Consider the following 72,089-nt stretch of genomic DNA (forward strand, 5'->3'; position numbering starts at 1 on the left):
ATTCTCTATCTGTACCACAGACACAAGCAACAAACGCAGAGTTCAGGAATATACTATTAAGGACTCGAGTTGCCTGTCAGGTCGGTACCTAGGAGCAGAGCAGAGCAGAGCCAGCTGCATAGTTCACACAGCAGCAGGGCCACAGACACACAGTGCAGGCAAGGAAGCCAAAACGGCCCGGCTGGGTGGGAGAAACCCTGAACCCCTCACAGACTCCGTGGACAGTACGCTGCTGAATGCCATCATCAGTAAAAGACAAAGAAACTGCAAAACCGTGAGTCTGCCTGTTTATTGTGCTCGTGTCCTGCACTCCCCCCCATAGACTAACACACTGCCCCGGGGAAAAGGCTCTACCCGTGGGGAGCCGTCCCATCTCAAGCTGCCTTCCATCACCCCGGAGGTTCTGCAGCAGCGGTGGTCATCTCTGATCACATTCCACGGGTGGCGTCACGAACATAACCCCCTTTTTATTGTGGAACCAGGGAGCACGGACCGGGTCACGACACCGTGATCCCCTTTCCAGAAGCAACCCCTTGGCCCGGTTCTGGGTATCCCCTTAACCCCTGGCGACACATATGTGGAAAACATTTGCATCTCTTGGGCACAACACTAAATCTATACGGGTGAGTGCTCACCATCAGGTCGCTTCACGTTCTGGACGCAGCATACTTTCTCTGGTGGAGACGCTAGACTTTTAGATTGGAGGTGGGGATTGCGCTGTCAGTGCACACGATCAGAGTGACTGTCAGCGGATTTTCGCTGTATTATCCCGCTCAGAGCACTAGCATCTCTGTTAGAATAAATTGACATGCTGAAAATAGGAAAGCAGCACCACAGGTCAGTTTATGGAGCATCTAAAAGAAGCCCAGGGGGACGGAGATTTTTATAAATCCCATGCACTGTGCTTGTACTGCACAACACAGCATTTTGGACTCAGTGAAAACTCTGAGTCCAAGACGCTGCTGACACTGATCATGAGTACGCAGACCTATGGGCTCACTCACATATGTGTTAGGGAATTTAATTTGTCTTTCCAAGTCTATGAAAATGTGACACCCCTGGACTATAAGGTCGTCACAGGGTACTGCACAAGCTGCCCTTCCTTGCAGTATTCCACTTCCCTCTTGGTTCTGGGTCCCTACTTAGGTGGTGTTGCCTCTACCAGCAAATGAAAATCCTAGAGATACCCTGCACCACACCCACCTGACACACCAGTGGATGGCTTGAGAAGAATAGAGTCGCCCATCTGGGGGGTCAGGGAGGGGAGGAAGTGTAGTCAGTTAAGTCAAAGACAGTAAGTGATTGGAGAAGGAGGTGGGAGAGTAGCTCAGAGGAAGTCAGGAGTGGGGACTCCCAAAGTAACTGCCTAGGTTGCAGACGGTGGTTTGGGCCTAGAGGAGTCGGATCCTCGGTCGCAGGGGATTGTGGCAATGTGCTCGAACCCGTCGAGGAGGACGACCGGCATCCTGGCCCTATCACCCTGGACTGGTGATAGGGCCAGACTGCCGGTCGTACTCCTCATCGGGTTCGAGCACCTTGCCCCTATCACCGGTCAAGGACCGAAGGCACGACGGAGTACACGGACCCTAGGTCTGGAGTAGCTTCAAGCAACCCGACAATTCACCTGAGGAGAACGGAGCCTTCACGATCTGTTTCCACCTGCTCCAGAATTGGGGTATTAGCACAACGAGGGGCATAGGACTTTCCAACCAAAACGGTCCAGAAAATCCCAAGCCTGAACCCTCAGAACAAGCTCCCTTACTTAGCTATAGTAGGGAGCGGGGCCCGGCTAGTTCCAAGCTACCAGGCCATTAAGTTGAAGTCTAAACTAAGTACCAGGAGGCAGGTCACGGACCACCAGGCAGCACCACTTGGGGATGGGACCCGGCCAAGCTCCCCTCAGCGGCAGCGGTACCCAGAGATTTGGTTTACCCGGTTGTTGGTGTCTGCTTATGAACTGAGTGAGTACGAGAGTGACCCCTTCATCCCAGGGCATCCCCTACCCGTGAAGGGTTCCAACACCTTGCTGCCCCATTCTATCACCCCCGGGTACTCCCAACTGCAGCGGTGGTACTCCTAATTACCACACACCATGGGTGGTGTCACGAACTATAACTCCCCTGTAAATACCCCCATTTTTATTCGAGTGGCCGCATGACCCCCGGGTCCCGAGACCCTCGAGCCACAGTGAACCCGGATCCGAGCAGCTCGGCTGCTTCCACGGAGGCGGTACAAAAAGAAAAGTGAAATTAACCCTCGCACTGTGACGTAGCTATCTCGCCACCTTATGTCTTCCTTCATATGTCTGTGTATATGGTACGTGCTGTATCCGTTTTTTTCACTGCTACCACACGTACCCATTTTAAGCTATGGTGCGGCTCCCATGTCCGTGTGTTTACACAGATGATATGTGATCCCTACGAGACATCTGGGTTTTTTTTCCCGCAGCGCAGATGATAAGAGCCAATAGAAGTCTATGGGGCCATGAAAATCACGTACAGCACACAGATGGCATCAGTGTACAGTCCATGTGCCATCCGTGTATCGTACGAGTTTAACATTGAAAATATAGAATAAGCTTTGTAATTGTTGTACATATAGTTAGCTGGGTTACGGTACTGTATCTATGTAGTAAGCATGGTTTTGCTCCTATATATCCATAGTAAGCTTAGGTATTGTACCATATTTAAGCAGTAAGCTTAGCTCTGGTACTATGCAGTACCAACACTATGTCTATGAAGTAAGTTTATTCTGTTCCCGTAGCTATGTAGGAGGCTTGGTTCTGTTGCTGTTTTTATGTAGTATACTGAGTAAGTACAATTTTGTTTCTGTATGGGTACAGTAAGCTTGGTTCAGCTCCTGTATCTCTGTAGTAAGCTCGGTTCTGCTCTCGTATCTCTATAGTAAGCTCGGTTCTGCTCTCATATCTCTGTAGTAAGCTCGGCTCTGATCTTGTACCTCTGAAGTAAGCTCAGTTCTGATCTCGTATCTCTGTAATAAACTCAGTTCTGATTTTATATCTCTGTAGTAAGCTCAGTTCTGATCTCGAATCTATGTAGTAAGCTTGGTTCTGTTCCCATATCTCTGTAGTAAGCTTGGTTCTGCTGCCATATCTCTGTAGTAAGCTTGGTTCTGCTTCCATATCTCTGTAGTAAGCTTGGTTGTGCTCCATTATCTCTGTTGTAAGCTCGATTCTTCTCCCTTATCTCTGTAGTAAGCTCGGTTCTGCTCCCTTATATCTGTAGTAAGCTCGGTTCTGCTTCCATATCTCTGTAGTAAGCTCGGTTCTGCTCTCTTATCTCTGCAGTAAGCACAGTTCTGCTCTCGTATGTTTGTAGTAAGCTTGGTTTTGCACTCTTATATTTGCAGTAAGCTCGGTTCTGTTCCCATATCTCTGTAGTAAGCTTGGTTTTGCTCCCTTATCTCTGTAGTAAGCTTGGTTCTGCTCTTGTATCTCTGCAGTAAGCTCGGTTCTGCACCCATATCTCTGTAGTAAGCTCGGTTCTGCTCCCTTATCTCTGCAGTAAGCTCGCTTCTGCTTCCTTATCTTTGTAGTAAGCTAGGTTCTGCTCTCGTATCTCTGCAATAAGCTCGGTTCTGTACCCTTATCTCTGTAGTAAGCTTGGTTCTGCACCCTTATATCTGCAGTAAGCTCAGTTCTGTTCCTATATCTCTGTAGTAAGCTCCTTGAAGTTCCCATATCTATTTCCAACTTATCAAACTACTTTCAGGGTCATCAGATATCAGAATTTCCAAATAATTCAAATGACCCAATTTCTCATAAAACATTCAATTCTTTATTATTTTATTGGACATACACACAAGAAAAATATTAAAAAGATGGATAATGATATAAAAATATCCTGGGCTCAACAAGTGTTAGTTTCTTTTTTTTACATTGTACATAATAAATTCATACAGGTTCATAACACACACAATTTTTTTAAACACATTTTTGTACATATGTTTTTATGAGATTGGTCTCCTGCAAAAGTACTCAACCCCTAATCCACACGTATCAAGGTCTGCTACACAGATATAATATATACTTAGTGATCTATGGGAAAGTGCTTTTTTGTCTCTATAGGCACTCACATTGTCACAAAGGTTACTAAAAAACTCTTTGTGAACGGATACCGAAAGTGTCTATGCATCTCTATAAAGGGTTAACAGAGCAAAATTCAATCCGTTACACGATTGCAGGAATTGAGTTACATCAGCATGTTATTAGGCAAGCCACATAACATTAATCCATGACTAGTAATGTGACTAGAGTAATACTCATCAAACAGGTATACAAAGGGTTAACAGAAAGGAATTCAGTCTGCCAAACACTTGCAGGAGTAGGATTGCATCAGTATGTTACCAGGCAAGCCACATAACATTAAGCCATAAACAAAGACGTAATTAGAGCAATGTTTTATCAAGCAGGTTCAAAAATTAATCAACATTCTGTCAAACAATTCATATAGAGCGGCAATGAACCATACGCCTTAATATAGATCTTACATGAGAGCCACAGGATCCCCCTTAACGATCGTTTCGTCTCTTCCTCAGAAGGGGTAGAGTCTGGTAAGGCACACAGTCTATTTAAGTAACAGTTGTCCAATGACACGCTGATTACTGATAGCAGCGGCTGTTTAGCGCTTATCACGGGAAGCAGGAGAGTCCAAGACACCTGGGTCAGCGTCCCTCAGCCATGGGAACGCTCCCTGGTAACCCAGGGAGTGCGTCCATGAACCACGTAAGGACGCCTCACCATGGAAACCAGACAACACTGCTCCCCAGGGAAGCGCAGGTGCTCTAAGGATTTTCTCATACTTAGAAGTTAGCAACAGGAATACGGGGGGGGGGTGGTCAGGAAAAGAAAGGGGGGGAAGGAGTGGTATAGAAAAGGGGTTGGTTTCCAATGATTTCAATTTTCGAGAATCCAAATAGCGCTTAATTGATTTCTTAATCTCTCTCCAGTACTTTCTTTTACACAATATCCAACTGTAAACACTACAATTAAAAACAGATAAAAAAAGAGATTAAAAACATGTTATTATTAAAAACACAAACCACTACAAACATCAAGTTTATTAAAAAAAAGATTTACAAAACCAAGAAATAGAGGGCTGGATATTGGTTCTATATTCTATAAAAAAAGGGGCATAACTCAGCACTTCATTGAGACCTTTTGGACGTACCGTGTCTATTTTCCAAATCCAAAAGGCCTCTCGTGCTAGTAATTTCTTTAAATTTCCTCCTCTTTGGTTGAGAACAATCTGGTCAATTCCCATCACTTTCAATAATGTGGCATCGCATTGGTGTTTTGCTTTAAAATGACGAGGTATTGGTTTCAGCTCTGTACCTTCATCCGTCTTGGAAGCATTCAAGATATCGAGGACATGTTCTCTTATCCGTCTCTTCAGCTTCCTGGACGTTAGCCCAATATAAATTAAATTGCATGGACACATTGCAAAATATACAACACCTTCGGTGTTGCATGTGATGTGTTGAGTAATGCGGAATTCTCTTTCTCCATTACTTGAGTGGAAGACCTCCGATCTTTTCATATTCGGACACGCCAGACACTGTCCGCAAGGATAAAAACCCCATTTGGGTCCTCTGGTGCCAAAGGGGTTCTGATTCTCCTTTCCCTGATAATAACTGTGGACCAACATGTCTTTAAGATTTTTGGCTCGTCTGAAGGTAATTGATGGTTCATCAGGAATACACGTTTTTAATACTTCATCTTGGCTTAATAAAGGCCAGAATGTCTTCATCACCTCTTTCATTTGCCACCAATCTTCATTATACTGTGAGATAAATTTCACTGGTTGTATCAGATTGCTTTTTTCTTCACTTTCAACAAGTCTGACCTCTTGGCCTGTGAGTCTCTCCTGGACACCTGTGACCGGTATTCTGGTGGTGCTCAGCACACGTAAAGGACAACTTCAGACAACTTCATCAAGAGAAAAAAGAAAACATTGCAGAAATCACGAAATATAAAATAGCATTCTTTATTTCTCAATCCATAAAACGGCAGAGCAGGAAGAGGGAGTCAGGGACATCTGGACGACGGCCGTTTTGCGTATGTTGTTCTAGTTCCACTCGCACAAAACAGCTGTCCATTATGGAACAGCTGATATGGAACAGCTGATAAATCTAGAAGAGTACAACCACGGAAAACTTCCTACAAAGTTGATCTTTTTATTAAGAATAAGTCTGCATTTGATGTACATAAAAGTGCTGTACAGATTTAGCACAAAATGAAAGAAGAATACGGGAGTCAAAGTGAATCACCAAACAATGGTGCAATGACTAAGAGTACTAGGGTTGAATGCACGAGTTTCAGTCAAGAAGTCTTTTATCTCTGCAAAGAACCGGAAGGTCCAACTTAAGTTTGCCAAAAAACACAGCCGATGGAAAGAGACAGATTGGTCTAAGGTGTTGTGCTTGGATGAATCCAAGTTGCATGTGTTTGGTAGTGATGGCAAGCGCTATATATACCGCCCAATTGGAATATGTAATTATGTAAGGTACCAAACACCTACAGTGAAACATGATGGTGGCAATCTCAAGGTTTGGGGATGCTTTTCTGCATCTGTCATTGCCCCTCCACATAGAATTGATGGAAATATAAATGCTACCATGTACAAGGAACTAATGGAGAATGTAATGCTGCTACATGGTAAAAAGCAAAGAAGGCAAGGGCTAGAAATGACAGCAAGACAATGATCCTAAACACACATTCAATTTAGTCAAGAATTGTAGCGAAGAAAAATGTTTGCTTGTTTCAATGGCCAAGCCAATCACCTGAGTTAAACCCTATAGACCACCTTTGGGATGAGTGAGGGTGACGAGATGGGGCCTGTAGCTATAGCAATAAAGATGAATTGCAGATTTGCAAATAGGGTGAGGCAAGATCCATCAAGATGTCTTGAATACCCTATTGGCTTCAATGCCCTGTTAGTGTGGCACAGTAATTAAAGCAAGTCTGAACAATACTGGAGGGACATATGGGAGAAGGAAAAAACACACAACACCGGTGCAAAATGGCTGCAAGATCTGAGAATGAAACACAATAACCACCCAGAACAATAACCAGTCACCATCACAGAAGTAGACATCCAAGAGCACGTCAAGAACATGAAGAGCTGGACGGCACCTGGCCCAGACATGATCCACACCTACTGGCTAAAGAAATTGACAGCAGTCCATAAACGGCTGGCAAAACAGATGAACCAACTGCTAGAAGCCGGCCACCACCCAGCTTGGCTAACACAAGGAAGAACAGTGCTGATCATGAAGGACCCTTGTAAGGGAACAATTCCATCCAACTATCGCCCAATAACCTGCCTTACAACGACATGGAAACTCCTGTCAGGCATCATAGCCACCAAGCTACAGAACCATATGAATCGGTACATGAATCCAGCTCAGAAAGGCATTGGGAACAACACCAGAGGCTCTAAGCACGAGCTACTAGTGGATAGAGCAGTCGCTCAAGACTCAAGATCCAGACAGACCAATCTCAGCACAACCTGGATTGACTATAGGAAAGCCTATGACTCAATGCCACACACATGGATCTGTGAATGCTTGGCTCTCTACAATGTCAACAGGAAATTAAGAACCTTCTTCAGCAACTCAATGGGGCTATGGAGGACAACACTGGAAGTCAACTCAAGGCAACTAGAACAAGTGTCCATCAAATGTGGCATATACCAAGATGATGCACTATCCCCATTGCTGTTCTGCATAGGCTTGAATCCCCTCAGTCAGATAATAAGAGAGTCTGGCTATGGATACAAGTTTTAAGAGTGGAAGCATCATCAGCCACCTGCTGTACATGGATGACATCAAGCTGTATGCAAAAAATAAATGAGACATCAGTTCACTGATCCACCTGACCAGGATATACAGCGAAGACATCGGGATGTCCTTCGGACTGGAGAAGTGTGGCCGGCTAGTCATAAAGAGAGGCAAGGTAGTAAAGACTGATGGAGTAGAACTACCGACAGGTCACATAGCAGATGTACAAACCTGCTACAAGTACCTTGGCAACCCACAGGGATACGGTAACCATGATGAGGAGGCAAAGAAAGCAGAAACAGCCAAATACCATCAAAAGGTAAGACATGTACTAAAGAGCCAGCTCAATGGGAAGAATAAGATCTGCGCCATCAATACATACGCTCTGCCAGTTATCAGATACCCTGCTGGCATAGTGTGCTGGCCAAAAGAAGAAATGAAAGCTGCAGATGTGAAGACCCGGAAGCTCCTCACAATGCATGGTGGTCTCCACCCTAAGTCAAACACCCAAAGATTGTACACCAACAGAAAGGAGGGGGGTCGAGGCTTAATAGGTGTCCAAGCCACCATCATGGATGAAACAAGAAGTATGCAGGAATACATCAGAAAAATGGCACCAAAAGATGAGATGCTGAGGGAGAGCCTAAGACAGCAACAACAACAGTCCGGGAAGGAAGAACAAGAACATGAAGTGCCATGGCAAGAGAAGCCGCTGCATGGGATGTACCATAGACAGATAATGGAGGTGGCTGACATGAAGAAATCGTACCAATGGCTGGAGAAAGCTGGACTCCAGGACAGCACAGAGGCACTAATCATAGCAGCACAAGAGCAGACGCTAAGTACCAGATCCATAGAAGCAGGGATCTACCACACAAGACAAGACCCAAGGTGTAGACTATGTAAAGAAACCACGGAAACAATCCAGCATATAGTGGCAGGATGCAAAATGCAAGCCGGAACAGCATACACCGAACGCCACAACCAAGTAGCGGGAATTGTATACAGGAATATCTGTACAGAGTATGGGCTAAGTCCCCCTACGTCCAGGTGGGAGACCCCAGAAAAAGTGGTGGAGAATGAAAGGGCTAAAATCCTGTGGGACTTCAAGATCCAGACGGATAAGCAAGTGGTAGCTAACCAACCAGATATCATGATAGTAGACAAGGATCAGGAGACCGCAATGATAATAGATGTGGCAGTGCCTAATGACAGTAACATCAGAAAGAAGGAATATGAGAAGCTGGAGAAATACCAGGGCCTTAAAGAACAACTGGAGAAGATGTGGAAGGTGAAGGTAACAGTGATTTCAGTTGTGAAAGGAGCACTTGGAGCAGTGACCCCTAAGTTGGAAAAATGGCTGAATCAGATTCCAGGAGCAACATCTGAGCTCTCTGTCCAGAAAAGCGCAGTGCTGGGAACAGCTAAGATCCTGCGCAGAACCCTCAAACTCCCAGGCCTCTGGTAGAGGACCCGAGAATGAAGAAGGACAAATAACCACCCACCGGTGGTGAGAAGGTAGTTTGTTTTTATATATATATATATATATATATATATATATATACAGTATATATATATATATATATATATATATATATATACATACACTCACGGAACGAGACAGATTAATGTTTGCAGATGCACACAGGAACAAGAACCTTAATTTTCGGAGACATTCCTGTGGTCTGATGAAACTAAAATTAAACTATTTGGCCATAATGACTATTGTTACGTTTGGAGGAAAAGGGAGAAGCCTTGAAGCCTAAGAACACCATCCCAATTGTGAACACGGGGGTGGAAGCATCATTTTGTGGGGTTGTTTTACTGCACGAGGGACTGATGCACTCCACAAAATAGATGGTAAAGAAGATTATGTGGCAATACTGAAGCAAGATCTCAAAACATTAGCCAGGAACTTACAGCTTGGGCGGAAATGGGTCTTCCAAATGGAGAATGACCTGAAGCATACTGCCAAACTGATTAAAAAGTAACTTAAGAGTAACAAAGTCAATGTTTTGGAGTGGCCATCACAAAGCCCTGATCTCAATCCTATTGAAAATTCATGGGCACAGCTGAAGAGGCAGATGCAAGTAAGGTAACCTGCAAACATGGCTTATTTACACCAATTCTGTTAGGAGGAATGGGCCCAAATTCCTACCAACTATTGTGAGAAGCTTGTGGAAGAATAACCAAAACATTTGACCCAAGTCATACAGTTTAAGGCCAATGGTAACAAATACTAATGAAATGTATGTAAACTTTTGAATTTGCAGAAAGTTATAAAAATGCCTTAAAACATTCTCTGTCTCATTATTCTGGAATTTGGCAAATATAAATAATTTTGGTAATCCTATTTGACCCAAAATGGGAAAGGTTTATTCTAATTTCATGCCAGATGTAAGAAAAACATGCAGATGTGTCTTTATAGATAGTGTATATAAATTTCTTGTTTCAACTGTATGTTCCCAATTCACTTATATTGAGGGAGGCTGTGCATGTCTAATTAGAATGTGGCCGGAAGTATGCAAATTGCATACTTGCAGTCCCATGACTGCTTGCTTGCGGTACATGAAAATGTTGACACCATGCAGTGACAATTCAAGTCTGCAGTCATATAAAGTGACTACAGATTTTCATTATAAACTTGGACAACCCCTTCTATTATAAAATTAAGCACGTAGCATGCTCTATCCTAACAACATGTGATATACTCACTGTCAGGATACTGCTCTGCTTGCAAATTCCAGCAGTCATCTCATGACTATTTGTATGTCATTATATTTACAGTCACGTGCCAATTAGCTTCTCTTTCTAGTTCCCTCAGTGAAGCAAGAGCTGTAGTATTTCACTGAACATTGAGAGAATTAGGAAGAGCAGCTCTTGACACATGCAAATGGCATATGAGCAGTCACATGATGACTACTGAAACCGTATAAGCTATATAAAGAATGGGGCACCAAACAGAATTTTTGCCCCAGGGACAGGAAAACCTAGATCCACCTCATACTGTATATGATATACTGTGTAAACAGACATCAGGTGTTATGTATAGCGATGAGCGATGTTCGAGGTTCGCCAGTTTCATGTTTGAGTGATTTTGGGGGGTGCTCGAGATCGAACTCGAGCTTTTTGCTAAAAGCTTGACAGTTCGAGTTACGTTCGAGAACGGTTCGATCACCAAAACCAGGGCTTTTTACAGCTACAGTGTGCAGGGAGCCATCGCTGGCAGCCTGCGGTAAGCTGGTAACCAATGTAAACATCGGGTATCCAAGCAAAGCGCTTTGCTTGGTAACCCGATATTTACCCTGATTACGTGTGCAGGGAGCCGACAATTCCCTGCTTGGCTCCGCCCCCTCCTGCACTCGGCATGTACACACACACACTCACACTCACCTGTCCCCAGCCATGCAGTCCCCGGCACTGACGTCCTCAGCTACACATGGCCCCGCTAGGCTCCACTCACCTCGCACTCCGCCGCCTGCACACATGGCCCCGCTAGGCTCCACCCACTTTGCACTCTGCCGCCTGCACACATGGCCCCGCTAGGCTCCACCCACCTCACACTCCGCACACATGGCCCCGCTCGGCTCCACCCACCTCGCACTCCACACACATTACCCTGCTTGGCTCCACCCACCTTGCACTCCAAACACATTACCCCGCTAGGCTCCACCCACCTCACACTCCACACACATTACTCTGCTTGGCTCCACCCACCTCGCACTCCGCTGCCTGCACACATTACCTCGCTTGGCTCCACCCACCTCACACTCCGGACACGTTACCCCGCTTGGCCCCACCCACCTCGCACTCTGCACACATTACCCCGCTTGGCTCCACCCACCTCGCACTCCACACACATTACCCTGCTCGGCTTACCTGAGGTGATGAAGTCCCGCACTTCCGACCTCAGCGCTGTCACTGTCCTCCATGGCCGCCGCTTGTCACATCTCCTCCTCTCGCTGCCGACCCGAGACTGTGACTAGCGGTGACGTCACAGGCTCTCGCAATACTTGGCTGTGATGGAGGCGGTCATTGAAGTCAGTGACAGCTCTGCTATCAGCAGTGCAGGAGATCATCACCGCAGGTAATGTACCTCGCTCCTGACAGCAACACTTGTCATGCCCTGCAGTGACCTGGGCTGACCTATTAATGTTAGCTCAGGTCACTGCATTGCTCTCCCAGCCAATGGGGAACATTCTGTTCTTGATTGACTGGGACAGTGACTATGGTATGGATCGTCATGGGAACCCCTTGGATTACAGCAGACCTGGATTTGTTTTTTTTTTCTAATAAATTGATGAAAGAGGGAATGTTTTGGGGAGTGTTTTTTCAAATAAAAATGTGTTTGTCGTCTATTTTTGTTTTATTACTGACTGGGTTGGTGATGTAGGGTATCTGATAGATGCCTGACCTCACGAACCCCAGGGCTTGATGCCAGGTGACATTACATATCTGGTATTAACCCCATATATTACCCCATTTGCCACTGCACCAGGGCACGGGATGAGCTGGGGAGAAGCACCAGGCATCTAATGGATGCGCCACTTCTGGGACGGCTGGGGCCTGCTATTTTTAGGCTGGGGAGAGTCCAATAACCATGGACCTCCCTAGTCTGAGAATATCAGACCCCAGCTGTCCGCTTTACCTTGGCTGGTGATCCAATTTTGGGGGGACTCCCACGTGGTTTTTTTTAATTATTTATTTAATTTAAAATAACAGCGTGGGGTACCCTCAGTTTTTGGATTACCAGCCAAGGTGAAGCTGACAGCTGTGGTCTGCAGGCTGCAGCCGTCTGCTTTACCCTAGCTGGCTATCAAAAATAGGGGGAACCCTGCGTCATTTTTTTAAAAAATGTATTTATTTTTTTGGCTAAATACAAGGCTAAGCACCCCTTAGTGCCACATGAAAGGCACGGACCGTTTTTTGCGGACCGCAAAAACGTATCGGTCGTGTGAATGTAGCCTTATTCTGATCTGCCGTTTATAAACAGCAAGCAGAAATAAGTGAATAGCGCCCCACAGCGTCAGAAAATCTCCGGGATTTCAGGGGTAGCTGAGACCCTGGAGATCATGATTCAGGCCATTTTTTCCGGTCCCCGCTCACGTGATCACAGGTATACACCATATACCGATGATCACGTTACAGTAAATGACAGTGCCGGTAAAAAATGATTTATCTCCCATCTGGCATGAACAAACATGTCAGATGAGAGATAAATCTCCTCCCCGGTCCCCTCCGGTCACCCGGTGTCGCCAAGGTGCCCCCGCCGACCCTCTCCCGGAAATCCAAGATGGCCGCGCGCACAGCAGCGTGCCAGCCGCATTCACCCTACTCCTCTGATTTCTGTCGCGTGTGCCATGACACATGCGACAGAAAACTCCTCCCCAGGCCCTGCCAGGTCACCCCCTATAACACCACCGGTGTCCCACGGTGTCCCACGGTACCTGTGCAGCGTTGATCCCCCGTGGCCCCCTCCTTCACAATAGACGCTGCCGCATGCAAAGAGCGGCTGTCAGCTCAGCTTCCTGTGTTCAGACACAGTGAGTGGTGGTAACCATGCATCTGTAAGCTACTGCAATGCCCTGCTCATGAGGTAAGGAACATAGTTAATCAGGAGAGCTATACTACATTTCCAAATGGAGGTATTTGATTTTATAGTTGCCCTGCTGAACGACTACCAAACATGAGAGTCCGTTATACGCCACAAGAAAACATGTTTAAATAGCGAGCTCTGTTGTTTAGTATTCATTCAGCTGGATAACTGGACTTAAAGGGGTATTCCATCTCCAAGATCCTATCCCCAATATATAGTCGATGGAATAGTAATAATATCAGCAAATACCAATATTTGGAAATGTAGAATAGTTCTCCTGATTAGGCATGCCCTTACCTCATGAGCAGGGCATTGCAGCTTTGGTAGCAACAGTTACGACATGGACTCTGCTGCTGTGGACCCGGAGAGAGTGGGTGCAGATTCATTGCACCCACATTCCTCACATGGAGGGTCTGTACTCCTAGAAAATGGGGGATACATTCCCTGAGCGTGTCCCCCCATATTCTAGATGGTCCAGACTCATCGTGGGACCCCTTATTTTTTTTCCTTACAATAAATTGGTGAAAGAGGGAATGTTTTGGGGAGTGTTTTTTTCAAATACTTTTTTTGTCTATTTTTTTTGTTAGTACTGACAGTTTGTGATGTCGGGTATCTGATAGATGCCATGACATCACAAACTGCTGGGCTTGATGTCAGGTGCCCTTACAGCTAGTATCGACCCCATTTATTACCCCGTTTGCCACCGCACCAGGGCACGGGATGAGCTGGGGTGAAGCGCCAGGATTGGCACATCCAGTGGATGCGCCACTTCTGGGGCGCCTGCGGCCTGATATTTTTAAGGCTGTGAAGGGCCAAATACTATGGACCTTCCCACCCTGAGAATACCAGACCCCAGCTGTCCGCTTTACCTTGGCTGGTGATCCAATTTGGGGGGGACCCTACTTTTTTTTTGTAATTATTAATATTTATAAAATAATTATAAAAACAGAGCCTGGGGTGACCGCCACATTGGATCCCCAACCACGGTAAAGCTGCCAGCTGTGGTTTTCAGGCTACAGCCTTCTGCTTTACCCTAGCTGGCTATCAAAAATGGGGGGACCCAACGTCATTTTTATTTTTAAACTATTTTTTTAAATTAAAAAAATGAATTGGCTTCCCTGTATTTTGATTGCCAGCCAAGGTAACGCCAGGCAGATGGGGGTGGCAACCCGTAGCTGTCTGCTTTATCTGCGCTGAGAATCAAAAATACCGCGGAGCGCTATGTCATTTTTTTTTAAAGATTTATTTTTACAGCACTGTGATGACAGGCAATCAAAATACAGGGAAGCCTTTTTTGTTTTTAGTTGTTTAAATAAATAATTAAAAAAATATATATATGGACTCCCGCTGCATTTTTTGTATTGCTAGCTAAGGGTAATCCAAGCAGCTACTGGCTGCTAACCCCCACTGCTTGGTGTTACCTTCACTGGCAATGGAAAATCCAGGGAAGCATTTTTTATTTTTTTTGCCAAAAAACTACAAAAAAAAGACGTGAGCTTCGCCATATTTTTGTATGCTAGCCAGGTACAGCAGGCAGGTATGGGCTGCCCCCAACCCCCAGCTGCCTATTTGTACCCGGCTAGGAACTAAAAATATAGGGAAGCCCTTTTTTTAATTATTTCATGAATTTCATGAAATAATTAAGAAAAAAACACGACATGGGCTTCGCCCCATTTTTGTGTCCAGCCGGGTACAACTAGGCAGCTGGGGATTGGATCCGCAGCACAGGTTAGCCCGAGCTTTCTGGGCCCCTATGCTGCGAATTGCAGTCCGAAGCCGCCCCAGAAAATGGCACTCTCAGAGTTTATTAACTGTATGTGTACATATATAATGTGTTTTTATGTGTTTGTGATTGCCTCCCATTGTTTTCAATGGGGTTCGAGAGGTTCGTCAAACGGTTCGACGAACCGAACCGAACTTGAACTCTAGTGGGGTGGCTCATCTCTAGTTATGTACAGTTAAAAGTATAATATCTGATGTAGGTTGTCGTAGTATATATACCATTACATATTATCCTACGTCCTGTATGTAATATACTGTGTGCTCAGACATCTGATATTATATACAGGTATGTGACTGGTGAATCTGATTTCTGTAATCCTAATGTAATATATACCAGTCGCATATCCTTTATATAATATCTAATGGTTGTATTCATAATATATCATATACCAGATGTGGTAGGATCAGACCATGTCCCTGTACGGTCAGACACGGCCATTACACAGTACATAGCAGGGACACATTTATAAGATTATCTCAGCACAGATAAAAAAAATAATCATATCCATTTGTGGAACTTATTATTATTCCAAGATCTATTGATTAAAATTAACTTCGTGCTTGGGAAAAACCCTTTAGGGATGGACTTCTACTCTATGGGCCACTGCTATGTGCTTGCTCTGCAGGATAAAATTTGTCAGCCAGCCCCTGCCTGAAGTTAATAAAACATTCTCTCTGTTATGCCTTTATCCAGTTTAAAAGACAGGAGACTGGGGCAGAGAGAGAAAGTCCAACTTCCTGTAATTCATTTTGGCTTTTTGGCCTATATTCAACAGTAGCCCAAAGGGGAGGGGGTCTGAAGAGCCGGTACAGGCAGAGGAATATGTTTAGTTGTGTTTAACGTCAGGGTTCCCCAACTGGAGTCCTCGAGAGCTACCAACAGTTCATGTTTTAGGATTTCCTTAGTATTGGTCAGGTGATCATTTAATCACCTGTGATGATTCCAACACTTGTGCAATGCTAAGGAAATCCTGAAAACATGGACTGTTTGTGGCTCTTGAGGACTGGACTTGGGGAACTCTCTACTCTGTGTGTAACCACATACTCTCACATTTACATGAGAAAACATAGGTCTTCACAATTATTGTCATAATGACACCAAAAAGTAAGGATATTGGACAAAGCTGAAGAGGTCACATACTGGAAGACCATCTGTTTCCATAACGAGTAGTGATAAAATAAAAGTAATTCTTTATTACATGTTACTATGTCTTTTCATTGCACTGGTGAGATAGGAGTTAGATCTAAGATGTGACAAGGAAAGATGATACTTGGTAAATGAAATATTGGGATACTTAGTGATGCTCTGACACAGTGTAAAGTTTTATGTTAATATGCCAGGCTGAATTTTATAGACATGCTAAATTGTACAGGCGCTCTTTCTTTCTCACCAATTGTATGCCACAGGAGGTCTGGTCTTCATCAAAACACACACTGTACTTTAATTTCCACCAGCCTAATTCCACACATAAGGTATTACATATTTATGAGTATAGGAAACGTGTTTAACAATTCCCTCCACAAATCTTCTTCCTAGAACCGAAAATGTTTTTGAATGTAACACAGTATGAGAAAATTTTAATGAATCTTATGACCAGCCGCAGCGCTTCTTTCAAGCCATATTGGAGTAAATTGCAATAGAAGAAGCTAAAGCCTTGCATGTAGTCCAGTCCTCCATCTGACATTATCATGAAGGTGAAAGTCTCCACAGGGACAATCAACCTGCTGGTGTTGGATCATCAAGCATTGGCAGCTGGAAGTAGTTTCCACGGAAACCATGCTGCTTGCCATTTTGGCTACAATGAAAAGAGAATAAGCCCAGTTTATAAATAATCTAAATTGATTAGCACATTAAAATGAGTAACGCAAAGTGCAGCTTTAATATAGACATCATCACTTCTCAATTAGTCACATAAAACTGTATAGACTATGCAGAATGCATCTAATTTATTTATGTATTGTTTGTTTATTGTGTTTTTTATCACAGGTAAATTAATTGCCATACAAGAAATAAATATGAATGATTTAGTATTAAGACCCCCAAACAGATTAGACTAACACTCAGTCTAGTGTATAAGGGATCTTCCATTTCTACCCCAACCAATGTTTTCTGGGAAGCTAAGGGTATAACAATATGCCCGATTTCGGACTTCTGACCCTATGTTCTTGGTGTGGCGCCTCAGAATATATCAGGGTGCTACAGGGTACTGCAATACCTACCCAGGGTGCAGGGCCTACCCCCCCATGGTTCCAGGTTCCAAGAAACCGGTGTCCCTACCATCAGCACAAATCCAAATCCCACCTCACATCATGACCTGTCAGACACACCAGTGGGCTGGTTACGCTGGAATAGGGCCAACCACCTATGGGTCAGGCAGACTGGTGGGAGGGAGGAAGGAAGGAGTTGAGTGAGAGCCCTCAGAGAGTGAAGAGCTGTTGTAGTAGCTCCCGGGGAGCTAGACCGAGGTTGGGTCGCTGACGGTGGTCTTGGACCAGAGGAGTCAGGGATCGGTGGCAGTGACATTGGAAGGGTGCGACGGACATAGTCTAGGAGGACTGTTGGCATTAGAAACCCAAAATAACTGACCGGTACCGAGAAGGACAGGGTACAGGACCCTAGGTCAGGAGCCGGTTCAACGTCCTGATAATTAACCTCGGAGGGAGAGTCTCTTTATAAACTTCCCTAAGAGCTCAGAGATCGAAGGTGATAGCACACCGCAGGGGATAGGGCATTCCAGTAACGCGGCCCACTAAAATTCCAAGTGCCAGCCATCAAGATCACAGCTACACTAAAATATAGTGAGCGGGGCCCCAACAGCTTCAAGCCAAGGGGCCACTACAGAGAACTAAATTGTGCACGGAGGTGACTCCAGATTGCCAAGTGACACCGGTGGGAGTGGACACCTGGACGGGCTCTCCCATAGTGACTGTGCTGCACAGAGTCTTTGCTTTATCCTCAGTGTGAGTGTCTGCTTTATAATCCTCATCCAGCACCACACCTACCCACAGTAAGTACTCTAGTTCCCCTGCACCCTGCGCTCTCAAGTATCCAGCAAAAACCCCAGAGGCCGGGGCCTTCCCTACCTGTGGAGGGACTAACACCTTGCTGCTCCACACCATCTGCCCCGGTACTCCTTCCAGCAGCAGCAGTACCCCCATTACCGCAACCCGCAGGTGGCGTCACAAACTTCTCCCCTGTAAATAATCCCTTTTCAAGAATCGGAGTGAGTGCCGAGCCCGGGTCCGGACCCCTCGAGCCACGACCACGACCACCCGGATCCGAGCACCCCGGTCTGCACATTGGCATGATAAGCTGATGCCAGATAAGTTTGGCAGCTGCTCCCTCATAGAGAACACAGAAACAAGTAGTCTTGTGTGTGAAGGAGTCGAGAGAGATAGCTGCTGGCCGAATATTTAGCCGAACTACTGTTTAGCCGACAGCTATCCATTGTGTATGGGACTTTTTAGTCCTACATTTTACTTTTACCTTGTTTCCCCAAAAAAATAAGACTTACCCCGAAAATAAGCCCTAGCATGATTTTACAAAATTTTTGGATTATGCTTGAAATATAAAACCTATTTAAATAAAACAAGCCCTAGTTAAAGTCTGGGCTGGCATTACAGGGAGTCAAACGTTGGAATTTCTCAGGGTCCCAACTCTCTTTGGGACCCCGGCAGTTGTATTCTAAGGTTCATATTGTTTAAGGACCTTTGATGACTTCACAGTCATGTGACCAAAGGTTCCCTAATTGCAGGATGTCTAAAACAACTGAACAGGAGACAGGCTAGTATGTAGGACTGGCATTAGGGAGAAGGGAGAGCAAACTGGGCAATTTTACAGGGCCTCCATTTTCCTAGAGGCCCAGTATTTATATCTTTATGATAATCCTGCTTCAGTACCTTTTAGACATCACATAAAACTACGTCGTAACCAAAAGGTCTCCTAATTGCAGGAATCTAAAGCTGAAGAAGAGACAGGCAGGTATGTACAATATGAACAATAGATAGATACACACACACACACGCGCACACACAAACACACACACACACACACGGTTTGGGAAGTTATGTTGATGTTCCAGAATACAGTATGACTATATTTGAAAAAATGTTGTTTGTGGATTGTAGTTCATGGAAAAAAATAAGACATCCCTGTAAATAAGTCCTAGCCCATCTTTCGGAAAAAAAAATTATATTATAACATCCTGTCTTATTTTTGGGGAAACACAGTATCTACCTGTTCTTTTTCATTTTATCAATTGCAAAATTGAAAATAAGGGGATCAGCATAAAGACCTTCATGTGAAATAATTAATTGTATACACCCATAATTTCTTGCAAAGTTCTTGCTGAATGTAGAGATATTTTCAAGGTTCTAGAATATAAGCGTATGAAGTACTCCTTTGAATTACTGTTTGAATGGCTGAATGTAGATTTATAGATCAGTTGGCATAAAAGCATACACTAAGCAGAAGGGTTCCTGACAGTTACTTATGCTCTTCTTCTGTGTTCTGAGTTTTATATGTAGATGCAGCAGATCAAAGTGTGGACAGGGGGAAAGCATCTATGTTATGTCCGTAATAAGGAGGGAAGCATATTATGGGAAAGACATTATAGAAATAAAGCTGTGAAAGCTAGTAAAGACAGCAGCATCTATCTATCTATCTATCTGACTGTGTATACTATCTGTCTGCCTGTGTATACTGTTTGTCTATACTTTCTGTCTGTGTACACTGTCTGTCTGTAAATACTATCTGTCAGTCTGTTTACTGTGTGTGTCTGTCTATGCTGTCTGTGTATACTGTCTGTCTGATCTGTCTGTGTATACTATCTGTTTGTCTATACTATCTATCTGTGTATACTGTCTGTATATACGGTCTGTCTGTATTCTGTCTGTATACTGTCTGTCTGTGTATACTGTCTGTCTGTCCTATTTGTATGTGTAAACTATCTGTCTATCTATACTATCTGTCTTTGTATACCATTTGTCTGTCTGTGTATATGGTCTGTCTGTATACTGTCTGTCTGTGTATACTGGCTGTCTGTGCATACTGTCTGACTGTCTGTGTATACTATCTGTCTGTGTGTACTGTATGTCTGTGTAAACTGTCTGTGTATACTGTCTATCTGTCTGTACACCCTATTTATCCATCCATCCTATCTGTCTGTCTGTACATCTATCTATACATTTATCCTATCTTTCTATACAAAATTCCATATACCTCATTATGAAAGTGGAAACATAGTACAATCGTTTATTTTATTGTTTTACTGTGTACGGCGCGGCGACGGCTATATACCAGGATGAGTGTGCTATATAGCATGATGAGGGCTATATACCAAGATGAAGGGGCTATATACCAGGATAGGTGGCTATTAGCGATTATTCGGCTTCGCGAATATTTTCCGAATACCTCGCCGCTGGTGACTATTCGTGAATATTTGATGTGCAATGTAAGTCTATGAGAAACCCGAATAACAACTATTCAGTACTATTCGGACTTCCCATAGACTTACTTTGCGCATCGAATAGCGGCGAGGTATTCGGAAAATATTAACGAAGCCAAATATTTGAGGTATTCGATCATCCCTAGTGGCTATATACCCCAATGGAGGCTATATACCAGGATGGAGTGCTATATACGAAGATGGGGGGCTATATACAAGGATGGGGCCATGATGGGGGCCATATATGCCAGATGGGTTATGATAGGACCATATATACCAGGATGGGGAATGATGGGGACATATATACCAGGGTGGGGCCATATATATCAGGCTATATCTATGATTGAGGTCATACACCAGGATGGGGCCATGATGGGGACATATACCAGGATTGGGCCATATATACTAGGCTATATCCATGATCAGGGTCATACACCAGGATGGGGACATATACCAGGATTGGACGATATATACCAGGATATAGGCATGATGGGGGTCATAAACCAGGATGGGTCCATGATGGGGAGATATACCATGATGAGGTCATGATGGGGCTATATATACACCTGGATGGGGCCATATACACCAGGATGGGACCATAATGTGGACATATTTACCAGGATGGAGGATATTTACCAGGAAGTGGCCCAGGATGGGGGGGCCCAGGTTCAAACTCTGCATCGGGGCCCATCAGACTGTAGTTACGCCACTGGTCTTAACCTGCCAGAGCAAAGACTGAAGCTAGGAGCAGTTCAAAGTTTAAAGAAAAAATATATATCAAAGGTGTCTGCAAATCAGAACTATTCATAAAGCTGTTATTAAATAGGGATACATAGTGGGAGCTGAGGAGACAAAGGCACTAATAGAACTGATCTATTGACCCAAATCACTGCAAAGATGCGATAAACCGCTGTCTTGTTTCCAAGATAATTAACAGGAATATAGCTAAAAATCAGTTCAGGAGATAGAAAATCAAAGTATTTGCAAGTTTAGGCTAGGTTCACATGAAAAAAGTGGTCAATATCAAGAATTGCATTGAGGCTTCTATTGGAATGCCCCAAAAATTGTATTTTGATGAGAACCCTGATAGAGTGGTCACTTGAATAAAGCCAACGGAATCACCGCTGACACTGGCTTTGGTTACTTGTCATTTGTAGAAATGTGTTAAACCACTGCCAGGAAGGAGACAAGACAGTGTCCACAGTGACGCCATTTTCTTTCAAGTAAATGGCTATAATTATTTAAGTCAGTATACTGTTTTTTGGGGTTTCCGACAGAAACCTCGATGCAATGTCTGATAGAGAATATAATGTGAATCTAAACTGTAAGGGTAGTGTGAGGAAATAGGGATATATTCTGATTTATTAAACCATATTCCTATAGCCGCCATCTTGTCAAGGTACGACCATATCTCGTTGTGAGTGACTGGGCCTTAAGGCCTAAGGAGGCTTCAATCAGTATGCTAATTAACTTGAGGAAATTGTCTGTTAGCCAGTGGTTGTGACACAAGGCAAACTCCTATTAAATGGAAATTAGATGAGCTGGTTAGGCCTGAGAATAGTAAGGGAAAGGAAGACCCAGCAAATGTAAAACTCAAGGTGTCAAAATCCAATTAGGATAGCTCTTGAACCAGCACACCCCCTGCAGAGTGAATTGCCCTACACAGGAGGTGAGAGGGGAGCTCCAGTTTATAACCTAACTTCAAACGTCTCCTCCAGACGATTCGGAACCTTCAGAAGAGTTTCGATATTGGGGGGTACATTGCCCCCACAAACAAGACAGGCATATTTTCATATTCCTGAGGGCCAGACGCACGTAACACATATTTCAGCAAAACTGTATGATGTGCGTAGCCCTCCATAATTAATAACTGGCCACAGGAATCCCATAGGACTCTCTTGTTTCCTATCAAAACGGAGATCAATTCACGACGACAAAAATGAGGGTCATATCGTCCATGTGAGTACCTCAGGGGCCGAGTTATGCTGGGAAATATAGCGTTAGAGTATTCTCAGCCAGCAGCAGGGGGAGGGAATTCCTAGCCAGGATGATATCACGAGGGGGGGGCCATATGAGCCTGAGACAGAACAGATAAAAGTAGGTGCAGGGATCTGCGCATTGTCTTTACTCGGGGTTCATGCATACTATACACATGTGAGAAAGTCCATGAAACCTTGGTTGAACGGCGCCCCCCTGTGGCCAGACGCATAAGGTAACTGCTTGATCTGACTGTTTGTAACTCCATCTTATCTGTAAATGTACTCTGACATATATATATTCTGTAACTTTCATATTGTATATATTGCAGTATCTAGTGAGCCCTTACGGCGATTAAAAATATATAATTTAATCTTGGGCTGCTCTGTTATCTCGATCCTGAATCCCATGTCTGTGGGCTCGGCGTAATAGTTATCGTAATCGATTGGTTGCAGCGAATTTATGCCAAGGATCATTGTGGGGCAACCAGTGAGATCTGGGGAGGTTTAGATATATTGCGCTCGCAGGAGTCAGGGGAATATATACCTTACTCTCACCGGGAACCCTTCAATCATCGGCATACTAGCATAGCGGCCTCCTGGCTTATTATCGGGCAATTCCAAAATTGGCCTGACTATAAGAGGGGCGCTAGAGAGCGAGTCCCGTGCTCGGTCTGTCGGGTGGTGGAAAGGGGGGCTGTAACTTCCTCTTCCTCCCCCTTTTTCATGACAGGTAGTTTTTAACTTAATGTAAACTTAACCCTATTTAATATATATGCTGTATGTTTTATTTTAAAAGACGCACCAGATTATAAGACGCACAACAAATTTAGAAATAAAAAAAGGTAAAAAACAATATGGGGTCCTTTTTATAATCCTGTGGTGTCTTACCAGAGGGGGCGGCAGCGGTGGTGGAGCGAGGGTTACAGGAGGCAGGGGCGGTGCTGGAGTAAGGCAATGCTGTGGGCAGTGCAGAGGGGGGGCCCAAATGCTCACTGCAGCGCTGAGGCTCTGTGCTGGGGCAGCCAGCGCTGCTCTATGCTGGGGCAGCCGGTGCTGCTCTGTGCTGGTGGTTGCTTTGGGTGGTGAGGCACTGGCCATTCTGAAGATGTTGGCGATGCTGGCTTCAAAGAAATGGCAGCCGGAGTCTGTGCATGCGCAGATGAGAGCTTGACCTAAGAGCTCCATCTGCATACGTGCTGATCCTGGGGGCCAATATTTGAAGTCCTTAACACTGACATCTTCAGAATGGCCCGCTCCTCACTTCCCACTGCACAGAGCCTAACAACCTGCTGCACAGAGACTCGCTGCCCGCTGTATAGTGCTGCACAGAGCAGCGCTGAGAACCACACAGAGCCTTGCTGCCCGTTGCCCAGAGTAGCGACGCCTGCTGCACAGAACCTTGCTGCCCACCGCACACAGCCGCACAGAGCATCAAGGCCTGACGCACAGAGAAGCACCGCAGAGAGCAGCACCCGCAGCACAGCGCACAACATTGCCCTGCCTCCTGTGACCCCTCTCCACCACCCCCGGCAAGCTACATTCGGATTTTAAGATGCACCCCTCATTTTCCTCCCAAATTGTGGTACAAAATGTGTGTCTTATAATCTGAAAAATATTTTACATTATATCAGTATTTGAAAAATGGTTAGGAAGCTTTCTAATCACCAATGGCATTGCGGGTTGTGAACAATCTAGCGACAGATAATGTATAAATAGTCGAGAATGGGACTTTTGTCTCTTCTGAAGCTAAGAAACTTTGTAAATTTTAAAATGTTTTAAAGTAGAATGTTGACTAAATGCTTAATTTTCCAGGCTGCAGAAATTACTGTTTCCAGATGCCCAAGGTTACTTAAGGTTACTCTTCCTATACACTATTAATGTAAATAGTCTACAGCCAATCCTTAATTATGGGAAAACAATCATTCTTCTCAAAGCTGAACATCAAATGGAATTTTTAAAGAAGATCTAGCCAAGGACAGTGAATTCTGAGTAAATCAAAAAGACATTGCGGAAAATCCACATCTCTCATTTCACAGACTTATTTGTAGAAATAGGGATTTCTCACTTTAGCAATGAACCATCTTAAACCGATTGGTTTTGGGAGCGCACATTTCTAATCCAGATTTTCGTCTACGAGAGAAGTGGCAAGAGCTTGCGGCAATCCCAATTACTTGTCTGCTGTGTGATATCCGCAAAAAATATATGAACATAAAAGCCTAGACTTCCAAACCACATGTGCTTACCTGTATATCAGATAACAATATATAAAACACTTAAGAATGAAATCAATAGAAAAATAATAAAACTTTGGATACTCCTAGTAGAAAGTATTTTCTTAGCTAAGGAAGACCCTTTTTTGCAATTGTATTCTAATATAACAATTTGTCATTTTAATGATACATTTATTGCTGTGGTTTATAGTCCCTCACCCGATATCATATATATCTTATGTGAGAAGGCCGCTGCTCCACAGGGAATCCCAGCATGCGGCATGGTAGAGACAGGGAGGGGATGTCTGCTGGGTTTGTGTTATATGGTCGGTATGATCAGAACCCTGGCACAACTTGCTGTGTAATTACATGTTTCACATAAGTGTGTTAACCCCAAAGGAAATGCAGCTTCCAGCCTATTTGTAGAGGAGAATTTATGAAGAGTAGGGGTAAAAGGTCACAACATAACCCACTTCTCCTTCTTTTAGGATTCATGATAATTGCTGCACAGGAAAATTTGCATGAGGTATGAAAAGTCAATTCTTGCCTTACATGTTACAGAAGAGTGTCTGGATGGAGGAAAATGGCATTGGAGAGACACAAAGCCCTTCCATGTTTATTCATCAGCTGTGATCAGAAATAAGTGGATGTCTACAAAGATTAAATTATGATTAAAATAGTACTTTCACCGTAAAAAGAGCAATTACATTACACAAGATGGGAAACAAGCACGCAAGTGTTCCATTAAATCCGGAAGATGAACAGTCCTTGTTCTATTAAGTAGGGATACAAGATAAGTCTTGGTATACTTGCTTTGTTAGTGGTATTAGATTGTGAAAGGGACAATGGACATTCAATAATGAAGAGAAGACACTCCAGTGTCTCCTTGTAAATGTAATGCTTTTTATGGCTAGTTTAATAGGTTATCAATAAGCATAAGGGCACACAAATATATTTTTCGATTACATCTTTTGATTACTATAAATAGAAGCACAATATAAAAATGAATAAGATCTGCCAAATAATCTGCATGTTTCCACAAAACATACTTTAAAAAAACCCACTACAATGGATGAGTAAAGAGCGGACCCAAACAGTAAAGTTTGGGTGCTTTAAGTATGCTGATCACTCACTCAAGCATCCTTGTGCTCGGGTTACGCTCAGTGCTGTGCCCAGCATGAGTCGCATGCAGTATTTGAATGAATCTCACCTGGGGAAAAATCAGTGTTATCGGATGTAGTGTGTTAAAAAAAAACCTCCGCCCTCCCCTTGAAGTGATGTTTGTGGCTGGATGCATGTGGGCGGAGACCTGAACTGCCCAATCAGTGACTTCTACTGGGGTTCAGGTCAAGTTGAGGTTCAGAACTGAACTTTACTTAAAGGGATACTGTCAAGTGGAATATGCACCCAGAACCACGAGCAGTTCTGGGTGTATATTGCTAATTCCTGGCTAACTGTACCAGCCTATAGTAGCATAGATAAAGAGATCTTTAGATAAAGTATTTCTAAAAATTCTTTATCATATGCTAATGAGCTTGGGGACTAGTTGTAAGGCCATTACTTCCCACGATTAGTCTGCCCTCTTAGCATGGTAGCACGCCCACAGGGGTATGCTAACATCCTACTCAATGCAGCATCACCAGCGGTGACGTGCATACCTGTGTCCGCTGTCTCCACTGTTCAGAAGTCCCCGACACTTTCGGTCATATGCAGTATGAAGCCGGGTGTACGCGTCCCGGCTTCAGCGAGGTCTAGTGCACATGACCGGAAATGCCAGCGACTTCTGAACAGCGGAGACAGCGGACACAGGTACACACGTCACCACGTGTGATGCTGCATTAAGTAGCATGTTCGCACACCCCTGTGGGCGTGCTACCATGCTAAGAGGGTGGACTAATCGGGGGAAGTAACGCCCTTACGACTAGTCCCTGGCTTCATTAGCATATGTTAAAAGATCTTTAGAAATACTTTTTGTAATGATCTCTTTATCTATGCTACTAGATACAGTAATGGTTAGGCAGAGATTAGCATTATGCACCCATAATGCACCTGACAGGTTCCCTTTAAAGTTTGGCTGAACACACTGAACCCGAACTTCAACGGATCCCCTCATCTCTATGGATGAGCATAGGGTAATTTTTTTCTTGATGGAAATACCCCAATTAAACTCATTCAAATTTATAGAAAGCACGTTACACAGGACAATGTTCAAATCCAGTGAATTCATGCAACAAAGCTAACTATTAATACCCCAAACCATTATTCTACCACATTTAACCAAACAGCTAAAAATGAGTTTGTTTTTACAGGTTTTCAATTACTAAAGTATCCTTGATTTCGCTGCTGATATATGTGGAAGGAAAATGTTAGGAGATGTGAAAATAGAAATGAAAATATATAACTAGTCCCTTATATCTCATTGTAACATGGGTTTGAATGAGGACATGGTGCTGGATTGCTACAATTTCTCATTAACTAGCATCATTGCTACATTGTAATCTCCAGGTTGTGTAATTAGAGATTCACTTGGGTATTATGCATGAAAGACAAATTATAACGTAAAAGTTAATTAAATTCTATAGTATTCATGAACGCTATAATGGATTAATAGATACTGAGCACTTCTATTAACCATAATGTTATGTCTGATTTATTAAGGTTTCTGGGAAAGTAATGGCATTTTATACTGTTCTATAGGATCTACATTCAATCATTGCTACATGACTTTGTTAGTTCTTTTTTCTATCTATATATATAATTGCCTTATTCTGTCTGTCTGTCTGTCTGTCTGTCTATCTGTCTGTCTGTCATGCTCCGAAATTGTGTCCTTACGGTGACACAAAGCTGATTGGCCGCTGGGCTCGCCATGGCCCCGCCCCCCCACACGGATTGGCCTCTCGCCCCGGCTCTCTGCAGGCCCCGCCCCCCTCACGCAATGCACGCTCGCTCTGGCCCAACTGACACGGAGCCCCGATTCCCAGGTGAGTACACACACACACATCAGATCACACTCACTCTCACACTCACTCTCACACACACCTCACACATCACAACATGCTGGGATATCGCTTGCTTCTACACCGGCTCCGTCAGGATCCCGGCAGCGCCACACATAACCTTGCGATGCTGGGATCTTCACGGAGCCCGTGAACGCTGTTAACCATTATACACATCGGGTAACTAAGGTCCCTTAGTTACCCGATGTGTATCATAGTTACCAGTGTACACCGGCTCACACTCACTCTCACACACACCTCACACACACATCACATCGCATCCACACATCAAGGTCCTGCAGCGGCGGAAAATACAGACACATAACAGCACACACATAGCAGCACACACATAACAGCACACACATACACACACACATCACATCGCATCCACATACTCACAACATCCTGGGATATCGCTTGCTTCTCGGCCTCGATACTGTGCTGTTGTGATCTTCCAGGACCTGCCGGAGGATCACATGGCCAGAAGCATGTGATATCCCCGGATGTTGTGAGTATAAGCGCGTATGTGCGATATCGTCAGTGTCTGTGTGTGTGAGCGTATGCGATCGGGTGTGTGTGAGTGGATGCGATCGGGTGTGTGTGAGTGGATGCGAACGGGTGTGTGTGAGTGGATGCGATCGGGTGTGTGTGAGTGGATGCGATCGGGTGTGTGTGAGTGGATGCGATCGGGTGTGTGAGTGTCGGCAGAGGAGCACGGCGTGCTGGAGAAGGCTGGGAGCAGAGAGGCTGATCATGGGGAAGGCTGGGAGGAGAGAGGCTGATGCTGGGGGAGGCTGGGAGGGGGAGGCTGGGACGAGGGAGGCTGATGCTGGTGGAGGCTGATGCTTGGGGAGGCTGATGCTGGGGGAGGCTGGAAGGAGAGAGGCTAATGCTGGTGGAGGCTGATGCTTGGGGAGGCTGATGCTGGGGGAGACTGGGAGGGGAAGGCTGATGCTGAGGGAGGCTGGGAGGAAGGAGGCTGGGAGGAGAGAGGCTGATCCTGGAGAAGGCTGGGAACGGGAGGCTGATGCTGGGGGAGGCTGGAAGGAGAGAGGCTGATGCTGGGGGAGGCTGGAAGGAGAGAGGCTGATGCTGGTGGAGGCTGATGCTGGTGGAGGCTGATGCTTGGGGAGGCTGATGCTGGGGGAGACTGGGAGCGGAAGGCTGATGCTGAGGGAGGCTGGGAGAGGGAGGCTGGGAGGAAGGAGGCTGGGAGGAGAGAGGCTGATCCTGGGGAAGGCTGGGAAGGGGAGGCTGATGCTGGGGGAGGCTGGAAGGAGAGAGGCTGGAAGGAGAGAGGCTGATGCTGGTGGAGGCTGATGCATGGGGAGGCTGATGCTGGGGGAGACTGGGAGCAGAAGGCTGATGCTGAGGGAGGCTGGGAGGAAGGAGGCTGGGAGGAAGGAGGCTGGGAGGAGAGAGGCTGATCCTGGGGAGGGCTGGGAAGGGGAGGCTGATGCTGAGGGAAGCTGGAAGGAGAGAGGCTGATGCTGGGGGAGGCTGGAAGGAGAGAGGCTGAGGCTGGGAGGAGAGAGGCTGATGCTGGGGAAGGCTGATGCTGAGGGAGGCTGGGAGGGGAAAGCTGATGCTGGGGAAGGCTGGGAGGACGGAGGCTGGGAGGAGAGAGGCTGATCCTGGGGAAGGCTGGGAGAGGGAGGCTGATGCTGGAGGAGGCTGGAAGGAGAGAGGCTGATGCTGGCGGAGGCTGATGCTGGGGAGGCTGGGAGAGGGAGGCTGATGCTGAGGGAGGCTGGGAGGAGGGAGGCTGGGAGAGGTAGGCTGAGAGAAGAGAGGCTGATGCACACACACACACACACACACACACACGCGCGCGCACTTCACAACACACCACACACACACACACACACACACACTGGGAACCACAAACAACTGCCCTACACAGACACCCACACACACAGACAACGCTGCACACACACAACACCCAACACACAAACACCGCGGCACACACAAATATACGCACATACCGCACAACACACACATTGCACAAAACATACCTCCCCCCAAAACACACCACACACACACAAACTGCGCAACACACACACAACGCTACAGACACACAGCGCTCCACAAACAACGCAACACACGCAACACACATACAACACCGCTCTCACCCCCCGTCACACCCAGACAACACCCAGAACATGTACAGCGCCTACACAAACACTTGGTAACTACAGACAACAACATCTCTCTCTCTATATATATATATATATATATATATATATATATAACAAAAATCATACATGAACTACACAATACGTAAATTCTAGAATACCCGATGCGTAGAATCGGGCCACCTTCTAGTATTATATAAATGTACAGAGTTACATGTGAAATCAACTGTTTTCTCATAGAGCCAAAGATTAATGTGTATTACCGTAATTTAGTACTTTATTGTTTGTGCATTGCATGGTCCCTTTGAATTGTAAATTCAGAATAGCAATATACATTATCATAGTATCCAAATTACTATTATATACACTATTACAAACTGCTTGATAAAGAGTGTGGTTAATCAACACTTAATGATAGTAACTACTGTTAAAAGACCGGCAAAACTATCCCACTAAAGCAATTTAATAATAATGGACACTGTAACCTTTATATTTTCATGCACATTGCAAGAACTGAAATATCAAGGGTAAATCAGTTAATGTTATTATTATATGTTTATTATTCAACCGTCCCCCTTACTTTTACTTTATTGTATGAAAAGAGGACGCTGAAAAGGTACAGTGGTTTTTATACATAGAAACATATATTATTAAGCATAATGTTATGTACACAACAAATTGATATTTGGACCTTAATAATAACAATGATAATAATAATAATAATATTCATTTATATAGTACTATTAATTCCACAGCGCTTTACATACATTGGCAACACTGTCCCCATTGGGGCTCACAATCTAAGTTCCCTATCAGTATGTCTTTGGAGATAACGAATGTTCTTACAATCAGGATGCTATATTGTGAGGAGAAGACATTTGGATGTTATTTTAGATGGCTGCAGTTCATTAGCAATTTTATTTTGCTTTTGTAAGCTTGTGCTTACACATGGCAGCCGATCTGAGCAAACCGATCTGCAGTGTAAGAAAAATTGTTAACCGGAGGTGTGCTTCAACTTATAAATAGTGATGGGCGTGCACTTAAATGCTCGGGTGCTCGGACCTTGAGTCGAGCAGGTCAGGCGCTCTGAAAGTGCTCAGCTCGAGTAACGAGTATAAGGGAAGTCACTGATTGGGCAGTTTGTCTCTCCGCCTCCAAACAGTCAGCCATACAGAGAGGGTGGGATTGTTTTTTTTTGGGATGCACTACATCCAAAAACGTTGTTTGAACCTTGGTGAGAGCCATTCAGAGACTGCGAATGACTCTCCCTGGGGTGTCTGGTCACATCATGCAGTGAAGCAAGCCTGTGTGTTATGGTCGTTGTTTCACAGATGACACATCTGAGTACCTGTGGCACTCAGCCAAGGTACATGAGTACCCGAGCACCCCAATGCTCGATCGAGTACCGAACAGTGACAAGCATGCTCGCACAACACTACCTATAAACTTTTTGAATAATGCTAGAGCATCAACTACTGTAAATGCCAATCTTGCAGATCTCTTAGTGATAAGAGTCTAAGAATAAGGTATACAGTAGCTATTACACCAATGAGCTCTACTCCTTTAGTATATGGATGAATGTGTCTAGGCCAGCGATTTAGTTGCATTAATATTCAATGACTGTAAATGCTAAGTAGAAGATTACATTATTAGTGTTTACTGTTGAAAATCAACATGGGCAAACCATATGATAATGCATGTGAATATATAAAATAATAACTATGACATTAAATAATCTATATATCAATAACAACACCATTTCCATTTGAATGTGACTCATATTGTTGGAGTAATGTTTTTCCAATTGGGCTCATTATGGAGACATCTCTTTACACTTATTACGAGATCTGTCATGTGAAGGAAATAATCTATTTTAAAGCTAAGAATCTTACGATGGCATAGAAACTGGCAATTAACTATTCCATGCTAATTAAAAACTATTTTATACTTTTCCATGCTAATTAAAAACATCCACGTATGGATAACAGAAATGAAATACATGTTCTGCTAGGGTCATAAAGTGTGAATTGGATATCTTATAAATGTAAACAATTCAAGCAACGCTCGTATATGCAGAGCAGTAGAAGAATGTAATTAATATAAACCTCATACATAGTGTGTGCCTTTTAATCCTTTATTAGGTAGCCTTCTCTGAATCACAACTTTTCTAATCCAGCTTGTTTTGTGTATGCCTTCCAGTGTCATTTCATCCTCCTAAATTGTTTTGCTAATCCTTCAAGTATTTGCCAGCATTGGCCATCCCAACTTCTTTACGAAAAGATAAGATTAGAATTTCAAATTCTGGTTCTGCATCTGTCTGTGTAAATCCCAAGGAGAGGAAAAAATAAAAAAGACAATCTTAAAAGGCAAATTTAGAGGAAAAACTAATGTCCTGCAGAAACTAATTAAGCAAAATCTAAAATGTTCTCTTCAGCAATTATTTTATAGAAAATAGGGCCCTTACCAAGGAAATAAGTGGGGCCACTGCATCTCAGTATGAAAGAATCAATTCACATGTAAAATGATCACTCTGTGTTTAAGGCCTCAGAAATATACTAATGACCCTGGACTCTTGCTCTAATGCAAGCGGGAGCCGATGGTCATGTGATCGAATCACAGCTGAGGAGGAGAGGGAGAGATTAATTTCTCCCTCTTCTCCGCTGCCTGTCTTGCCATATATCGTACTGCACTCAGATGACATCCAAGTGCAGTGCGATCTTTTATATGCACTCATATACTTGTTTGGGTGCGTGTGAGCCGATACTCGCCGATAAACGCAGCATGCTGAAATTCTTTTCTCACACCAATTTGGCATAAGAAAAAAATAGCAGATGAACACTGCCTGATTGATAAACACTGGTGCGAGTGCAATCTGATGTTTTATCGGATTTCACTTGTCAATGATAATCGCAAATGGAACTGAGACCTTAATAATACTACAGTATATTCATTGAATGCCTAAATAATACTCCTAAATGGTATCCACATAGCGCAGCATATACAGTCATTCTAATAACAAAGTGGCAGTGAGCTATTTGCTGTTATGCAGATAAGAAAAAGTATTTTCAAAAACATCTGAGTAGAGATGAGTGGACCTGTGGAACTTCAGGTTCACTGAGTTCAGCCGGACTTTAATTAAAAGCTTACTTTGGGACCCCAACTAGGCCTGAATATGATCTCAGAGCCAGACCCCCATATAAGTCAAGAACCAACGGGCTCGACACAAGTAACAAGTACAATGGGAATCACTGATTGGGCAGTTTAGATCTCCGACCAACGTACTGCCAGCCGTAAACAGAGCATTTTAGGGGCAGGGAAGGCGATTTGTTTTTTAGACACAGCATCTGAAAATGTTGTTCTTACCCTCCTATGAGACCCATTCAGAGACTCGCACTGGGCCAAGCATCAAGCATACCCAAGCACCCCAATGGCTAGCATACAAACAGCACTCAAACTCGGACACAGATTTGTTTTTTTAAAAGTCCCTGTTCGAGTTAGAAACCCAAACACTGAGTGTTCGGTACAAACCCCAACCCCCACGTTTACAGTTCAGGTTCGCTCATTCCTACATCTGAGAGTTGAGCTTATGAGTTACTTACCTACAGTAGAGTTTGTCTTAAGTATGTGACTGGAGATTCAGTGAAGAGGTATTTGGAATGTTCCAAATATATGTGTGCATTGTTGGGTACCTCTGTACATAACTTTTCAAATTAATTGTACTTTCTTATTTGTTTCATTATATTATTCTTCCTTTCTGGTCACTGCAGTCTTTAACCTGACTGTAGCTATGGATGATTTTGCTGATGGGTAAATCATATTGTATTTGGGGGATATATTCTGATGTATAAGTATAATCACACAGGTTTACTACAAGAATCATTTTTGCTGGTCTTGTATAAATAATTAATAATAGGTCAGCGTCCCTATTTAATAGGTTTTAATTAGCAGCTGCTTGAGGCCTGCATCAGTTGGATGCTGGCTGTATTGGAAAAAATATTCCTTTATTATATCAAAAAGCTAAACAGACTCATAGACATAAAAACATACAGTGTCTCAGCTGGATTCAACCAATAAGGGGGTAGATGCATAGCAATACATAAATCATCCTTCTTTCACAAATCGATACATATTTCTCCTCATCAAAAAATTCCTCAGAGGGAAAAATTGCAATTTTTCAAAGGTTTATATATACTTCATACCATTATTCACATTATATATTATATGAAACCTATTAAACTCACCGTCACACAGTGGTATTAGGAGCTTTATACAGAGACAAAAAAGATATTTCGTCTCTATATCTAGTTCCAGCCCCTATCCAGTTTTTAGAGACCATACAACCACACTAATGCAAAAATTATCCCTGGTCACTCTTTTTGATATTTTTATGACAACTACTCGACATCCAAATCACATCCTCAACTGGTCAATTTAACAGAGGAAAAACAGGGATAACTTTAAAAATAAGCACATCCTGGAATACCCATAGGTTATTCCTAACAGAACCAACACCCAATATGTAGTGTACACTCATCGACCGAACTGTTATTTTAGATACCATGCACCCTATAGAATGCCAAAAGGTCATTCTCTACAGAACAGAGACTTAATATCGGCCCAAGGCCATCATCTGAACTGTTAGAAAAAAGATTTTTTCAGCAAAGCAACAAACACATATATGCCAAGGATAATACAGAATGAAAAAGTCCAGTAACCATAATTTGTTCCTTAATAGGATTCTTGATAGATAAAATATTTATCACATATCCACTTGAGATCATATAAAATAATATCCTTCTTCATAGATATAGTTGATGTCAGACATGTGACATGTCACAGGTTCCTTTTGACACTCTGTGCTCGATAGCTTCACAATCTTGGGATACAATTTACACCTTACACCTCGACGCGACGGAGTCTGATCGCTGCAGCAGCTGCCGGTAATCAGTGATGAAGTCTCCTGACGCATCCGCTGATAGCTTAAACTGGCCGGGCGCTGGCGTCAGCCCGAGACTTAAGATCAGCTGATGCGTCAGGTGACTGCATCAGGTGATCCATCGCCAGGTCCTGCATCCTGCAGGCATACACACTTGGGGAGACTGCACACACCCTGAGCGGCGGTACCGGGAGGGGATGGGAGCGGGCATGGCACCGGGACCCTGCAGACAGGTGAGTATGACATTTTTTTTTTCTACTGTTCACTTTTGTTTTCGCAGCCGCTTCCACCTCCCGCCCAGACATGACGCCGCACGGCAGCTGACATGCACAGGACGGGAGGTGGAAGCGGCGGTGACGGTACCGGGAGGATTCACGCTTCTGTGTTTACTGACAGAAGGAATCCTCTTCCTGTACACGTCACTTTACAGCCCACCTCCTGCATTTATAGCTGTGTTTTTGGTCTTAGAAACGTACTAAAACGGACCAAAACGCACCTATTTGCGTTTCTCATTGCGTCTTTCAACATCCCATTGCACTCAATGGATGAAAAACGCAGTGAAAAATGCAGGAATAATTGACATGCTGCGTTTTTGTGGCACCACAAAAACGCAGCTGAAAAAAAACGCTGTGTGCAGACAGCAAAAATGAAAACTCATAGACTTTGCTGGGGAAGCAAAGTCATGCAGTTTTCTGAGCAAAAACGCACCCGAAAACTGCGCAAAAACGCCGCGAAAAACGCACTGTGTGAACTTACCCTAAAAGCATCTAAAAAAGTGAGTGAGCGAGCTTGAGAGTGTTTTATCCAAAGGGCAAAGGTAACGGCAAGGGTAAAAGGGCAGAGTGATCAGTCAGACAGAAATGCATTAGAAATACTGTATGTCAAAAAGACTGACCCGCACATCCAACAGGTGTAAACAGGTGATAGCTGAAAACACAATATAACTACAAAACACACAGCTGCACTCTTAAATGCTAACAATGAATAAGGGAACTTTAGTGCATTTATTGCTATAGGAGTATTTGAAAAAAGAGATACTTAACTTATGTATTGGCCAGTGCATGTGAGCCCAGTCACCACGGCAAGATGTATGTCATTATACTGGATCCCTAACTCAAATGCCTCTACCTGGGTTAAAAACCTACATGTCTTGGCAGCTAGGATCCAGCTATAAAGGAGGATAGACCCAGCCTGGTAAAAAGGTGGAGTGCTCAGTCAGACAGAAATGCACTAAAATATATAAAATAAATACTGACCTGCACATTCAACACCTGCGAACGGGTGCTTGCTAAAAACACAATATAACTACAAAACACATACAGCTGCACTCTAAAATACTAAAAATAAATAAGGAAACTCTGACGTTACATTACTGCTATAGGAATATTTGAAAAAAGAGATACTTAGCTTATGTATTGGCCAATTCGTGGTTGGTTAGCACTTTAGGGTGCAGCTGTATGTGTTTTGTAGTTTGTATTCAGGAAGTTTATAAGGGAGTAATTTGTATTAATTCACTGTTTGTATTTACTTGTTTTTATTCTTGTTTTGTTCAATCTCCATCATAAAAATTACATCCATTATTGACAAGGCCATCGTATAGTTGAACAGATTCATTTTTACCTGGGAAATTCGATATGTGAAGAAGTTATTCTCTGCAAATGTAATGTTCCTTATTATGCTCTCGGGTCCCCATAGGTTGCAACCCATGCCGTGACAACATGTGCAGTTACCTCTGAGGGCACATGGAAAGAACACTCCTGGGCTTGGCAGATTTCAGTGCTGTCGCCGCCGATTCGAAGATGCAATAAGGAGAGGACAATTGGTGATGAGTAGCGGAGGGTCTGGAGAGGATAAATAATCCATGCAGAAACTAATTTAAAAAAAATAAATAAATAAATCCACATTTTGGCAAAGCAGATTTTTATAAAATTCAAGTAGAATTAAAAATTGAAAATGGGGTCAAAACATGAGCCTGGAAACTATAGTTCAGCAAGTTTTTCTGGGCAAAATATTAGAGGGCTATTTAAAACATACTATATTGGATTATCTCTCAATATCATAACCCAGCATCAATAAGAGTTTATGAGGGATTAGTCCTGTAAAAGTAATTTGATAAGTTTTTATGAGGAGGGAAGTTCCAGACTTGACCAGGAAATGCCTTGGACGATGTTTATCTGGACTTTTTAAAGCCAAATAGTAAGGTACCACATACAGTATAAAGATAGTACATAAAATAAGATCATTGGAAGTAGTAGAAAATATGTGTAACTGAGTTAACTTTTGACTGTTTTAGGAAAAAAATGGTTATTAATGGTTCACACTCTGTTTGAGTAGCATTTAACAGTAGGGAAGCCCTGGGATCAGTATTGGGCCCTCTTCTTAACATATTTGCTATGGCCTTATGGAGGACATACAGAGTAAAATTTGAATATTTTCACATGATACTATGCAATACAAGGTAATCAACATAGAGTAAAATAATTTATTACTACATAAGGATTTATGTAAGCTGTTAATTTTGACTGAGGATAGGCAATTGAAATTTAAAGTTGATAAATGTAAGGTCATGCATTTTGGTCAAGGAAATAAAATGTACATTTATGTACTAAATGGTAACTGGCTAAAACTGTCACTGAAAAAGACTTGGGTTAACTGAACTAGAGCAGATGCAGAGAAGAGCAACCATGGTTACTAAAGGTATGGGTGGACTGCAATATGAAAAAATTATCAAATGTGGTGTTGTTTAGTACAAAGATTTTTCTAATGATCTTGTCATACCTTGACCTGCAAAGATAACAAGGGAGCATTCTCTATGTCTAAAGGAAAGAAGGTTTCTCTATCATCACACCTGGTTGATCCTGCCAGTAGCATATGCTTGTCTCAAAGATTAAGCCATGCACGTGTAAGTATACACGGACGGTACAGTGAAACTGCGAATGGCTCATTAAATCAGCTATGGTTCCTTTGATTGCTCCAAATCGTTGACTTGGACAACTGTGGTAATTCTAGAGCTAATAAGTGCAAACGAGCGCTGACCGCCAGGGATGCATGCATTTATCAGACCAAAACCAATCCGGGGTCCCGGGTGCGGCGTCGGGACGGTCCTCCGTGGCTTCCCTCCCCCCTGCTGCGCTCTCCCCGTAAGCGTTGCGACTCTGGATAACCTCGGGCCGATCGCACATCCCCGTTTGAATAAAATAAAAAATAAGAATACATCTTTTTCTCTGTTTTTCTTATTGGGGCTCTATAAGTGCCGGAGTTCTTTTTCTAATTTGTTACATTTTTTCTCCTGAGCACCTAATTGGTGATGCGAGGTTATATTCAGAATTTTTCTCTATCATCACAGATGCCCATTCTTTAGTATAAGAACCGTTAGATTACGGAACTTTCCAGTGCATTTTTGTAATGGTTAATTCACTAAACCATCAAGCTATGTTTAAACAACAAGTCCTTCTTTGTTTCATCACCGGAGGAAGGATTTAAGTTACTTCAAAGCTTTAAAATAACCATGGATCAGAATGGCCATCATATCTACTCCACTTGATTAAGAATTATTTTTACATGGTCCCTGATCAATTTTAGTCTGAAAATCTCGATCTTGATCTTAGGAGTTTTTAACTTAAAAGAATACTAAATCTTTCAGCCCTACTCGATCTACCATTTATAAGGCTACTGTAGGATTTCAATGGATACTCCACCACTAACTTTATACTTTGGAATTTCTACTCTTTTCTTGGAACATCCTTTAGTACTTCTTCATTTAATGGTGGACTAAGGACCTTAATTCAGGAACTGTTCGTTTTACCTAAAGGCCAGACTCTTTCCCCCCAGAGTTGAGGTTTAATCTCGACCTGGGCAAGCATAGTGAACATCGTGAGCTAAATATTGCTTGATATGTATTGCTAACCTGACTTTTTATCCCATTCTAGCTGTTGACCTTTCTCCAAGGAATATATTATACCGTACTCTACCTTTAGCAAGTTATATTCAAGACTTTACATAATCCTCCGCTTCTTACTCTGCGCATTAATATTAAGCACAATTTATCCAAGAACTGAATTATAATTTAATTGTAGATGTTTAGATGCTTGTCATCTTTCCCTTTTTAAGGGATTTCCCTCTCCTTCCTGTTCTTTACCTCTTCCCTAATAAAGATTTCATTCCCTACCTTTCTCTTTCCCGTCCTCTCCTCCCATATGCTTCAGATTCCTATGTGTTAAATGTTTATGTACAATATGTGTAAGTAACTAGGTTATGGCAAGCTTTTAATTGTTATTTATGGTAAAGTACTGTATTGTACTGTATTGTATATACCCTTATGTTCAAATTATCCTATAAAAATATTTTAAAACTAAAAAGTTTAAGAAGAACATGAATGCCTTTCTTGAAAAATATAGTTCTACAGGTTATGATTACTGCATTCTGTGATGGAATGTTGATTAAGATAAGTAGTCTGATTGCTAATAGGTTTCATGAAGTTAATGAATTTGTGTCTTCTTTCAACCTTAAAATTACGAAATTATGAGTCTCAAGAAAATAGTGTCACAAATACTATCATATACTAACTTGTCAAACATTTCTCCCATGAATCTTCAATTAAATTCTCAAATGCAACATAACCATATGCAAAGTTTAGCATAAATTAGTACACCCCAACAGATTTGACAGAAAACCTTTAGTTTGCTTTCAGAATCAACATTTCCTATAGCATACCATACTACAACATTCTCACACAAATATTAGCCATTGATTGCAAATACGATTTGTATTTAGCACACCCAAAAAAGTAATCTTCTTAACAAATGAATTCTAGACCATTTTGCAAAAATGAATTATCTCCAAAGCTAAAGATAACATAGATAAGTCTAGTTATAAATTAAACATGTATCCAGCAGACAGATAAGTATAAAAGGGAATTCCTTAAAAAAAACAACCTACCCCTTTCATGCTGTCAGCAATGGCACAACATGGAAGAGAAATGTCTTGAGACCTGTCACAAAAAATAATTTCTTTGCCCAAGAAAGGTGAAGGCTATAAGAATATCAGCAAAGGTTTTCTTATCAGTCAGAATACAAAAATGTAACAAAGATGAAGTTGCAACCATCTCCAGAGATGTTAAGGCCATTCACAAAAGTTAAAGGGAACCTGTCAGGTAAAAAAAGCATTATAACCTACAAGCAGTAGCATATATGTGAGCTATTAACCCCTTCCTACCTATCCCTTTCTTGTATTGTGTAATATGAAATTAATAAAACACGCTTTATTACTTACATATTCCCTATGTAAATAGCATAGGCCTCTAGCCCCATGGGCGTTGCATCGCCTTGTGGGCGTTCGCATGCTTTCCATGAAATCACGCTCACAGGACCGTGATTCCATGGAAAGCATGCAAAAGCCCACAGGGTGATGCAACGCCCATGGGGCTAGGACCTATGCTATTTACATAGGGAATATGTAAGTAATAAAATGTATTTTATTACTTTCATATTACACAATATTACAACGCAGGGAGGGGTAGGAAGGGGATAATAGCTCACACAGGCTCCTGCTTGTAGGTTATAACGCTTTTTGATCTGACAGGTTCCCTTTAACATCTAAACAGGAGCATCATCTGATGAGAGAGTTTAAAGATTATCAATATACTGTACTTGTTCACTGCTGTTAACTAAAAAAGTAGAAAGCTAAACCAAGGTGATGGTTTCCCGTGTCATAAAATGGCATACACTACAGAGGAATGGCATCCATGTGTGTCGTCCATAAAGAAAGACTCTCTTAAAGTCGATGCATAAAAATCACACCTACAATTTGTCAGGGTTCATGTTAAAAATATGAAGATTTCTGGGACTTTACACTCTGAATTGAGAACAAGATTAAATGTATTTGGAACGTATTGCTTCAAAACTGTATGGCATCGCAAAAGTGTAGAGTAATAAGAAAAATGCATGGTCTCTATAGGGAAACATGGCAGTGGCAGTGTCCCTATGTGGGGCTGCATGATTCCTTCTGGGGTCGGCACAATGGTATCATGAATTCACAGATGTACTGCTCTATATTGAAAGCGAAGATGCAACCATTACTTAGTCAGTGCCCTTGAAAGTTGTGCACTTTTCCAAAATCACAATAATCCAAAATACACATCTAATGCCACTGTTTCATTTCAGAAGAAGAACCGGGTGAAAGTAATTCAATGGTGACCTATGTCTCCTTATGTGAACCCAATCGAACACCTATGGGGAATTCTGAAGAGACCAGTTCAGCATCACTTTCCATCCTACATGGAGGCTCTAAAAGAGGTAACACTTGAAAAATGTAAAAGGTTGTTGCAATTGGTAACCAACTTTCTCATTTCATACCTAGATCTTGGTGCTGTCATTAAAAATTAAGGAGGTCATACAAAATACTAGTTTGTAGTAGTTTATTATGTGGGGTGTATTAATTTTTGTATCAATAAATTTGAGTAAAATTGAAGATTTTGTAATGAAAGTTATATTATTAACCTTACTTTCATGTTATGGGTTAACAAAATGTTTTATGAAACTCAATCTTGTCAACATTTTAGACATTTCTTCTTGTATTCACTGAGATATGAATTAAAATCTTAATTTTCAAAGGGGCTGTACTCATTTATACTTAGCACTATACATTGCTCTTGGTAAAGTCTCTGATGATTTGGGACAGGGAAGGTAAAAGTTATTTCTTCAGGTTAGTTAATATTGTTTTGTAACATGATGCTAGATTATGTCACCCTCTAGACATATTTGTGCTCAGAACCACATCAAGGTGTAACTCTGATCTGGGTCCTGTTCAGTATGCACCAGTTCAGACTATGAGATTAGGAAGTACCTGCAATTTTTCTAGTTTGTATTATGGAGTCATGTCGTTTGTCTACACATTCCTCCTAGTTATTTCAGATGTTTTCATTTTCCTTTTGAAGATTCTATTCTAGCCCATATAAAAGTTCAGTTTGGACAAAAGAGGCATAGCATTTAGAGTAGGACCCAGATGAGAGTTACAACTAGACATGGTCCTGGGCACAAGTATATTTGGCTACCTTAATTTGCTAAGTTACTCATATTTTTCAAAAAATGTTTTCATGTTTTCTTGGCAGCAATGTATATTCATATTCCAATGTTCTCCATCTACATTCTTGTTTTTCCTCCTACCCTTTACTTAAGTGCTACTGTTATTTTGGATACCCGCTAGACATACTGTATATCCCATTCAGATCATTATCAGATCAGTACCGGAGACAGAGAAGACTCTGTGGTTTGCTTCTCTTTATTGTTGCACAGAATATTCAGTGCTTTTACCTCCAGAACTGATGCAAATATTTTTCCATTTCACTCTCGCGCTGCTCGCAAGGGCCCCATTTTGGGGGTGATTTCTAGAAAATCAGAAATTGCCTTATGGGCAAACTAAATTTAAACATTTTGTCAGTCAGTGCTGGCTTTCAATTTTGAATGATAGTTTCATATTTTGTAGACATAAGTCCATCGAGTTCAACCATAGCCTAACATGCTGATCCAGAAGAAGGTAAAAACCCATGAGGCAGATGCTAATTGCCCCATATTGGGGGAAAATACTTTTTCTTCACTCCACATATGGCAATGGGACTAGTTCCCTAGATCAGCGTCTCATAACAGAATTTTATACTCAAAACTTGTAATAATATATTTTTCAAGAAAGGCATCCAGGCTTCCTTGAACTTTTATAGCGAATCAACGATTACAACATCATGTGGCAGAGAGTTCAATAATCTCATTGTTCTTACTCTAAAAATTTTGCATCTGTGGTTATGATTAAACCTTCTTTCCTCCAGATATAGAGGATGCCCCCTCACTTTAGGCTTAGGTATAAAAAGAAAATTAGAAAGATCTGTATTCTGTCCCCTCATATATTTATGCATTGTAATAAGATCATGCCCAAACCCTCGTTTTTCTAAACTGAATAACCCCAAGTTTGATAACCTGTCTTGGTAATGTGGTTCACCCATTCCCTTAATAAACTTGGTTGCTCTTTTGCGCTCCCACTCTAATTAAACTATGTATTTCTTATACACCGGAAAGCAAAATTGCACCCAGTAGTGTGGCCGCACTAGTGACTTGTAGAAAGACAAAACTATGCTCCTCTCATAACCATCTTCTACACGTCTTTTAATGCATTCTCATTTTTATAGTCTGCAATGCAAAATTATATGGAAATGGTTTAACCAGAGAAATTGTGTTTGCAAACTTTCAGAGCATAGAAGCTCCTTCATCAATCAGGATAATAAATGAATTACAGAGTTAAGAGTAGACATGAGCGAACTTGGTCGAAAAAGGTTTGCCAAATTCAAATTCGGTAAGAGCCTTGGCTCATTTCGCTTGGGCTTGGATTCAAAAGCAATTTTCTCAGAAATCAGCAAAGATCAGTCTTGTTCACGTTTTTTTTCACGGTTTCACTATTTTCACTATTTCAAAATGGTTTCACAGTTTCACTATTGCAAAAACCATCCACTTCTGGCCACATCACACACAGCCATGTCAATCACTGAAAAAGAAAAAGAAAAGAGGCATAATGATTAAAGCAGGACATGCTTACCAGTCTCCACTTGGCTGTAAGCATTGCTACCCCCACCCACCATCTGTGATAACATCTGTGATTGGTGCAGTCAGCCTGCTGGTGTCTTTGATTGGTTGCACTCACAGTAGCTGTCTGTCTGCTCAAGTGAAGTGTAAATATAAATAAAATCATTGCCATAGGGTCCCCGATATGTTGATATCAGTGCAAATAATGCTGATGGCTACAGTCTGCAGATCTCAGCTGTGTGTGATATCTTGGTTGTGTATGAAAATACAAGGGACACCATTCGGCTTTTTTAATTATTTAAATAAAAAATTTAAAAAGCCATCTTGCAGTCCCCCCAATTTTGCTACCCATCCAAGAAACAGCCGACAGCTTGGGGCTGGTATTCTCAGGGTGGGGAGGCCCATAGTTATTAGATCCCTCAGTCTAAAAATAGCAGCCTGCAGCCACCTAGAATTGCCGCATCCATTAGATGCAACAATCCTGGCACTTTTTTTGGCTCATCCTGACTGCCTGGTGCGGTGGCAATGTAAGGGGTTAATGACAACTCACAACTTCTACTAAGCCCTAGATTAGTAATGAGAGGTGTCTCTGAACCCCCCATTACTAATATATAAGTGAACAGAAATAAACACAGACATCTAAAAAGTCCTTTATTTGTAATAAAATACAAAAAACACCCTCTTTCACCCCTTTATTAATGCCCAAAACACACAGGTCCGACATAATCCAAACAAGGTCCCATGACGATCCCGGCTCTGCTATATCCTGCAGTCGCAGTGTGTGGGCACAGAACATGACCGTCCGCTGTGGTTGCAGGCAGAGACTGCAGACCACAGTGGGGAGCGGTGACATCACTGAGTTTACTGCTGACACAGCTGGATGTTCCCACGGTACCCTACCTATGACAGCAAGAAAACGCACCTCAGGTGAACTGAATTCAATCAGACTTGCATCTCCTGGAAGAAAACATTTTTTTTGCTGAAATTTATACATCAAATTGCTTGTCAAAAAATCGCATAAAAAACGAATGCATTATGATGAGGTTTTGAGACGGTTTTTACCAGGATATACAGATTCGGGCACAAATTTGAAGTATAAATTTCAGCACCAAATCTGCATCTTCTGGCAAAAAAATGCCTCAAAACTGCATAGCGGCAGCTGTGAGACCTGGAAACCTTAAATGAGCCTTTAAGAGAGCCTTTAAGTTTCTTAGCATTCCCAGGTGTTAGGACACCTAGAGGAACTCTGGTAAAACTTCACAGCCTCCAGATGTACCAGCAGCTGGTAACTAAAGGAATGTTAAAGGCTCTCTTAAAGGTTCCCTTAAAGTTATCAGGTTGAAAGCTGCAGTTAGACCCAATAGTTGTGAGCTCCAGTAACCTAAAGGTTACCGGAACTCACAGTCATCTGCTCTCCCATCAGCAGTGAGGCCTAGAAACCTTAAAGGAACCTTTAACGTCCCTTTCACACATCCATGTAAAAAAAGTATGTTGCACGATATGTATGGCCGTCTGTGTGTGTCATCCGTATGTCATTCGTGTGACATCTGTGTGCTGTCCGTATGTCCGTGTGATATGTCTGTGTGTCATCCCTGTGACAGCCGTGTGTCCAGAACTGGAAAAAAATGCATGATACTGAAATGAATGGTTTATGTGTAAAAAAATGTGCAAAGCCAGAAAAATGCTAAATAAATGTTGATAGACATATAAATATATAGATAGATAGATAGATAGATAGATAGATAGATAGATAATAGAGAGATAGCTAGATTGCTTGTACAGCTATTTAGAACAATTAATAAATAATTTCAGGGGGAAAAAGTAGGGTTCCCCCTAATTTTCATTACCAGCACAAGTACAGCAGCAGCTGAGGGCTGCAACTCTGTCCCCTGGCTGGTTTTGAAAAATAGGAGATCCCACTCTGACTTTTTTAATTATTTGAACAAATAATTTAAAATAAGACTTAGCCTTCCCCCCAATTTTTCAAAACCAGCTAATGGACATCAGACAACTGGGGGGAAGGGGGGTTTGATATTTTTAGGGTGGAAAGGGCCATGGTTATTTGGCCTTTCCAGCATAGAAATAGCAACCCCCAGTTATCCCAGAGGTTAGACACTGTACTCGGATCTTCCCATTGCCCTGGTGCAGTGGCAAATGGTGTAATATATGGGGTTAATGTCAGCTATGAATTGCCAGCTGGCATCAAGCCCTGATATTAGTAATGGGGGGGCATCTATCAGACACCCCTATTACTAATCCACTAGAAACCTTAAAAAAATATATTTTTTTGAACAAAAACCACCCAACTACAGTCCTCAATCACTAATTTATTAAAAAAAAAGTCCGCCGTAATCTATAGCGATGTTTCACTTCGTTCCCCAAAAGCGATCTGAAAGACATAAAAAGAGAATATTATTAAAGAAATAAAGACAATAGTGTGACGCCCTGGCAAAACCAGGTAGTCACAAATAGGCCCCTGCATAACACCTTCCCTCATTAGGAAACACACAGCCAACCAGTAAACCCTAGTCACCCCCCTTAGGGAAAGACGGACACACCAGTGGGCGTGACCAGGCGGTTGGGGCACACCCACCCAGGGGTCCAGACAGCCCGGGGCGGGAAAAACAGTAGATCAGTTTTAGAGTTCAAGGGCAGAGGAGTGTGGAGTGGAGGTCAGGCCTGTGTGTCAGGCCTGAAGCTGCATGACAGGTACCAGGGTAGGAGCCCTGGTGCCACTGGCTAGGAGGCAGACGGTGGTCTCCATCAGCAGGAGACGGGAAGACGGCTCGGTGGAACCAAGGTGGAAAGGGACAGGGTTGGAGCCCACCGGTACCGACATGGGGAACCAACCCGGAATCTGTAGCACAAAGGGGGGTACTCGGACCCTGAAGCCAGGAACCAGAAACAAGTGGAACTGGTTACTTAACCGATTGAGGCCAGGACTAAAGGTCCTGTCCCACCCAAAGTCCCTCCTAGAAGACAACAGCCCACCGATTAGAGATAGGAGGTCACCGCCAAGGCCCATAGATCCCACGGGCCAGCGTCTGCAGGCACGGCTCCTTAGGCCACATCCAGCTGGGAGCGGACTCCTGAGTTTTATACTGGGAAAGTCCACCTTACACAGCAGTGCAGGAAAAGGATAGAGACCACCAGCTGGGTGGGGGACCAGAACGCAACCGGCCGCAGCACCGGCCACCATCAACTTGGTTTACCAGAGACTTGTGTGTTTTACTAACTGTGAGTACACCAGCACCCCCTGTGGTCGTCATCCTCCCCTGCACGCACCAACCGGGTCCCGGGGCCACCATCCCTGCCCACGGAGGGGTTAACAACTTGCTGCACAACATCTCCCCTGGGTGCCCCGTAACAGCAGCTGTGATGTCCCACCTCACCACATACCGTGGGTGGCGTCACAAACTTACTACGGCCTAGCCCGTACATCTACGTTCCCCCTATTTATTCGGCATGTCCGCGAGACCCCCGGGTCCGGAGACCCTCAAGCCACTACCCCCTTAGAAGGTCCGGATCCGAGCAGCAACCGACTGCTGGCACGGGGGCGGCACAGTAGACATCCTCTTGCACCAATATATTTCCCTGCAAAAAGCCCTAATCAAAGGTCCGGTATAATCCAAAAGGTGGTCCCACAACATTCCAAGATTCACTACTCCAGCCAGTGAAGGACAGACTGTTCCTCATTGTCAGGGAGAGCAATCATAAGGTCAGCCCAGGTCACTGCAGCGGGTCACACAGCTTAAGTTCACCGCAGTTCAATGCCCACAACTGTTCTCACGGCAAGTATTGCAAAAGCCCTTGTGCAACACATGCTTTTTTGGATGAGTGAAGGGGGCCTTAAAGGCTCCTTTAAATTTCCTGGCCTCACAGCTATTTAATATTCAATTGATGCAGATACCCGAGATCGGCATGTCCAACCGGATTTTAAAAATTAATCCTGGATATCTGGCTGGATGATTCACATAATAGGTCATACATTCAAAAGAATTAAAAACAGCATTGTTAGCTATGCCACAAATTCTAGCAGGGACTGGAGTAGGATTTGTGCCGAGGCACATACAAAAGTCTACACCATTCATCAAATGCTCATGATTCAGGAACGACTGAGCCCAGCACATCTCATCAAGACTGGCATAAGCAACACAGGTCTTGGTAATTCGGCCAGTTGTCTTTTTATTTCACACTATTTACTAGATACAAATGCTAAATGTTATCTAGTATTCAACTGATGCAAATGCCAAATGCCCCTTTCAAGGTAGATTTGCCCATAGATTCAATTATGTGTTAAAAACCTCAGTTTGTTTTTTTTATACATAATTATGGGCTTGGGCTTCTGAGTCTATGGGCAACATTTTGATGAAAGGAGGCCATTGGAATGCTGGCACTCTGCACGCACATACCCTCAAAGATCTACCAATGATTGGACAAAGGATGTGAAAAGTATACAGTTATGTAAAAAAAATACTGATGCATGGCAGACATATGGAACCACATACAGTAGGTATACCAGTTGCATGTCTGTAGCTAGCCATTTAACTTAACCATTTCAAAGAAACCTGCAAGATGTAAATACCATTTGAGGAGTCTACTGAGCCTTAAGTTGTTCCTGAATTATGCCAATAATATCTATGGGATAAGTCTCCTGAGTTGTTACAGTGCAATCACACCACAGATACATATAAAAATTGGGCATGAATCATAGCAATATCATTTCCCTTTGTTTTCAATCTACTCCTGACATTGGCTTAAAAAATTGCATCATCATTAGTGATGAGCGAGCATGCTTGTCACTACTCGGTACTCGCACGAGTATCGCTGTACTCGGGCTGCTCGGCGGGGACCGAGTAATCTCGCGATACTCGTGCTGTACTCGTGGTCTTCATTTCTGCATGTTGGCGCTCTTTTGAGAGCCAGCCCTCATACAGGGATTGGCTGGCAGACCACTGCAATGCCACAGCCCTGTTAGTTGTGGAATTGCAGTGATTGGCCGGCCTGCACAGCGTGACCGAGCCTTTATATCGGCCGGCGCGCTGTGCTGTGCTCACAGCTATCCAGACAGTCAGTGCAGGGAGAGTGTCGCTGATTCAGGGAAAGCTTTGCGGCCCTTTATAGCTTTTTCAGTTGCAGGGCTGCAAATAGTGTGACCAAAAGTCCTTCTCAGGACTATTCTAGTTGTATACAGGCAGGCAGGGTATAGCCAGGTCGGAGTACAGTAGCAGAGTCCTTCTCAGGACTATTGTTGCTATATACAGGCAGGGTATAGCCAGGTCTGAATACAGGCTAGTGACCAAAAGAGTCCTTGTCAGGACTATTGTACCAGTATACAGGCAGGCAGGCAGGCAGGCAGGGTAGTGGTGACCGTATACCAGCCTTCATCATATCTGGGGCTGGTGTACACAGTGTAAAACAGTCCAGATAGTGTCTGACTTGTCTGTAATTGTCGCTCCCCAAAAAAACCTGTTAGGTTCTTATTGCGTCCGTGCTTGGTTTTTAAAACCGCACGTGTGTGCCTGTTGGTGGCAGCGTACAGGTGCACTTGTGTGCAATTTCCAGAAACTTTGATATAACGCACAAGTAGTGAATATACACGTCAGCAGTGCACAGCATTGCAAAATGCGCAAGGGCATTGGCAAGGAACAAGGAAGTGGACGTGATGGTGGTGCAGGCAGAGGCCGAGGTCGTGGGCAAGCTCTAATTTCGCCACAACAAAGGGCCACATCTAGTCGGTCGCACGTCCTGTCCCAAATTCTTGGGGACCGCAGCAGTACACCGCTCTTGAACCAAGACCAGTGTCAACAGGTTGTTAGTTGGATAGCAGATAATGCTTCCAGTCAGATTGGCACCACCACAAACACTCTGTCTTCCACACGGTCAAGTGTCAGTAGCCGTGATACTGCACCGCACATTTCTGAACCTGATCCTCCTTCCTACCACCAGGCTGAGTACACGTCCTCCTCGGACATTAATGATCCCACACTTGGACACTCGGAAGAGCTGTTCACGTTTCCATTCACACATTCTGGCCTCTCGCCAGCTCATATTGAAGTGGGTCATGAGGAGATCGTCTGTACAGATAGCCAAATATTTGAGCAGCCACGTTCTCATGAAGTTGGCAACGTGTCCCAACAAGTGGTGGACGATGATGAGACACAATTGTCAGGAAGTCAGGAGGAGGAGCAGGGTGCGGAAGAGGAAGACGACGTGGTGGATGATCCAGTAACTGACCCAACCTGGCAGGAGGATATGCAGAGCGAGGACAGCAGTGCACAGGGGGAGGGAGGCGTAGCATCACAACAGGCAGTAAGAAGCAGGGTGGTGGCCCCAGGCAGAAGTCAGGCAACCGTTCCCCGGAACAACACGACGACACAAGGTGCCTGTACAAATGTTAGGTCTTCCCGAGTCTGGCAGTTTTTTAAGTTGGATCCAGATGATTCAAAAAAGGCCATTTGCAACACCTGCCGTGCCAGCATCAGCAGGGGTACCAAAACTAGCAGCCTGACCACCACCAGCATGATCAGGCACATGTCAGCCAAGCACCCGACTTTGTGGGAAGTACAACAGAGTCGAGGAGCAGTGCTTGCTGATGTCACTGCTACGTCTTCGCTGGTTGTGCATGCGAGCCAATCCTCTGTCCATGCTGCCTGCGAACAAGCCTCCTCCACTCCTGCACCTGCAGTTGCCTACGCAGAAAGAACACCATCATCAAGCACGTCCTTGTCCCAGCGCAGCGTTCAGTTATCCATTCAGCAAACCTTTGAACGCAGGCGCAAATACACTGCCAACACCCCACATGCCACAGTTCTAAATGCTAACATTTCGCGACTGCTTGCGCTGGAAATGTTGCCTTTTAGGCTGGTGGAGACAGAAGCATTCCGTGACCTGATGGCGGCAGCTGTCCCACGTTACTCGGTCCCCAGCCGCCACTATTTCTCCCGGTGTGCCGTCCCCGCGTTGCATAACCACGTGTCACAAAACATCACACGTGCCCTGAACAACGCTGTTTCACCCAAGGTCCACCTAACCACAGACACTTGGACAAGTGCTTGTGGGCAAGGCCGCTACATCTCGTTGACGGCACACTGGGTTAATATTGTGGAAGCTGGGACCCAGTCTGAGCGAGGGACGGAACACGTCCTTCCCACACCAAGGTTTGCAGGCCCTACCTCAGTCAGTGTTTCACCCACACTCTACAGCTCCGGAATGTCATGCTCTTCAGCCTCCTCCTCCTCCTGCGCATCCTCATCCACTGTGCCCTCCACACCAGTCACAAGCTGGAAGCACTGCAGCACTGCCTCGGCGAAGCGGCAACAGGCTGTGCTGAAGCTAATCTGCATAGGTGACAAACCCCACAATGCAGAAGAGCTGTGGACAGCTCTGAAACAGCAGGCAGATCACTGGCTCACACCTCTGAACCTAAAGCCAGGAAAGGTCGTGTGTGACAATGACCGGAACCTGGTGGCGGCTTTGAGGCGAGGCCAGCTGACACATGTTCCATGCGTGGCCCATGTGCTCAACCTCGTGGTTCAGCGGTTTATAAAGTCATACCCAGAGCTGTCTGATCTGCTGGTAAAAGTTCGCCGCCTGTCTGCACATTTTCGAAAGTCACCTACTGCTTCAGCCGGCCTTGCCGGCTTTCAGCACCGTTTGCATCTTCCGGCTCACAGACTGGTGTGTGATGTCCCCACGCGTTGGAATTCAACTCTGCACATGTTGGTCAGGATATGTGAGCAGAAGAGGGCAGTTGTTGAGTACCTGCATCACCTAAGCCGTCGGGAAATGGGTCAAACTCCACACATAACACCTGAGGAGTGGAGATGGATGTCAGACCTATGTACCATCCTCCAAAACTTTGAGGACTCCACCAAGATGGTGAGTGGTGATGACGCCATTATTAGCGTCACCATACCGCTACTCTGCCTTCTAAAACGGTCTCTGCTGAAAAACAAACATGATGCATTGCAGGCGGAGCGCGATGAGTTGCAGCAAGAAACAGTAGTGGGTGTGGGTGATAACACACAGCCCAGCCTCGTCTCATCACAACGTGCAGTGGAGGACTATGACGAGGAGGAGGATGAAGACATGGAGCAACTCTCCGGCCAAATTGAGGATATGACATGCACACCAGTCATATCCTCGGTTCAGCGTGGCTGGCCAGAGGACAGGGTAGATGAGGAGGAGGTGGAGGAGGAGGAGGACAGCATGTTCAGTCATCTTGTTGGTCAGGCTACTGAAGTCCTGGCTGTTAAGAGTCTGGCGCACATGGCTGACTTTATGGTAAGCTGCCTGTCTCGTGACCCTCGCGTTAAGAACATCTTGGCCGACAATCATTACTGGTTGGTAACACTGTTAGACCCACGCTACAAGGAGAACTTTTTGTCTCTTATTCCCGTGGAGGAGAGGTCAACCAAAATGCAGCAGTTCCGGAAGGCCATACTCACGGAAGTAGGTAAAGCATTCCCCTCACAAAACGCTAGCGGCATAGGTCAGGAATCAGTGGACAACCAAGGCGTTCAGCCGAGAGAGGCACAAGTCCAATCCGCCAGAGGTAGGGGAACAGTCTTTAAGATGTGGGACAGTTTTCTCAGCCCCTCACGTACCACAGCCCCTGAGGTGCGGGGTAGTGCCACAAGAAATCCTAAGTTTGCCCAGATGCTGAAGGAGTACCTTGCAGATCGAACAACTGTACTCCGACATTCCTCTGTGCCTTACAATTATTGGGTATCCAAGCTGGACACGTGGCATGAATTGGCTCTCTACGCCTTGGAAGTCCTGGCCTGCCCTGCTGCTAGCGTTTTGTCAGAGCGTGTTTTTAGTGCCGCAGGTGGAATCATTACAGATAAACGCACCCGCCTGTCAACTGAAAATGCTGACAGGTTGACTCTGATCAAGATGAACAAGGGTTGGATTGGGCCAGACTTCACCACACCACCAGCAAATGAGAGCGGAATTTAAAGTTTGCCATGTACCTCCACTCACCCATGGGTACACACTTCTGGACTTTGGATAATCGCTGGACTGCTCCTCCTTCTCCTCATGCGCCACCATGATGATGACCGTTACAAATTGCAATACTTAGGCCTTTGTTTCAGGTATACCCCCAGTGGTAAATTTTTTCGCCCATTCTTTGCAGAATGGACATTACAACGACAGGAGACCCGCTCCTTTGCAATGGGAACAATGTTTTGAGGCCCTCATGCACGTCTCTACCCAGGGACAACATGGAGCCTCCCAATTTTTGGCTGCCCTGCCTAAGGGCTATACTATAATACACCCACTTCCTTAAAATGGACACTTAATGTTTTGAGGCCCTCATGCACGTCTCTACCCAGGGACAACGTGGAGCCTCCCAATTTTTGGCTGCCCTGCCTAAGGGCTATACTATAATACACCCACTTCCTTAAAATGGACACTTAATGTTTTGAGGCCCTCATGCACGTCTCTACCCAGGGACAACGTGGAGCCTCCCAATTTTTGGCTGCCCTGCCTAAGGGCTATACTATAATACACCCACTTCCTTAAAATGGACACTTAATGTTTAGAGGCCCTCATGCACGTCTCTACCCAGGGACAACGTGGAGCCTCCCAATTTTTGGCTGCCCTGCCTAAGGGCTATACTATAATACACCCACTTCCTTAAAATGGACACTTAATGTTTTGAGGCCCTCATGCACGTCTCTACCCAGGGACAACGTGGAGCCTCCCAATTTTTGGCTGCCCTGCCTAAGGGCTATACTATAATACACCCACTTCCTTAAAATGGACACTTAATGTTTTGAGGCCCTCATGCACGTCTCTACCCAGGGACAACGTGGAGCCTCCCAATTTTTGGCTGCCCTGCCTAAGGGCTATACTATAATACACCCACTTCCTTAAAATGGACACTTAATGTTTTGAGGCCCTCATGCACGTCTCTACCCAGGGACAACGTGGAGCCTCCCAATTTTTGGCTGCCCTGCCTAAGGGCTATACTATAATACACCCACTTCCTTAAAATGGACACTTAATGTTTAGAGGCCCTCATGCACGTCTCTATCCAGGGACAATGTGGAGCCTCCCAATTTTTGGCTGCCCTGGCAAAGGGCTATACTGAAATAGACCCACTTCCTTACAATGGGCACTTCAGGTTTACAGGCCATCATGCACGTCTCTATCCAGGGACAATGTGGAGCCTCCCAATTTTTGGCTGCCCTGGCAAAGGGCTATACTGAAATAGACCCACTTCCTTACAATGGGCACTTCAGGTTTACAGGCCCTCATGCACGTCTGTATGCAGGGGCATTGGTGAACCTCACAATTTTGGACTGCCCTGGCAAAGGAAAATACTACAAAGACTCACTTCCTCAAAATGGGCACATTAGACTCAAGAGGCCTTCATGTACGTCTCTTCTCAGGGACATCGGAGTGCCACACAATGTTTTCACGTAAAATCTTTCATGTATTATTAATCTCAAAAAGTAACATACACCAGCTCTATCTCACTATTGGGTATGTGCCCTTAACATTTCCGCCATGAAAAATCATTTTGGGGTCATTTTGGAAGGTTTTCTGGTGAGTCCGTAAAAATGGCGTAAAACGCGGACAAAATTGTTCACAGCTGTGACTTTTCAGTGATAAATGCTTCAAGGGGTCTTCCCCATGCTGTTGCCATGTCATTTGAGCACTCTTCTGAGACTTTTGTGCCATTTTTAGGGTTTCTCCATGCTGCCGGGGGGTCACTTCACAAAAATACTCGGGTCTCCCATAGGATAACATTGGGCTCGTTGCTCGGCCCGAGTACACGAGTATCTTGGGAGGCTCGGCCCGAGCTTCGAGCACCCGAGCTTTTTAGTACTCGCTCATCACTAATCATCATATAAAGGCACCCGAAACACATTTTAAATTCAGTTTTCTAAATTCAATACATTGTTATTGCAATTCAGCTGTCTACAGTTGAAGGAACACGTGTTCACTCTGTGCTGCCGTGAAGAGACCTCTAAAGGAAGGATTCAGGACACATCAGTAGATGGAAGCAGTTTATTTCTATGCAAGGAGTTTGTATGTTCTCCTCGTGTTTGCATGGGTTTCCTCTGGGTACTCCGGTTTCCTCCCACACTCCAAAGACATACTGATACGGACTCTAGATTGTGAGACCCAATGGGGACTGTGCTGCCAATGTATGTAAAGCGCTGTGGAATTACCGTATTTTTCGAACTATAAGACACACCAGACTATAAGATGCACCCTGGTTTTAGAGGAGGAAAATAGGAAAATAAAATTTTAAGCAAAAAATGTGATCATGACACACTGTTATGGGGCGATGATCTGCTGCCTACACTGTTATGGGGGTAATGTCCCCAAATTCTCTACTAAGGTGCCGCATCCTGGTAATGATCCTCCTGCCTTGTATATACAGTATATGTCCCTCATCCTGCTATATACCGTCATCCTGCCATATGGCCGCATCCTGCTATATACTGGCATATGGCCGCATCCTGCTATATAACCCATCATGGCATATGCCCCCATCCTGCTGATATGACCCCATCCTGCTGATATGACCCCATCCTGCTCAGATGACCCCATCCTGCTTGTATGACCCCATCCTGCTCAGATGACCCCATCCTGCTCAGATGACCCCATCCAGCTCAGATGACCCCATCCTGCTCAGATGACCCCATCCAGCTCAGATGACCCCATCCTGCTCAGATGACCCCATCCTGCTCAGATGACCCCATCCAGCTCAGATGACCCCATCCTGCTCAGATGACCCCATCCTTCTGATATGACCCCATCCTGCTGATATGACCCCATCCTCCTCAGATGACCCCATCCTGCTCAGATGACCCCATCCTGCTCGTATGACCCCATCCTGCTCAGATGACCCCATCCTGCTCAGATGACCCCATCCAGCTCAGATGACCCCATCCTGCTCAGATGACCCCATCCTGCTGATATGACCCCATCCTGCTGATATGACCCCATCCTCCTCAGATGACCCCATCCTGCTCAGATGACCCCATCCAGCTCAGATGACCCCATCCTGCTCAGATGACCCCATCCTTCTAATATGACCCCATCCTGCTGATATGACCCCATCCTCCTCAGATGACCCCATCCTGCTCAGATGACCCCATCCTGCTCGTATGACCCCATCCTGCTCAGATGACCCCATCCAGCTCAGATGACCCCCATCCTGCTCAGATGACCCCATCCTGCTGATATGACCCCATCCTGCTGATATGACCCCATCCTCCTCAGATGACCCCATCCTGCTCAGATGACCCCATCCTGCTCAGATGACCCCATCCAGCTCAGATGACCCCATCCTGCTCAGATGACCCCATCCTTCTGATATGACCCCATCCTGCTGATATGACCCCATCCTCCTCAGATGACCCCATCCTGCTCAGATGACCCCATCCTGCTCGTATGACCCCATCCTGCTCAGATGACCCTATCCTGCTGATATGACCCCATCCTGCTGATATGACCCCATCCTGCTGATATGATCCCATCCTGCTCAGATGACCCCATCCTGCTCAGATGACCCCATCCTCCTCAGATGACCCCATCCTCCTCAGATGACCCCATCCTCCTCAGATGACCCCATCCTGCTCAGATGACCCCATCCTCCTCAGATGACCCCATCCTGCTCAGATGACCCCATCTTGCTCAGATGACCCCATCCTCCTCAGATGACCCCATCCTGCTGATATGACCCCATCCTGCTGATATGACCCCATCCTCCTCAGATGACCCCATCCTGCTCAGATGACCCCATCCTGCTCGTATGACCCCATCCTGCTCAGATGACCCTATCCTGCTGATATGACCCCATCCTGCTGATATGACCCCATCCTGCTGATATGATCCCATCCTGCTCAGATGACCCCATCCTGCTCAGATGACCCCATCCTCCTCAGATGACCCCATCCTCCTCAGATGACCCCATCCTCCTCAGATGACCCCATCCTGCTCAGATGACCCCATCCTGCTGATATGACCCCATCCTGCTCAGATGACCCCATCATGCTCAGATGACCCCATCCTGCTCATATTATACCCCCATCCTGGTGTATGGCCGCATCCTGTGGCACATAAAAAAAATAAACGTTCATACTCACTTCAGCTCACCTCACTCCCTGCAGCATCGCTCGTCCTCCGGTCTGTGTCAGCGGCAGCGCCGCTGAGTGGTGCCGTCCCCGTTCTCCTGCAGCATCACTTGTCCTCCCATCTGTGTCAGCGGCAGCACCGCTGAGAGGAGCCGTCCCCGTTACCCTGCTGCATTGCTATCATCTCCTGTGTCTGTGCCGGTGGCGGCTGCGTGTGGACACGTGCGCACAGCGATGACGTCATCGCTGTGCGCGCCGCTAGTCTCCACCCAGCCGACGGCACAGGAGATGATCGCGATACAGCAAGGTAACGGGGATGGCTCCACTCAGCGGCGCTGCCGCTGACACAGACGGGAGGACGAGCGATGCTGCAGGGGAACGGTGAGTACTGTACACTGATTCACTGCTCCCCGCGCTGATGATGATGCGCGGGGGGCAGTGAATACAGCCGCACATGATCACTCCAGGCCGTAGTTGCCAGGGGTGATCATGCGGGCCGGCTGTTTATCCCCCGCCTATCATCCCGCCCACCTGTCAGTGAGTGCTTCAGCGCTGAGGGATGATGGGCGGGGGATGGGCATGCATATTAAATGAGCGGGTCCACGTGGTCACGGCAGGCTGCTACAGCCTGCTCGTGTCCCCGATGACCCGCTGTACCGCAGCACCCTCATTCCCCGCAGCCACATTCAGACCATAAGACGCACCCCCCCCACTTTCCCCCAACATTTGGGGGGAAAAAAGTGCATCTTATGGTCTGAAAAATACGGTAATAGCGCTATATAAATGAATACAATTATTAATGATTATAATTATGCGTTTCAAACCTCAGGCTTCTTCTTTTTCCTGAAGAAGAAGAAGCCAGAAGGCTTTGAAATGCGTAGAAATAAACCACTTTCATCTACTGATGTGTCCTGCATCCTTCCTTTAGAGGTCTCTTTACGGCAGCGCAGAGTAAACACGTTTTCCTTCAATTGCTGATTTTTTGTACTTTTGTGTACATAGTGTATCTGAAGCATCCCTACATCTTATATGCTCATATTTGCTAGTCAGATAAGACCCTATTGCACCCTTCTATCCACAGCATTGTATTCATCCAATTCAGCTGTCTCATTATACCAGGGCCATACTTAGTAGATGCACTAATCCTTGTTAGGCCCTCTTCACATGTCAGTAAAAAACACACACGTTTTTCACTGACGTGATAAAGGTGCATACTTGTGCTGTGATTTTTGACACATGTGTGATCTGTGTGTGCTATCCGTGATAATACATGGAGATCAGGCACTTAGGGGTACTTTGCACGTTGCGACATTGCTACTGTGATATCATTGGGGTCAAATCGAAAGTGACGCACATCCGGCATCGGTAACGACGTCGCAACGTGTAAAGTCTAGATGCACCGATAAACGATCGCAAAAGCGTCGTAAATCGGGGATCTGTGTAGTGTCGGTCATTTCCATAATTTCACTGCAGCGACAGGTATGATGTTGTTCCTCGTTCCTGCGGCAGCACACATCTCTGTGTATGAAGCCGCAGGAGCAAGGAACATCTCCTTACCTGTGTCCCGCCTGAAGAAGGAAGGAGGTGGGCTGGATGTTTACTTCCCGCTCATCTCCGCCCCTCCGCTTCTATTGGCCACCTGCCGTGTGACGTCGCTGTGACGCCGCACGACCCGCCCCCTTAGGACGGCCAGAGCGACGTCGCAGGGCAGGTAAGTGCGTGTAAAGCTGCCGTAGCGATAATGTTCGCTTCGGCAGCTATCACAAGATATCGCATCTGCGACAGGGGCGGGGACTATCGTGCTCGGCATCGCTACAATCGGCTAGCGATGTCGCAGCGTGGAAAGTACCCCTTATACTCACTTGTTCACGCCACTGCTGTCCGTGGTGCTGAAGTTTCCCACGATGCTGTGTCTGGCCGCTGCTGTCTAACCTCTGCAGCTACTTCTGGGTAGCAGTACAGTGAATAAGTGAATATTCATGAGCATAATTAGCTTGCCTGAAATTAGAAGACAGCAGCAGCGGAGACGGGTGAGTTTAAAAAGCTTTTTATTTTAAATGTACTTGTTTTTTCTGGCACGTGTTTCATGCTTCACTCCACAGTGTGGTCCGTGAGACATCAGCGATGTCAGAGAAAAACGAACATGTCTTCATGTGTAACACAAGGACGTGTGTTCGCTGCATGGAAACAAGTCAGTGAGAAATCATTGTGTGCACAGACCCATTCATTTAATGGGTCTGCATTGGAGTTGAGCGCGGTTCGCGGTTCGAGGTTCTCCAGTTCTAGGCTCGAGTGATTTTGGGGCCTGTTCTAGATCGAACTAGAACTCGAGCTTTTTGCAAAAGTTCGATAGTTCTAGAAACGTTCGAGAACGGTTCTAGCAGCAAAAAAACAGCTAATTCCTAGCTGGCTTTCCGCTGCAATAGTGTAAGTCACTCTGTGACTCACACTATTATGAAATTTCAGTGTATAGTATGCGGGAACAGCGCCTTCAGATCACTGCTGTTTGTATAATGGCGATCGCCATTTTTTTTTTTTTTCCTTGTTTTCCTTCCCTAAGCGCGCGCGTGTAGTGGGGAGGGCCATTATGTCAGCCAATCCCAGACACACACACAGCTAGGTGGACTTTTAGCCAGAGAAGCAACGGCATGTGTGATAGGATGTCCATGTCACATGTCCCTGCATTATAAAAACGGACATTTTCCTCCAGCACGCCATTATCTGCCTTCTGCGTCCTTCGTGTTAGACATCACTGGCGCAGCTCCGTCCTGAGTCCTATCGCCGACACAGCTGTATGCGCTCCATACACAGCGCTAGACAGCTTAGGGAGAGCACTTTCTATCAGTCCTTTTAAGGGCTCGTACCGGCAGGGTCAGAGCCATAGGTGACAGGTCCTGAAAACAGAGACAGCGTCTGTGTAGCTAAGGTCAGGGATTTCTTCGCTGCATTTCCCCATTAGGAGGGAATAGAAAGGCAGGCTTCCATTCCTCTACCCAGAGCCCCACAATCCTGGCACTGTACCCTCCTGTCCTCTGCACACTCCAACTCATTATAACTAAGCCATTATACTAGCAAACACTCAGTGTACCTAGTAGCATCCTAAACGTGGCTATTGGACTTCTGTATAGTCCCAGTAGTGCACAGATATTTGCAGCACCTCTGCCTGCATTGCACACTCAAACTCATTATAACTAAGCTATTATACAAGCAAACACTGAGTGTACCTAGTGTCATCCTAAACGTGGCTGTTGGACTTCTGTATAGTCCCAGTAGTGCACAGATATTTGCAGCACGTCTGCCTGCATTGCACACTCAAACTGATAGTTACTAAACCATTATACTAGCAAACACTCAGTGAACTTAGTGGCATCCTAAACGTGGCTATTGGACTTCTGTATCGTCCCACTAGTGCAAAGATATTTGCAGCACGTCTGCCTGCATTGCACACTCAAACTCATTGTTACTAAGCCATTATACTAGCAAACACTCAGTGAACCTAGTGGCATCCTAAACGTGGCTGTTGGACTTCTGTATCGTCCCACTAGTGCAAAAATATTTGCAGCACGTCTGCCTGCATTGCACACTCAAACTCATTGTTACTAAGCCATTATACTAGCAAGCACTCAGTGAACCTAGTGGCATCCTAAACGTGGCTATTGGACTTCTGTATAGTCCCACTAGTGCAAATATATTTGCAGCACGTCTGCCTGCATTGCATACTCAAACTCATTGTTACTAAGCCATTATACTAGCAAACACTCACTGAACCTAGTGGCATCCTAAACGTGGCTATTGGACTTCTGTATAGTCCCACTAGTGCAAAGATATTTGCAGCACGTCTGCCTGCATTGCACACTCAAACTCATTGTTACAAAGCCATTATACTAGCAAACACTCAGTGAACCTAGTGGCATCCTAAACGTGGCTATTGGACTTCTGTATAGTCCCACTAGTGCAAAGATATTTGCAGCACGTCTGCCTGCATTGCACACTCAAACTCATTGTTACTAAGCCATTATACTAGCAAACACTCAGTGAACCTAGTGGCATCCTAAACGTGGCTATTGGACTTCTGTATAGTCCCACTAGTGCAAAGATATTTGCAGCACGTCTGCCTGCATTGCACACTCAAACTCATTATTACTAAGCCATTATACTAGCAAACACTCAGTGAACCTAGTGGCATCCTAAACCTGGCTATTGGACTTCTGTATAGTCCCACTAGTGCAAAGATATTGGCAGCACGTCTGCCTGCATTGCACACACAAAAACACATTGTTACTAAGCCATTATACTAGCAAACACTCAGTGAACCTAGTGGCATCCTAAACGTGGCTATTGGACTTCTGTATAGTCCCACTAGTGCAAAGATATTTGCAGCACGTCTGCCTGCATTGCACACTCAAACTCATTGTTACTAAGCCATTATACTAGCAAACACTGAGGAAACTTAGTGGCATCCTAAACTAGGCTGTTGGACTTCTGTATAGTCCCACTAGTGCACAGATATTTGCAGCACCTCTGCCTGCATTGCACACTCAAACTCATTGTTACTTACTAAGACATAATACCAAAAATTGAGTAAACTTAGTGGCATACAAGAAGTGGCTGTTGTACTCCATTAGTGCACCACTGGTGCAAATCTATGTGCAGCACCTGTGCAGGACACCCTCCTGCTCTGTTTTTAATAAGCTATAATGATAGAAAAAAATACTGCCATTTAGTGGCATCATAGAACTGGCTGTTGTACTCCATTAGTGCCCCACTGGTGCCAAGCTATTTCTAGCACCTGTGCAGGACACCCTCCTGCTCTGTTTTTAATAAGCTATAATGATAGCAAAAAATACTGCCATTTAGTGGCATCATAGAACTGGCTGTTGTATTCCATTAGTGCCCCACTGGTGCCAAGCTATTTCTAGCACCTGTGCAGGACACCCTCCTGCTCTGTTTTTAATAAGCTATAATGATAGCAAAAAATACTGCCATTTAGTGGCATCATAGAACTGGCTGTTGTATTCCATTAGTGCCCCACTGGTGCCAAGCTATTTCTAGCACCTGTGCAGGACACCCTCCTGCTCTGTTTTTAATATGCTATAATAATAGCAAAAAATACTGCTATTTAGTGGCATCATAGAACTGGCTGTTGTATTCCATTAGTGCCCCACTGGTGCCAAGCTATTTCTAGCACCTGTGCAGGACACCCTCCTGCTCTGTTTTTAATAAGCTATAATGATAGCAAAAAATACTGCCATTTAGTGGCATCATAGAACTGGCTGTTGTATTCCATTAGTGCCCCACTGGTGCCAAGCTATTTCTAGCACCTGTGCAGGACACCCTCCTGCTCTGTTTTTAATAAGCTATAATGATAGCAAAAAATACTGCCATTTAGTGGCATCATAGAACTGGCTGTTGTATTCCATTAGTGTCCCACTGGTGCCAAGCTATTTCTAGCACCTGTGCAGGACACCCTCCTGCTCTGTTTTTAATATGCTATAATAATAGCAAAAAATACTGCCATTTAGTGGCATCATAGAACTGGCTGTTGTATTCCATTAGTGCCCCACTGGTGCCAAGCTATTTCTAGCACCTGTGCAGGACACCCTCCTGCTCTGTTTTTAATAAGCTATAATGATAGCAAAAAATACTGCCATTTAGTGGCATCATAGAACTGGCTGTTGGACTCCTTTATTGTGCCACTTGTGCCAAGCAATCTCAAGCACCTCTGCATTCTACCCTCATGCACATTTAGCTATGCTAATTTTATAGCAAACTCAGGGAATTCCTTGCTGCATTTGATCATTAGGAGGGATAGAAAGTGAGGCTTCTTTTACTGTCCTGGTACCCACAGAACACGGCCCCTGTACCCATCTGTCCACTTTTGCCACGCTATTTAATTTGCCCAAAGAGCTGACTCTTTTTCTGCCATCCTAAAATTGTCTGGAATACTAAGTTAATGTTCCTTTGCTGCCAAGCAAGGTACAACACATGTGCATTCTACACTCCTTTCCATTTCTGGAATGCAATTATTAACTGCAGGTAGTCCAGCCAATCTGTGACGAAGGTGCAGGCGTGGATATAATGTAGCCTGCATCCAATGATGGTTCTCTCGATGTCTGACAGCTCAAACCTTCTGTTTCCACTTCCAAAACAAGTGATGGCCTGCCAATCACACTCCCTGTTGCGGGTAAAGGAGTGGAAGTTCAGTGTGAAAAACCATGTGGGACTGCTGTCCCCACAGTCATAGAGGATGAAGAGCACGCAGATGCACTTGATGGGGCAGGCGGTGGTTGCACAGGCACGCTAGGCCGCATTGTAGCACAGTGAAATTCACATTGCGACTTATGCTTCATTTTAAGTTGTGTACAGGGTGGGCTACCCAGTATGCAGCAAAACCAGGCAACAGGAAAAGGACTCTAGGCAGTTGGGTTGATAAATGATTGTTTAACTTTACCAAAACAAACAATAAGAACCATGCATACAATTTAAATAATTGAACAATCTATTCTGTTGCCTACTACCTGCTAATCCCTCTGTGTAGCAGTAATTGTGTGTTTGTGCGTGTGTGTGTGTGTGTGTGTGTGTGTGCGAACACGACTTACCAGTGGCGCATCACAAGAGCTTCCAAGTTATCTACCTAAACATAGACAAAGCACATTACCCCCCCTGAATACCCTTGTTAGCTGAAGCCTCACAGATAATGCAGATGATAACAGTGTGAATGCAAATCACACAGCTCTGCAACACAGTCATGGAAATCTTGAAAAGCAACAGTCAATGCAAACATGTATTGCTGTCCCTCTATGATTTAAACTGTATGTGACAATTTGACAGTGCAGACGCAGCAAGTCTTATTGTCTATATAGTCGGCCTACCCAGAACAGATATGTGTTTTGCTAATAAAACAAAGTGTTGCGTGCCCGCATTATTGTCTGGGCACAGCCTACCGTACCCGGGTACTGTGATGTCCAGTTGCCAGAAATACAGACTTTACGCTCCTCTCACGGTAAACAGTATAGACAGCGCCGTAAGAATGTTGGTCTGTGGCACAGGATGCTGCTCACTGACGTTACAGTGCTCATCATCAAAGTACAACACAACTCCCCTCACAATTGAACGAACTGTTTCCGTGGTGGCTCCTTGCTGTAACACACACCTTTAGCTTTTCCTTCTGTTCATAGACAGCATCTCCAAGTCCACACCCGAAGAGCAATTTTATATTGCTATAGTGACCAAAGGCAGATCCAAAAAAACAGCAGCCCCTTGTGTGTAGTCTGCAACAATGCATGCAATGAACGGCAAATAAGCATATTGCGTTGACAGTTGCTAAAGCTGAGCAATACACCTTCACGCTGTCAATTCATATCCATGTGATACTTCATGGAGGAAGTACTCAAAAGTGTGAGTTTTTGCCTTCTACTTACAGATTGTTGACAAATCTTACAGATTCCATGACTTGGGTGATCCTTTGCGATGTCCAAAAATTCACAGGCTAGGAAAGGCTTACAGCCCATGCGACCTGCATAGCCAACACGACTTCTGCTCAGAGTCAAAGTTGTGGTCCAGGATTCAGTTGTTGACGTGCTTCCAGTACTTTGTCTCTGGCCAGGAAGACGCAACGTAACCTCGTTGTCAGTAGCATCCTCCTCCACCTCCTCTGCTGACCTCATCGACTGGCTGACTTTGGTTTGACAGTAAGTGTGGTCTCCAACCTCATCAATAACCCTGTGTGTTTTCATTCCCCTCGTCCTGAGTCCTCCGAGACAACCTCTTCCTGCCGTGACCGAATAGTAAAGTTGTCCTTCCAATCAGGTATCTGTGCTCCTCATCATGTTCCCCATTGTCTCCACCAGGAGGATTTACTTTTGGGAAATGATGGTGTAGATTAGGCACAGCACCTTCTTCATCGGGGCCTGGATCCCACTCACAAAGCTTCTGGCCATCTGCGCAGATCATTTCCCCTGTCTCATGGAACTCGCTACCTCAACACGTCAAATTATCTGCTACACCCGCAAGCTTCAAACTGAATCTGAAAACTCATCTGTTCAGAAATGACTATAACCTTCAATGACACCACCACCATATGTACTTGACGCTCAATCTAAACCACTCCTACTGTCTCCTCCCAAAAATCCTTTAGAATGTAATCCCGCAAGGGCAGGGCCCTCTTCCCTCTGTACCAGTCTGTCTATACTTACTTGTATATGTATTCTGTATGTAACCCCCTTCTCATGTACAGCACCATGGAATCAATGGTGCTCTATAAATCAATAATAATAAAAATAATAATAACTTCCTTGTCTGTACTCATTGCAGCTTTGGAGCAGACCTCTGATTCCCAGGCTATAGTGCGACTGAACAGCTATGCAAACTCAACCAACTCTGTCACCCCATACTCAGCAGGGCTGGTGGAAACTTGAGAGCTGTTAGGAAGCAAGTGCGATTGGATTGACACCACAGAGGAATGGAGTATTTGGGATCTTGAAATTGGGGTGGAGGAGAGGCCACTTTATGGAGCACTTCAGATCCATTGAAGCAGCTGCTGTTTTGGCCTCATCTACATTTGTTAGCGATGGTCGTGTCCATGAAAAAAGGGATCATATCAGATTATCCATGGGAAGAAGTACACCTGTTCTTTTGGATGGTATTTGTTGTTACAAAACGGTGACGCCTTAAACGCAAGCAGCCTGCTGCGGTTTCAGTTGCGCCCAGGCATCAGCTGCCATTTAGGCCTGTGCCTCGGGTTGTCCAGCTGGCTGCTTTCTCCTCCACGTCTAAGTGTGGAGAGGCAGCTAGTGCGCATGCGTGTGCCGATTTACCCCAGCCGCAGCCTAACTCCAGTGTTTCGCCTAGTGAGTATGCTCAGCCTGACTGTGCCATTCCTGAGGCTAAGTCTTCATTTCGGGCTACAGCGCATGCTCCCATACTTAGTGCGAAAAGCCTCTTTGCACAGGTACTTGCACTCCGTGCCGGGTCTAAGTCCTGTGTTGTGCCTAGACACCATGCTAAAGCTGATAGTCTTTTTTCAGAGACTGTATTTCATGCAACTGACCATGGTCAGGCACTTACTGCATCAGAAACTAGGTCCGGTAATGAACTCTTTGGCCCTGCCCCTGATGTGGGAGGCCCATTTAGACCACAGGGCAGGTGTCCTGACGATGTGGCCAGGCCACTCCCAAATGGCTTGCAGAGGCCCGCCCCTATGACTTGTCACCTCATTATTGATGGTCAGACGATGACTGGTGAGGTGTTTGGGTCATGACAGCCATGAGGTCATCATTGAAGTTGTGGTTCCAAATAGGACGCTAGTTATGCCACTCATGACGTATCACTCTGCTTTTGTCTCCAGGAGGTGCATTGTGGTCCACTCTGGTTTGGGGCGGACCCAGGTTATAAAAGGGGCTGGAGACAACAAGGAGGTGCGCAGTCTTCTATTATGCTCCGAAAGAGCAGACCTCCATGTGTTGAACCCATTGCGGCTTTAGGCCAGAGGTAGGCAGGGATAGGGCGTCGATGCAGGCCGCCACCACAGTTGGTAACGCAGAACGGTCCTACAAGTCCTGCTTGTGCAGCCCAGTGGCATTAACATGCCTGCTGCTGCTGATGCGCCTGCTGTCCACAGGTGTGGCCCCAATGCACACGGTCAGCGTACTGAATGGCCCCTGTGATGTTAACAGGGAGTTCCTGGGCTGGGTGGGCGTGTGGGCGTGTGGACCCTGTGACGCTAACAGGGCTCCCAGTCTCAAGATCCGAGTGGCGTCTAACTTGGTTCAGGCTACTATTAGTTTCATAGCCACACAGCTCTGTATTCTCCACCGAACCTTCCAGTTGCCAACCTCTCCTTTTCCATCTGGGAGCACGGTGGACACTGACTGCTGATGGGGATATATACCTTTCTCTTTCTTTTCTTATTAATTTTCGTTATATAGCGGTAACATAGTATATACCACCTTATCCAAATCTGCCAGTCCCACCGTAACAGATGGTGTTTCTTCATCAAATGTTACTTTTGCTTAACCACCAAACCCACGGACCAAAACTTTTTTCCCCTTTCCAACACACCTGTTCCCCTTTCCACCAGCATCTGTCCTTTTTCAACTCATTTTGTATATGACCAAAAGTGCAACTCTGCAGGGACACCGTACTCAATGCCATCTCAGCACAGCAGCCAGCCCTCGGTCCCTCAGATGTGGACAAGTAAAAGACCATTTCCTCCTATCCATGACAAAGCGTTGAGATTAACTCTGTGCAGCACTGGTGTTTAGTGGAAAAGCAGATCGAAGATTGCGTACCACCTTCTGAAGATACTCCTGTACACGTGCGTCCCTTTCTATGGCAGGAATTATTTCGCCAACCTTTGTCTTGTACTGGGGATCTAACAGTGTGGCAACCCAGTAGTTAGCATTACTTTGAATTCATACAATCCGAGGGTCATGTTGTAGGTAGTGCAGCAAGAAGACGCTCATGTGTCTTGTGCATCCAAGAGGACCAAGTCCTTGGTGTGTTGGTGGCAGAGAGGTGAGAATCGTGCCTCCTTCCTCTGCCCTCTCCCCCAAACCTCGCACAACCGAAATGTGAGCAAGCTCTCACTCATCTGCCGAGTCTTCCATGCCCATCGCAAGTTCGTCCTCCATTTCTTCATGGCTTCTGCACCTTCCTCAACAATTTTTGCTGATACTATGTGCCCTTGTTAATCCCTATCCCCCACCATAACTGCTGCCTAGGTGCCGCTTACCATATGGACCTTGTAGATCTTATTATCCCTTCTGCATATGACTCCTCCTGTACTTCCTCACCTTCCTCTTGGACCAATACCTGACTCCGAATAATGCTTACAGTGTGCTCCATCATGTAGATGACCAGAATTGTCACGCTGAGAATGGCATTGCCAGTGCTAAACATCTTCGTCGACATTTGTAAACTGTGTAGAAGGGTGCATAGGTCCTTGATCTGACACCACTCCAGCAGCGTGATCTGCACCACCTCTGGATCAAGTTAGCCCAGGGTATACGTCATACCGTATTTCAGCAGGGCTCTGCGGTGCTGCCACACACGCTGCAACATGTGCAGATTCCAATTCCTGCGTGTCGGAACATCGCATTTCCGGCGTTTAACTGCCAGACCCTAAGACTTCCAGAGCGATGAAAGTTGTTGAGCTGCTGGGTGCGAAGGATGAAAGTGAGCACATAGCAGCGTGCCCGCTGCACAAGGCCATGTAGGCCGGGATGGTATTTTAAAAATTGCTGGAGAATCAGATTCAACACGTGAGCCATACAAGGCCCTTGTGTCACATTGCCCTGACGAAGGGCCGCAGACAGGTTTGCATCATTGCCGCACACGGCTGTTAAGTCACCAACGTAGTCCACTCAATCAATTTGTACTCTGGTCCCAATGGGAAGACACCACACCCTTTTTTAGGCCCCTCCTGTCTGCAGACCACTGCCAGACAAAGCTATGAACCTCTTGTTACTGTTACCCCCAGTTCAGTTTTATGAGTTTGTGTGCTTGTTACCTGACTACGTTTCCTGCTTGCTGTTTATGTAACTCGTTGGCCGATCCGCATTTCACCTCTGCTTGTTTTCTGATTAAGTCCTGGCCATCCCATTCTGTTCCTCTTCCTCAATTAATGTTTTTGACCCTGCATGACTACTATTCTCTGGAACTGCAGCCTTCCACAGGTATTGATCAACTTGGGCCCTGTGTAATTCCAAATCACTGTATAGGGGTTAAAGGGTTTCAGGGTTCTGGGTGTCCAGCTTGGTGAGTGGCTTGCCTCTAGCCTATCCTTTACAGCCCATCTGAGTGTGTCGATCCAGGCAGGCGTTACATCGTGCCCTCTGCAGAAGGCCATGTAAGCCGGGATAGTGTTTTAAAAATTGCTGGACAACCAGGTTCAACACGTGAGCCATACAAGGCACGTGTGTCACATTGCCCTGAAGAAGGGTCGCAGACTGGTTTGCATCATTGTCGCACCCGACCTCCCCTGACTGCTGGTTGAGTGTAGACAACCATTGATGAAACTCGGTCTCAATCTCCAAAGCTAACCGTCCACAATTCCTCAGCGGTGTCTCACATTTCCCCTACATTTCAAAGTAAACATTTGACCGCCTTATGGCCTTGAGCTCTGCTGCCAGCATAGTAAGGAGGTGTGTGGGATTCCTTGGGTGCAGTTACAAGGAAGGGTGGCCTGACCACACAGGGTTTGGGCCGAGGTGGAGGACCCACACGAGGTTGAGGAGGCAGAAGCAGTGGAGGAACTTGTACATACAAAGGAAGGATTGACACACAAGTCGTGGGGACGGCAAGACTTGTACAGCAAACCCTTCTCCATCTCTCACCATAGTTACCCAGTGCCCAGTCAGCAACATGTAACTCCCCTGTCCATGCTTACTGGTCCAAGTATCTGTGTTGAAATGCACCCTGTCACACACAGAGTTTCTCAAGGAATCGGTGAGGTAGTGTGCGACCTACTGTGGTAGTGCGGGCACGCCTTTCTTGGAGAAGGAGTGACGACTGGCCATCGGCTCTTGGGGCACTGCAATGGGCATAAGGTCTCAAAAATCCTGGGTCTCAAAAGGGTGTAAAGGCAGCCTTTCTGTTGCCAACAAGTTGCAGATGATGAAACTCAACCTCTTAGGCATGTCATGCCCTTCGAAAATCATGTAAAACACAGCGAGGGGACTCCAACCACAGTCTCCCTCGTTGCCACTAATTGGGCCACACACACCCCACTTGACTGGCATCAGTTGACCCCCCTTTTGAAAAAGAAAAAGATGCTTTGGATGAAGCACTCTCAAAAATACACGTGCCTTTCCCGTCCCCTGGCTGACCCAGGGGAAGAAAAGTCCTCTGAGAGCCATGACTTGTTCATCTTGGTTCTTTTAGAAACACAGCGAGGGGACTCCAACCACAGTCTCCCTCGTTTCCACTAATTGGGCCACACACACCCCACTTGACTGGCATCAGTTGACCCAATTTTCAAGATGAAAAAGATGCTTTGCATGAAGCACTCTCAAAAATACGCGTGCCTTTCCCGTCCCCTGGCTGACCCAGGGGAAGAAAAGTCCTCTGAGAGCCATGACTTGTTCATCTTGGTTCTTTTAGAAACACAGCGAGGGGACTCCAACCACAGTCTCCCTCGTTTCCACTAATTGGGCCATACACACCCCACTTGACTGGCATCAGTTGACCCAATTTTCAAGATGAAAAAGATGCTTTGCATGAAGCACTCTCAAAAATACGCGTGCCTTTCCCGTCCCCTGGCTGACCCAGGGGAAGAAAAGTCCTCTGAGAGCCATGACTTGTTCATCTTGGTTCTTTTAGAAACACAGCGAGGGGACTCCAACCACAGTCTCCCTCGTTGCCACTAATTGGGCCACACACACCCCACTTGACTGGCATCAGTTGACCCCCCTTTTGAAAAAGAAAAATATGCTTTGCATGAAGCACTCTCAAAAATACGCATGCCTTTCCCGTCCCCTGGCTGACCCAGGGGAAGAAAAGTCCTCTGAGAGCCATGACTTGTTAATCTTGGTTCTTTTAGAAACACAGCAAGGGGACTCCAACCACAGTCTCCCTCGTTTCCACTAATTGGGCCACACACACCCCACTTGACTGGCATCAGTTGACCCAATTTTCAAGATGAAAAAGATGCTTTGCATGAAGCACTCTCAAAAATACGCGTGCCTTTCCCGTCCCCTGGCTGACCCAGGGGAAGAAAAGTCCTCTGAGAGCCATGACTTGTTCATCTTGGTTCTTTTAGAAACACAGCGAGGGGACTCCAACCACAGTCTCCCTCGTTTCCACTAATTGGGCCACACACACCCCACTTGACTGGCATCAGTTGACCCAATTTTCAAGATGAAAAAGATGCTTTGCATGAAGCACTCTCAAAAATACGCGTGCCTTTCCCGTCCCCTGGCTGACCCAGGGGAAGAAAAGTCCTCTGAGAGCCATGACTTGTTCATCTTGGTTCTTTTAGAAACACAGCGAGGGGACTCCAACCACAGTCTCCCTCGTTTCCACTAATTGGGCCACACACACCCCACTTGACTGGCATCAGTTGACCCAATTTTCAAGATAAAAAAGATGCTTTGCATGAAGCACTCTCAAAAATACGCGTGCCTTTCCCGTCCCCTGGCTGACCCAGGGGAAGAAAAGTCCTCTGAGAGCCATGACTTGTTCATCTTGGTTCTTTTAGAAACACAGCGAGGGGACTCCAACCACAGTCTCCCTCGTTGCCACTAATTGGGCCACACACACCCCACTTGACTGGCATCAGTTGACCCCCCTTTGGAAAAGAAAAAGATGCTTTGCATGAAGCACTCTCAAAAATACACGTGCCTTTCCCGTCCCCTGGCTGACCCAGGGGAAGAAAAGTCCTCTGAGAGCCATGACTTGTTAATCTTGGTTCTTTTAGAAACACAGCAAGGGGACTCCAACCACAGTCTCCCTCGTTTCCACTAATTGGGCCACACACACCCCACTTGACTGGCATCAGTTGACCCAATTTTCAAGATGAAAAAGATGCTTTGCATGAAGCACTCTCAAAAATACGCGTGCCTTTCCCGTCCCCTGGCTGACCCAGGGGAAGAAAAGTCCTCTGAGAGCCATGACTTGTTCATCTTGGTTCTTTTAGAAACACAGCGAGGGGACTCCAACCACAGTCTCCCTCGTTTCCACTAATTGGGCCACACACACCCCACTTGACTGGCATCAGTTGACCCAATTTTCAAGATGAAAAAGATGCTTTGCATGAAGCACTCTCAAAAATACGCGTGCCTTTCCCGTCCCCTGGCTGACCCAGGGGAAGAAAAGTCCTCTGAGAGCCATGACTTGTTCATCTTGGTTCTTTTAGAAACACAGCGAGGGGACTCCAACCACAGTCTCCCTCGTTGCCACTAATTGGGCCACACACACCCCACTTGACTGGCATCAGTTGACCCCCCTTTTGAAAAAGAAAAAGATGCTTTGCATGAAGCACTCTCAAAAATACGCGTGCCTTTCCCGTCCCCTGGCTGACCCAGGGGAAGAAAAGTCCTCTGAGAGCCATGACTTGTTCATCTTGGTTCTTTTAGAAACACAGCGAGGGGACTCCAACCACAGTCTCCCTCGTTGCCACTAATTGGGCCACACACACCCCACTTGACTGGCATCACTTGACCCCCCTTTTCAAAATGAAACAGATGCTTTGCATGAAGCACTCTCAAAAATACGCGTGCCTTTCCCGTCCCCTGGCTGACCCAGGGGAAGAAAAGTCCTCTGAGAGCCATGACTTGTTCATCTTGGTTCTTTTAGAAACACAGCGAGGGGACTCCAACCACAGTCTCCCTCGTTGCCACTAATTGGGCCACACACACCCCACTTGACTGGCATCACTTGACCCCCCTTTTCAAAATGAAACAGATGCTTTGCATGAAGCACTCTCAAAAATATGCGTGCCTTTCCCGTCCCCTGGCTGACCCAGGGGAAGAAAAGTCCTCTGAGAGCCATGACTTGTTCATCTTGGTTCTTTTAGAAACACAGCGAGGGGACTCCAACC

Source organism: Anomaloglossus baeobatrachus, chromosome 4 (genome assembly GCF_048569485.1).
Source record: "Anomaloglossus baeobatrachus isolate aAnoBae1 chromosome 4, aAnoBae1.hap1, whole genome shotgun sequence".
NCBI classification, from domain to species: Eukaryota; Metazoa; Chordata; class Amphibia; order Anura; family Aromobatidae; genus Anomaloglossus; species Anomaloglossus baeobatrachus.